General features: G+C 36.3%; 4 protein-coding genes and 1 pseudogene across 4 annotated transcripts; 2 read left to right on the plus strand and 3 right to left on the minus strand.

Moving 5' to 3' along the window:
• Nucleotides 1-1,112: 1,112 nt before the first annotated feature.
• Nucleotides 1,113-5,491, minus strand: LOC141825030 (thioredoxin H4-1-like). The gene is made up of 5 exons (XM_074712395.1): nucleotides 5,399-5,491; nucleotides 3,678-3,742; nucleotides 2,924-3,043; nucleotides 2,078-2,200; nucleotides 1,113-1,450 (listed from the first exon to the last, which is right to left on the minus strand). The coding sequence occupies exons 2-5, from the start codon at nucleotides 3,696-3,698 to the stop codon at nucleotides 1,307-1,309; spliced, it is 408 nt and encodes a 135-aa protein (XP_074568496.1). The 5' UTR covers nucleotides 3,699-3,742; nucleotides 5,399-5,491; the 3' UTR covers nucleotides 1,113-1,306.
• An 834-nt stretch (nucleotides 5,492-6,325) lies between these two features.
• LOC141824637 (uncharacterized) lies at nucleotides 6,326-15,787 on the minus strand. Its single transcript, XM_074711960.1, has 12 exons — nucleotides 15,433-15,787; nucleotides 13,834-13,907; nucleotides 13,593-13,676; nucleotides 13,389-13,469; nucleotides 11,639-11,719; nucleotides 11,391-11,483; nucleotides 10,374-10,553; nucleotides 10,191-10,258; nucleotides 10,039-10,090; nucleotides 9,746-9,799; nucleotides 9,585-9,674; nucleotides 6,326-6,729 (listed from the first exon to the last, which is right to left on the minus strand). Exons 1-12 carry the CDS (start codon nucleotides 15,569-15,571, stop codon nucleotides 6,571-6,573), a joined length of 1,155 nt encoding a protein of 384 aa, XP_074568061.1. The 5' UTR covers nucleotides 15,572-15,787; the 3' UTR covers nucleotides 6,326-6,570.
• Nucleotides 15,788-19,706: 3,919 nt separating this feature from the next.
• LOC141825696 (uncharacterized) lies at nucleotides 19,707-20,321 on the plus strand. The gene has a single exon (XM_074713082.1). It carries the CDS (start codon nucleotides 19,707-19,709, stop codon nucleotides 20,193-20,195), a length of 489 nt encoding a protein of 162 aa, XP_074569183.1. The 3' UTR covers nucleotides 20,196-20,321.
• Nucleotides 20,322-22,430: 2,109 nt separating this feature from the next.
• Nucleotides 22,431-24,097, plus strand: LOC141822747 (anthranilate O-methyltransferase 3-like). The gene is made up of 4 exons (XM_074710080.1): nucleotides 22,431-22,597; nucleotides 22,674-23,096; nucleotides 23,211-23,468; nucleotides 23,543-24,097. The coding sequence occupies exons 1-4, from the start codon at nucleotides 22,511-22,513 to the stop codon at nucleotides 23,906-23,908; spliced, it is 1,134 nt and encodes a 377-aa protein (XP_074566181.1). The 5' UTR covers nucleotides 22,431-22,510; the 3' UTR covers nucleotides 23,909-24,097.
• A 9,204-nt stretch (nucleotides 24,098-33,301) lies between these two features.
• Nucleotides 33,302-33,929, minus strand: LOC141823673 (uncharacterized; annotated as a pseudogene).
• Between the last annotated feature and the right edge of the window lie 23,021 nt (nucleotides 33,930-56,950).

Raw genomic sequence — 56,950 nt, forward strand, 5'->3', positions numbered from 1 at the left:
TTTGAGGAAATGTTGGACATGGAGCCATACATAATGACGGTACAAAGTTTGGTAACGAGTGAGGGAGTTTCCAGCTGTGAGCGCTTAAATCAAATGGGCCCCACTAGTGGATGTCGTTGGTCGGGTCTTTCTTAGATTATGTGATAAAGTTCTTAATTAGATATGCATGACGTCACCCTCAATCAAACTATAAGTGGGCTAACAAAACTAGTTAGGCCGAAGAGTCATTAGATTGCTGGATTAGGGCTAGTGAGTTAGGTAAACTAATCAAGTCAAGTGAGTGAGACGGAACGATTTAGCTTTGAATAGGCCAATTGGTCAAATCCATCAAGTCAAAATGGTCCGATCAAGTTAAATGGATGGATCTCAAGAGTGGAATGATCGGGTTGACTGTGTCAAACGAGCAAACTGATTGATTCATTAACGTCAAAAGATTAGTTTCAGCAGAGAAAAGTAATAGGTCGACTATCCCAATCACGTGAGCGACCATAATAGGTCGACTGTCCTAATCACGTGAGTGATATTTTATTTTGATATATATATATATATATATATATATTTTTTAAGTTATTTTTTTTACTAATCATGATGATAGCAAGGGGAGCTAGCTAATTAAATTTTATTTTATTTTTAAAAAACTATTCTTTGAAAACTGGCAAAGGTGCAGGTGAAGTCCTGTCCACTTTTGCGTAGAATGGCCGCCATGTGAATCAACATCCCTGACAGGACAACAGAAAATTGATCATCATGATTAACAGACAAGTCTCAAACTTAACGCGAATGCCAAGGCCTGAAACGACCATGGACAATGATGGCGTCGTCGCCTCGAAGCTCGGGATCCATAGCCACAGGGTCGAGGCACGCAGTGCTCCTCCGCAGACCTTTGCCTGCACCGCACCTCATGAACTAACGCCCGTACGTATAGGTCGAGGACGAGGAAGAAGCCGCCTGTGCATGGGCCGTGCACTGCCACGGCCACTGCCTGCGGCTGTGCCTAGCTGTACCAAGCAACGGCCTTTTCTGCAAGGTCGTCGATGTTTTCTTCATTTGATTTTTTTTTTTTTTTTGAAGAAAGGAAAAATAAAGAGGTTCCAATCTGGATTCAGTACATATTTTGCACACTATATATAGTTCATCATGCTTTTTTGCTTTCCTGGTATGTTCTTGATTCTGGAGGAGAATTATTACAGTTTGTAGTCTCTTCAAGTAATGCATTCATCACACAAACAATACGACAGTTCTATTAGAATATATCAGAAGAGAGTGAGGAATAATATACTTTCTCATCGTAGATTGGAGTCTTGGATCATCGAGTTGAGGGGTCGATGAAACTGACTATCTTCTTCTCCAACTCAGTTTTGTTGGCGCCGATGAGCTTGTCCACTTGTTCTCCATCTCTCAAGAAGAAGAAAGTCGGAGTTGCACGGATGTCCCATGATGAGCTAAACTCCTGAAAAAAAAATAGTTAGCATTGTGTACTAACCTTTTTTACTTCAGTGAAACATGATTCGACTAAAAAGTGTGTCGAAGATGTTTCAAGAATTTTCAGTTGTGTTGATCTACAGAGCATAGCATGCAAATCTGTTGCTTGTTGAAGACAAAATCACATTTACCCTGGAAATAGGCTCCAACTAAGAACTGAAGTCACAATATTTAGATATGTCAAACTCTTAAAGAGTTATATGAGCATATAAAAAAGTAATAATACATTCAAGCCTCATGTGACTTCTTGAGATATTGACTATTGAGTGAAAAATTATGCAACCTTTCATATACCACTATGTCAATACTCCTTCGACAATAACATGTTGAACATTGTAGTCCATTCTAGTCCTCAAATGAGAAAAAAAATACAGAAAGCAAGTATTAGTTAAGCATCAATCAGTTCACACTTTTAACTTCACTTTCAGGAATACTGGTCGAAGAGCATCAAAGGTAGACTGAAATCTCTAGTAACAAATTCGGAGTTAACTAATGGACTTGTCTACGAAGAGGCAAAGTTCAAGGATAAGCAAAATCTACAGGAGAGTAGTATTTAAAACTAAAGAGATTGGATGAATCTGGAAGAAGATCTTACTGATAACTCATCGACATCTATTGTCAAAAACATCAGTGCAGGATACTTCTCAGACAGCTCTGTATAAAAAGGCGCCATCACTCTGCATGGTCCACACCATGTAGCACTAAAATTTGCTACGACCTGCAGGAGGAAAGACCTTAAGTCAAAATAAAGCTAGATATGCAGTAAGATACAACAAAATTTGGTTATCATGAGTATGCTCTCAACATCTACATGATACTTCCATGATAATTTTCAAATCACAAACCTCCTAAAGGTCTTAGTGTAGTAATATTAAGAGACACTTAAAATTAAAGATTAAACTTACAATCTCAATTATGTTAATGAGTTTGAAGTGTTTCAGTAATAGCATTGAAGTTGCTTCAGATCACAATGTTTGAAACTCAATGATTGACCAAAAGAAAATCAACTAACAATAAATAAGCATATCAAATTCTAGAAGTATGTCAAATTAGTACATCAATGATTTGAATTCTAGATGAGACTTTATTTTTAGTGTACATCATTTAAATCCCTCAAATGACAAAAAACATATTTTATCATTGAAATGCAGATATTAGTTAAGTTGACATCACAGAAGAGCAAACAAGACTAAGCAAAGTATGGCATGGTGGCAGAAGCATGAAACTAATCAAGATACCAAAAGAAAGGATCTAAAGTAAGACAGATTTGCAACTATCTTACCTTAAACAACTGGCAGATAATAGTCCTGGAACCAAAAAGTGTGTTTACGTTTCAGGATTGCACAATGCATATGTAAGTGGAGGAAGTTAATATTAAATCTAGCATAAGATCTGACAGCAAGCATCTTGTTTGTGAGAAATATCCTCTCGAGTTACTTACTATCTTTCCATCCTTTTTTGCTTGAGAAATTTTTTGGTCCCAGCCTTCTTGGCTAGCTATTACATGCACATTTCCACCTTTGAAGTCTACCTCCTCTTGAAGATCAGCATCTTTCCCTCGCTATGGAGAAAGTAAAAGGGAGATTAACTTAGATTTTTTTAACAAATACCCATTTCTTTTAAAACTGATATTAGCAAACATTCTTGTGCATGCCAGAAACCTAGGTTAAACTAAACAACAGTCAGATGTTAAAACCAACTTCTTTGGAATGTCACTAGCAAGAAACAATGAGAGAGAGAGAGAGAGTTGAAATACTTATTCAACTTTCTTTTGACTAATTTTAAGACCACAATCTTCTATAGTCAATAGATAGAGAATAAAACTTCAACCTAGCAATATCACGGTTGAATCAAATGGTTTATGCTTTATCCTAGCAGAATAACTCTTTGGAGAACTGTTGCTAATTCAGATGCATGCTATCTAAGTACAATCACGCCTTATTACTTTCTAAAATCCTAGAACACATGCAAATGCACCAAAACATGTATCAATATGCATAAAATTCATAGGTTTTCAAGGAAACAACAAGTATAAACATCAGTGTACTTAACCAGGATTAAAACTATGGACAAACAGCAAAAGCATGAAATTCAAGAAGCAACCTTAGAAGCATGCAAAAGTTTTCGAAAGAGTATAAGCCATGCATTAAAGCCATCATTACTAGTTCTCATGCCATGTATGGGTAATTTCTCACCTTTCCAAAACAATTTCCCATTAGAGTTAGAAGGTGTAACTGGATAAGAAGAGGACCAGCTTCTTCTGCCAAACCAGAAACAGAAGAAAATACATGTATAAATTAATGTCCATGACAGGAAAGGAACAATGAAATGGCAACAAAAAATTCTGACAAAAATAGGTATGTCCAAATTATGTCGAAAAAGCAAATTTCTAAATATGAGGATCTGCAATTGAAATGTGGTGTATATTACAAAACTTAAATCAACCATAATTAAAGGTTTGCAAAATAGGAGAGACAAAACTTAATATAACATAATTGATAAAAATCTAAGTGAATTGGCTATGACTATAAAATGACTTCAGATAGGGTTTAGTGGTTATATAGATTCATTAATCAATCATTATAGTTGGGATCTGCATTTTGTTGTCATCATTGTTGTTGCAGTTGAAAAAAGTTCATCAAAGAAAATGATGTAAGACACTTCTTAATAGTTAAATGGGATTAAAGAAATTGTAGAGGCAGAGATTGGTAATACATTAATGACCAAAATAAAAATCTATAAGATTCATAAGATAGTTATAGGCCTATACCCATGTATATCAACAACTATTACTGATCAAGAACTAAATAAATTTAAGAGTGTGATACAATGAACATACTTATTTCCTATCTATTTGTTACCTTCTAATTGTATATTTTGAAGCAAATCTTGTGTTATCGTCGCAGCTAAAGGAAACTCACTGGCACAGTGGAAGAGTGATAAGTCCTCTTCAATATCATCACCTATTGGTATTACTTAGCAGAAATATAGCACATGCTAGTCATATTGTCTACAAAGTCAATGTTTTGTCTCAAAGTTGTTATGACTAAGGTTCAAACCATCATCATCTTCAGGATCGTATCATATTTATACCTATCACTAAAACAACAATCCTATAGAAACTTTTATTACAATCCACCAGTTGCATACAAGCTAACGAGATTGTAAATAAAAAACAATTTCATTAATTAAATATGTAATAAAATGATTTTTCTATACAATTTAATTGTCTTTAATACACTATCACTAACACAGTTGTGTCAGACATACTCATTAAGTAACAAATTTGTCTTAGAATTTACATTATATACTGCATAAATGAGTTGGAATTTTTCCAATCGCCACCACTGCCATTCCTTCTAATTCCAACAATTCCTCATACATCTCCAGTTTTTTTCTAACACGCAGCCCCAATGCTCTTAAGTTGTGCATCTAAGAGGTAACTCTACTCGTTAGCCTTGCTAAAATTTGAGCTTATCAAGAAACCCTTTAACAAAGTTTAACCCAAGATGGATTCTTGCCGAAAAATACTTTGAACTCGATTGACAAAATCCAGTAACTATACGCACACCCATCCTACTTTGCAATACTACCCTTAAAATCAGAGCCGCCAGTTCTCACCAATTAAACCGTTAAGACTCAGTTTAATTGACGAGAATTTTCCCGAAAATTCTTACTTATTAAGGACTTAACAAAAACATCACATATACGGATCAAAAAAAGCTACACCTACAAGAAATTTCCTAGAAAACAACACAGAAAGCTCTTTACTTTTATTACAACCCTAGATGGAAACAAGAAAGCAACATAGCTGAAAATAGCCCTAAATCTACAAACTTAATCAATGACAAATAGTTGATCTGAAAAAGACACGCACAGGAAAATAAGAAGAAAAAACATATAAAAAGAACATTACTTGCTGCTCGTAGTTTCTCACTGTTAGCGGTCGGAGAGAAATGTTCGCCGGAGCTGGAGAGAGATGAAGAACAGTGCGGAGTCGACGAGGAGAGTTTGGTCAGCCGAGGATTTTAATAGAGCAACAAATCCGTGCTGAATTAACTACTTTGCCACTGCGCTTTGATTTTTTTTACAAAAAAAAAGGAGCATTTTTTTTCCAAACCGACGAAATTTCAAAATTATAGTAAAAACACCATTTCGGTTGTTGACAATTATTTGATATTTTGACGTTGAAAAATATTAGTAAATACATAACTAAATTAATCAACTTTACATTAAAAAACAATTCTTGAAAATGTTTATGCTTTCGATTTACATATATTTACTAACATATATTCTGAAAATTAAAATTTTAAGATAAAATCTTTATGCTTTCAATTTATAATTATTGAAATAATTAATTATTGAGATATTTTAGTCTTGTGATAACTGCTTATTATCTAAGATCATGTGTATTTATATCCAATTCAATGTATGAGCCAAATTAAATCGAACTCAATTAAGAGTGTAAATAAGCTAAATTAAATCGAACTTATTGCTCAAATTTATTTATTTATTAAAAAATTTATCGAATTCAACTGACATTTTTATTATCTTAAAAAATTAAATTAAACATTTCTCAAATATATATATTTTATATTATTTTTAATTTAAATATATTATTTTTAATTTAAATATATTATAAATAAGTATATTTTTATATATTTAAATGAGAAAATGATATAGAACTAAATGTTGACTAGTATTTAATGTCATAATAATGTCGAATACGTAACTACTCTCAAAATATAAAATTTACATTTTGCTCAGTAATAGTATTTTTAAAAAGATATGAGAAATATGTTATATGATTTTTAGAAATCATTTTAGGTGTCTAAGATATGAACCACTTTTACATATGCTCAGTTTTGGAAAAGGAAAGAAATCATTCTTGTCCTGGCAACAGTAATGGAGTTCTACACAGGGACTAAACGAGTTCTCATCAGAATTTTGTTTCTGTTGTATAAACATTGTACTCTGGCCTGAATGCCCACAAACGAATGGAATTGGCAGAATAGCCTGCCCATGAGACATACCCTTCCCCTCCCTCAAGTAATCCATAATTCAATCCATGGTGGAATTATGAGCAAATCATGAGTGCTTCCCAAGTTCCATCTTCTTCTTGATTGCGCGATGCCCATGGTAGATAAAAGTATCAATGATTCCAGAGACAGTAAAAACACCTCCAATAATAGCACAGGCATTGGTGAAAAGGTGCAGCAGCGATGCATTTTCTTCAGTAAATATGACCTGCAAAGTCGTGAAAAGAAGTCATATGTTTGTTCATTTGTACAACATATCAAGTCAAGTATGCAAATGGCAACTGAGCAAGAATGCAGAGAAGTTTCAACTGAGCTTTGCATCTGAACATAATTCTATCATGAGGTTAGTGTTTAATTTTCTTAGTCGTGTACGTCAGGCATTCTTCTCCATCTGCTCCTTCAATGAAGGAGAGGTGATGGTAAGAAAAGAAGTCCTACCAAATTCATAAATAAATCAAGGAGCAGCTCGATAGCTTAATTAGTTCTTTGAGAGAAAAAAAAAGCAACGAAACAAAAGAAAGTACCATAAACAATCGCAATGCATATGTTGTCACACACACTAAGTGAAAATTTTCCACTAGACACATCTTTATACAGGGAATGTGAAACATATAGCATTATTGTTTTATATAATTTATACTTATTTCTCACAGAAAATGTAGTTGACTAATTTGTAAAAGTAGGCAGATGATTACTGTTTATCAATAATTGCATGAGTAGTTAACTATTTATGAATTTCACTGGTGACCGACTAATCCAACATATACTATCAGTGTAAGGGTTCTGCAGTCCTTCTGAACATAAATATAGACATTAGCCTGTCGGTTTGAAACACAATTAAAAATGTGATGGTGGATTATCATCGATGAATGAATAACTCTAGGTAGTCCTCACTACCTTAAATAGATTTTATTGGCCAAGTATAGTATCCTCTAGAGTTACATATTCGCATATGGATCCCAACACTCTCCTCATGCAAGCTAGTCCAAATATAATGTAAAAACTCAACTTGTTAGCTTGTTACGAATCTATTAAACATTAAGCCCTCTTAATAATTTAGCAACAGATATATGAATAAATCATTAGAACTGACAAAGAAAGTGACTATCTCATTAGATTGCATTTTCTCTCTAATAAAGTGAAAATCAATTCTCTATATGCTTTCTACTACTCTCTTTGAATAAAGGGCTCGAAGTGATGTCATAGCAGCTTGATTACTATAGTAAAATTTCACTGGTTCTATTAGAATAAATTCTCTGCCATAAAATGTATTACCCAAATCAGTTTGCACATTACTAAGGCAATGGCTATATTCTCCCGTTGCACTCGATCTTGTTATAACTATTTACTTCTTGCTCGCTCTTCCAAGATATAAGATTTCCTCCCAAGAGGACATAATATCTAGAAGTAGAATGTCTATCTGTGGGAGATCTGCCCATCTGCATCTAAGTACCCCACGCTCTGTAGATAACCTTGGTCACAAAACCAAAAAAGGCCTTTTCCTAGAGCACTCTTAAGGTACTATACAATTCTATAGCTGCTTCACAGTGATCATGACATGAATTCTCCAAAAGATAACACTATAACACTAAATGAGATGTTAGATCCAACACTAACACTACATGAGATGTTAGATCCAATAATTGTGAGCTAGCAACTGTAAGATAGTTTAATTTTCCAACCAATCTTCTCTATTTCTTTGAATTAGTCAATGATTCCTCCTATCTTAGTACTAATCTCATTTGAATCTAGTTTAGCCCTCATCATGCCAATCTCTTTAAGCATATCTAGCATATCTTGCATTGTGAAATATAAATATCTAACTCTCCTCTCCTCTTAAAGTCACCCAAATCCTTGAGTTTGAACTTGTCGACGAAAATAATTTTTTAGTTGTGTAATCAACTGATGTCATCACCAATAACCATAATATCATCCACATACACAATAAGAAGCTAAATGGTTTGTAAAACTTTTGATCATGGCATATTGAATGAGAGTTGAGCCAAACTTTTCGAACCATGCTCTTGGAAATTGCTACAGTCTGTAGAGTAATTTATTTAGCTTACACATGAGGTCACTCTTCCCCTATGCAAAAAATCTTGAAGGTTGCTCCATACAAACTTCGTCTTTTTATGTTGAGTTAATGAAATGGTTAGTGGAATGTAGCAGTCAGGGAGAGGAGCTACAAACTGAAATGATCTTGGGCATTGAAGAAAAGGTATCCAGATAATCAACATCATAAATTTGTGTGTATCCTTTTGCCTCCAAATGAGCTATGAGGCTATCCACAGAACCATCTAGAGATTCCTTGACTGTGAATACGTACTGACACCCTACATTTGATCTCCCACTGGGAAGAGGTACTAATTACCAAGTGTCATTAAAGTAAAGTGCACATCTCATCAATAATAGCCTACCTCCAAGCTGAGATCCAAAAAAGCCTCTATGAGGACAGGAAGAAAGGAAGGCAGAGTAGCTAGGTAATAATGAAACATAGGTAAAAACGAAAAAGAGGATGGAAAATAGATCATTTTTTAGTATCTTAGCGTAGCGAAAGATGGTGGGAAGATCCAAACTAGAGGGATTCTAAAACAGGAGTAGGTGATGGAGGCACAACAATATCAAGAGGAGGCGGCACTGGAGCATCATCAAGGCATCATCTTCAACTATACGCCCATAAAGTAGGTGCCTAGATGAGGGAACCTTAGTAACTGGCATTGGAATATTCATAGAGGTACAGGAAAAGATAATGGTGTAGGAATATGAAGAACATTATCCACATCAGTTAATAGAGATGATGTGGGGGGGAAAGAAAGTAGTAGTTTCAAAGAAAGATGGTGTGGAGTAAAGGCTCAGAGTAACAGAGGATTGTAACAACACCTCTAAATGCCATGTAGTCCCACTATATTATTGATAAAGTATGGTATTACAAACACACCTTACTGAGCTCTATAGTTACACATGGATCCCAATAAAGAACACTGCCATTAAGGGATGCGGGTGTAGCAATTAAAAGCATATCTGAAACATCTCAACCAATTAGCTATTCTCAATTTTGTTCACCTTGATTGGGGAGAAGTCATAAAAGAAGTAAACACCAGCAGGCGGCTTCGGATATGCATCTGCATCTCTGAAGTGCTCTGTTACCGAGAACTGAAATAGAACAGAATTTATTGTGACTATCCTTGTTGCACAGGAAATAATCTTATCCACAATTTGCTAACCTGGTTGGAGTAAATTTTACGGCCTCTGATATCAGTATAGATTGTAGGAACAACCTGTGATGCAGGAAAATCGATCAAATAGTTGTATAGTATCTATATTTCCGATGACAAATAAGAGAGATTTGACACACTATTTGAAGCATTGAAATGGAAGAGGTAAAATAACTGAAGCAAACATGATAAATAACTACAAGTGATGATCAAGAATCGTGAAAGAACCAATCAAAATTCTAGCAAAGTAACTTTTGAATTATGCAAATTAACTGAGAGAAACATATAAGATGTATGCTCACTTTGATGAAATATTGATACATTCCAGAAGTAGTTGTGTGCGTCCATTTGACACTGGATTTAATGAAACCATTAAAACTTAGAATAAAAAACAACTACAAATTGCCAGATATAATACAAATACCACAATTGGAGACAGTTTTTCCCAACTTACCCATCAAGTGGGTTTATAACACCAGGGAATTCCTTTCCAAAAGATAATTTGTTTATTTTGTGGCTTATCTAGTTTCAGTCAGAAAGAAAATTTATGTTAATCATCAGTTGAAAATTTTACGTGATGCTGAAAGAAAAATGCATTCATAACCAAGGTAAAAGGTATTTGGGACTTTATTCTCACATTATAATTGTCAGTCTGAATGCCAAGTAGATCTTGCAAAAAATTGAAAGATCCATGGAAGCTTTTTCCAGGGGCAAAGTGAAAATTTCCAGCAACTTTACTCACTTCCACAAAACCATCAATGTTGCATCCTTCACCATTTTCCTCCTTTACTCTCTCAATGAAGCCCTCTCTCTTGCACTGACATTGGTAAATGGCATCATAAAATTAAGGATGTAAGGCATAAAAAGGCAAAAACCTCCATGGAAGGTTGAATTAACAAGCTCAAAAATAAATAAATAAATAAAGAGTAAAAAGTGAGTTCATCGGTCTTAGCTATCTTCCAAATAAATCTAGGAGACATGAAATACTTTTCATGGTACAAGTCAGTAACAGAGTATAAGCTGTTCTTACTTAGTATTTTCAACATCACATTGTCCTTTATAAAGAGAAGTGTTTTATCATTAACAACATAAAAGCATTGTATAAGGTTGGAGCAACCTTGAGTTGGCTGGTCAATTATGTACAATTTCAAAATTGAGAGAATGCAGAGTCAGCATTTCTGCTGTGGAGAAAATCTATATGAATTTAGGCTGATTAACATACTAGAAAAGAGTTTACAGGACAATTCAGTGTTTGGAAAGGCAATTTCAACAGGATGCAACTAATCCCACTATTACTGTCATCCTGCCAACCTTGACTGACTTGAGGAATATCACAGGGATTCACGAAGATTTAAGGAACCAGTCCAGTAATCTGCTTCTGCATCAAATCCCAGTTGCCTATTTCATAATCAGAACCCAAGAATGTCCACCAAGGGATAATGAATTTTTCCTTTTTATTTATGAGTGCAATAGATTATAGTTAGAAGGGAACCAACAGAGCTCATTGAGATCATCAATTGGATGATTAGGATTTTAAATTGATAATGAAGGTTACTACAATTGCTATCCTATGATTGACTCAGGAGTGCACAAGTGGATAAGAAATGACTTCCCCTAAATCACAATGTGTGCGCAAAAGACTGATTTTCCATACCTGATCAATATGATCTGGATTTGTCATACCCCAACCTTTCTTCTGGTATGCTTCACGAACTTCTTCGCATGAGTTGCAGCAATGATCATCTGACTACAAAGGAAAATTTATCTATACCATCTTAATATGTTCTCATATGCTAACCATTAGTATTGCTGCCAAAAATTAGAAAGAACATCCGCACAGATAAAAGCACAAGACTGCAAAGTAGAGTTAAGATGCAGAGACAAAACCACTCAGGTGCATACCGTTTCTGCCCCATAGCAAGAACCACAATAGGACTCATTATGATCAAGTCTTCCACCATGCTTCTGTAAAGGTCTTTCAATCTAAAAGAAAAGAGAAACTTAAAATATATTATAAACTGAGATAGAAATGGAGATATATTTAGATACTACAGAAGAAGGCATGTTGTGTTGGGTACTATTTCAAAAACTAAGGTCACTTGGCCTTCGAATCCAAGGAAAATTAGGTGACAAATGAACTCAATTATAAGATAATATGGCCTATATAGATTACAAAGGCAATAAACATTCAAACCTGGAACATCTCAGTATTCAAAAATGTACAACAAGAGCATTACAATAAACTCAATAGTCACAATAGTTTGAGATGTTTCAATAAAGAATCAACAGTGATTTATGTCTGCCATATTAAAATTTGATTCTCATGAATTTTATAAATATCCTCATAAATCCAGGCTTAGATTTGGAATTTAAGTCTTAAAGGAGCTAACTCTCAACATTGAGCTTCTGACAACATGAATATAATTTATAATTGATACTGCACAAATAGAGAGAAACCTATATTTTTATAACTATTTTCCATGCATAACCTTCACTAGTGTGGAAAAACAATTAATTTTGGCAATATAAAATGACATTTTGTTAGTATAAGTAGTTTCATATATAAAGGCTTGTTATTGGTATTTCCTGATGGTTCGATAGATGAAAGGCATAAATGTTAAAAGTTTAAAAATGGATGGTAAAGACAAAAGCTCGTGGATAATTCACTATGGTGGAATACATAGTTTTAGTCCTACATAGAGTATTTAGAGATTAGCTATTTAATATATATGAGTGTAGTTGTTCTCTTTTCTATACAAAAATATTTCATCGTTCTCTTTTCTATACTCAATTATTACTCTTTCAATCTAGTAAGCCTTCATAATTCATCCACTAGACCCAAGAGCTAACCAATATGTTCTTGCGCACTTTTGGGAAAGATTAATGTGCATTAAGAGAGATCGATGGAGCACTTCGCGATCAACAATACCCTCAAAACTCCTCTTCGTCAAAACTCAAATAAACCCTATAGCATGAAATAGTAATAAGTATTATCATTTGGCAAGATAAAATGTGTTGATAATGTAGTAGTATTTAGAAATTCTACAATAATAAATATGAGTTTTTATTTATCAATATTATAATAGACATAACATGTCAAGTTATATACGATTTTATCAACTAATAGTTATCTAATTATAATATGATGATAGTATTAAAATAAAATTATAGCATGCTATTAATCAAATTTTATTAATTCTATTATTAATTTTTTATATTATATATAATTAATTCTTTCATATTTAACGATACATAATATGAATCTGTTAAGATATTTGAAAAACTTTTCTAATCTTATACATGAAAGAATTTATTGCATGGCCTTGTCTGGTTTTGAAAATAGTCAACTATTTTATACTTTCATTACTCTGATTTTACCATTTCCAACATTTCCGTAATTCTTTTGGGAAAGATCAAGTATTTTCTGGGTCAAAACAGGGGGGAAATTATTATACGATGCAATCAAAAAGTGGCTGAAAATATGTTTATCATTTTCTATTTTGATTTTTCTGAAACTAAAAACCTAAAAAACAGAAAATTGAAAAGAAAATTTGAAATAACCAAAGACATTTTTCCTATCGATTCTTCACTATTGACAACTATGGGTATTACATAATATCTCTCATGAATACAAAATTTCTCATATACCTACCTTAGGTGCACCAACACCACCTTGTTTTGATTCAATAACATTACCCAGATGATCCATTCTTTTCTTCACAATATCGTGTCTCTGCAATATCATTTAGCAGTTCCTGAACTAAGTCACTAGAAAGTTATATATGGAGAATATTATGCATCAGAAAGCAGAAACAAAAAGGGAATAACCATGGTACAGAAAAGAGTATATACATACTATGTCATAGTGCCTCTCACCACTGATATCCATTGTATCAACACTGAGAAGAGAACAAGGAATTGCTGGAAAGGTAACATCAAACTGCAACGACATGAAATATAAATATGCTCTAATGGTAATGTAGATCAGAGAAAACCTTAAAGAACTCAATAAGTTAGGCTGGGAGAATCATTTAGTGAGAAGCATGAAATTACTACATAACTAAATTAAACATATTCTTTAGAATGTGTTTACTAACATTGATACGCAACATTTCCCCTCTGGAGGTATCTACTATTAACTTAGTTTCAGTTGCGGCATAAAGGTACATTCCTGCAGAAAAGACAATAGCATAACATACAGAACATTTAAATAATAGAAAGCTTGCAAAAACTTAACATTCAACTACTTTCGAGAACATTTAAATAATATTTAGTTTTCAAAAGTTTAACACTCAACAACTTTCCAAGATCTTCATGAATGTATTCACATGCAGAGATCAAAAGCTATTAGTTCAGTGTACAACACCATCAACCAAAAATGTTACAAAGGCTATCAATTAAGTGTACATATACCATCATCCATAAACGGTTTTCAGTAAAAAATACACCAAAGGAAAACATGACGTTAGATATTGATAATACTTCCAAGTTAATCAAGCAGAGCTAAACAACCTCATAATTTATTTTGTGGACAAGAACTTTGTTATCAAGTAAACAAAGAGGGAGAAGATATCAAGAGGGAAGCGAAGTTTCTAGAACTTGTTAGTATATGTACAACATCCACAAAACACTTCATAGCACATCCAAAATTATATTCCTTTCATAATAGTTTCAACATAAAATATATTGGTAAGAGCAGTTTAATGCAATACAAACAAATACATGTATTTTGAACATGGATAAACATTCATTTTAAGAGATTAGATGTCAAAACAATATCATGAGGGCGTATTCAATTCTAGATTAGCAAATTGACACTATCCAACCTTCCATTGTGAACAAAAAAAACATCCTATAATGGTCTAAAAGCATTGCCAATACGATTACAATCATGGAGAGTAGCAAACCAGGCACATATAGAATATAATTCATGCTCAAGTCAAGTTGAATTTCGTGTCTTCATAAGCAGAGTAAAAGAAGTTTAAAAACTGAACAGTCAATGATTAAGCTTTATAATAAGGTACAATGCATCTTGTTAAAATTTATATATTGTCTATTCTCAATTTCATGCATTATGCAACTATCTCTTTACACAAAAAACATAATTCATTATACAAGATAACACCAACATAGAGATCTAGTTCGTGCAGCCAAGTCAAGATGAACTGTGTGATCGCATAAGCAGAGTAAAAGAAGTTCCCAAGGGAGATGTGTATATAATAAGGTGCAATGCAATTTATAGTAAGCTTTATATCTGTATATAGCATAAAAAGTTGCCTAGTTTAATCAAATTTACTCTCTAGCTTTTCTGTTGTCTTTTATTATTTATATCCACATATAGAAACAAAACGCAATCTTATCTCCAAAAGGTTCTGGAGATCTTTGGACAAAGAACAATTTTCTTACCCACATTCCCCTTAAGTCCATGACACGCGTTTCTTCAGGAAACCTTATAGGGCACATTATGTAAAGACTAGTGAAGAGTGTAAGACCATTCCGAACAACTAGATTTGTTTTCCTTCAGGGGAATGTGGGGGGAGGAGGAAGAAAGCCAAAGTTAACCCAGCTACGTGTCCGAAGAACTAGCTGCTGATCAAAAGCCTTGTCTTGGGAGAGAAACGATAACCGCTTTTCACCGTACTTATAACGTAAGAGAGCACGTAACGTCAAGGGAATAAATAAAAAGACGGACTCACTGATCTCGGAGATGAACAAGAGCAGCATGACGACGGACGAGACGATAGTGATGAAGCCCCCGGACAGCGACCGGCTATAGAAATCCTCATTGATCTTGGGGTACGCGTCCAGGTTCCTCAACTTATTCAAGATCTCCATCGCAGGACAGCGGAAAGCCCCTCTTTAACCCCCCGGTAGCACCAGCACCGGAAGAAAAACCACGGAGAGGGCTCAAAGATCACACACACTCTCTCCTCCGTCCACCGCTGCCGATTCCGACCGAGGTCGAGAAGAAACGGATCGGAGGCGAGAGCGCAATTAGGTCGCCGCCGGCGCCTTGTGGAAGCTGCCCAATTTAGTCATCTCTCCACTAGAGCAGATTTATGGCGAGGCCGCGAGTGGCCATTTGGGTCGGATCCAAATCTCCTCATGCTCATTGCTCAAGCCTTTTGTTCGCTCTATAAAAAAATATTTTTATACTTTTTTTAAGTATTTATTAAAAGACAAAAATTAAAAGGACGTTTTTTTTTTTAATTAAAAGAACTGTTGAATAATTATATATGAGTTATCAGTAGGACGACGGTATTTATTTTTATTTTTTATTACATAGACTTTTAAACACAAAATAAAAAAGAGTGTTTCCACGTACAATAAATATAAAATAAAAATATAAAATGCATTAACTCTCTACTAAATTAAATTTTTGTTAAATCAACTAAGTGTTTTTATATCTCTTATTATTATGTATATAGTTAGAGGTGTAAATGAGAGAGAGCATGGATTATATTAAAATTTATTATTTACTTATTATAAAATAATGAACGACCAATTTTCAAACAATTTTTGTCTGTTCAAAATTGGACGAAACGAGCTTTCTTTTCTTAGTTGTCATTTTTCCCTTGCTAGAATCTTTCTTACGATGCCGTGAAATTGTCAGTACATTTCACTAGAGATTCTTTTTTATCTTAATTTATTTTCTTCGATTTACACCGCAGAATAAATAAAATATAAAAGACGGTAGTTGATGGCATGTTACCACTATTCCTAATAGTCAATGATAAATCTTATAATTCTTTTTATGAATGATGTTTCGGCACTACTACTATCCTCTACTTCTTGCTATCCCATCAAAAGTTAATCGCCCAATGCTCTATTGCTAGGGTACAAAGGCAAATAGGATATATGGAGAAGTTTTCCTTCGATTTTTAAATTAAAGAGAAGTTATTCGATACTTATCGATTTCTAAAAAAAAAAGAACACCTACTATTAATACTTGCTTCCAGAATTAAAAATTAAATGTATAAAATTTTATTTTTAAATTCTAAATCTTTAACAAAAATTGACCGTGTATGAGTTGCCCATAGACGGATAAATAGAGTAACATAATTATATATTAGCCCGATTACCTTACTCAGTTATTTATGAGCCATTTAGGACACTTGCGGTTAGAACAACCCTGATCATTGAAAATCAAGATAAAATTTCATATCTAAATCCTAAACTTTTAAAAAAATTAAAAATATTCAATCAATTTGCCACATATCATTATGAATTGGCTAATAGGATTATATATATCTGTTCCTGTGGAGACCACCTCTTTGACATGTCACCGGCCCTGGTAAACAAGCTAACCGTGTAGGAAGAAGAGAGGATGAAGGGTTCCATAATCCGCAAAAATCAAGAATATAAGTCAATAGACCACTTTGAGCTTAAATCAGTAAATGATGAGGGAAGAAGAAAGAAAGCTTAATGAGAGCATGTAATGTGTATGCATACCTATGTCTGTGAGGAGGAATGATATATATATATATAGGAAGATGATCAAAGAAAATACAAAAGATTCGTCTTGTTTTAATTAAGGAAAATATCTTTGTATAGAGATTATGTCTGATGAAATGTCCTATATAATAAAGAAAGGTGTCTCATCACCACCCTGCTAGCAAAAAGTCATATTATCCATCATCATACTATGTTATTGTGCCGCATTAATGAAGGAATATGTTAACTCTCATATCACATGATCGCCCCTATCCTTATGGCGGCGGCATAGCTAACTAAGGGAGCAAAGCAAAGGGGAGGGAGCATTAAGTAGGGTTGAGCAAGGAAGGAAGTTTGGTCAACATAGGAAACCTGAATTGGGGTAGGTTGGGGACCGGGTAAGAATATGATTGAGCGGAGCCTTGGAGTTGGAGCTCAACCTTGGGTACGAACTGAGACCTAAGGAGAGAGGTTGGCTATCTTATCCGAGCTGATCCTAGTCACTGGGTTGTGTGTCGAATCCCGACTTGAGCTATCTCTTCGCGTTGAGCTCGGGTCTGAGGAGAGTAAGAAGAGATGGCGCTGAGGCGGGTGGACTTGATAGAGTGGCTTAGAGCTTGGAGAGGGGGGCTGCTGCACAGGAGCTGTTTTCTCAAAGGGGGTCGGATTTTAGATCCTGACTAAATCTATTCATCGGGTTGAGATCTCCGAATCAGAACACAAGGTCAAGTCAACTTTCTATCTGACATGCCAGATATTTAGACCAGACCTTAGCTTTCCGGGTTGAGTACTCCAACCAACCCAGAATAATATCTATGCCAAATTTATAATTATTTTTTAATGTGAGAGCCACAACTAGCTTTAAGCCGAGTTCATTTCCATCCAACCCGGTCCAAAGACTAAGTCAAATCAAACTCAGCGTCAACCCAGCATAGCTCATCCAAATTAAAGCTAATTAAGTCAGTCAGGTCAGGCCTGCCCGACCGGCTTGCTACCTATAAAAGTAAATGTCACGCCCATGTCAGCCCCACATATGCAAATCCTCACCCTGTTTAAATTCTAGGAGAGTAGGCCATCCTCAATTAAGTCTGCGCCAAATAGCTTAATCCCTAGAGACATGATTCTCCAAAGGATAAAAAGATTATTATTTCTCTTACTCAATTAGTGCTCGCCTTTTTGCATGTGTTTTTCATTCATGTTAGACAAGACCCATTTTTATTAGAATAGCATTAAAATAACATTTCCCCATTAAAATAACATCATCCACTGAGCAGGAAGCTCGTTGGCCACTTTAAGGTCCGCACAAAGCCGGCGGTATAATACGTCGCCCCATTAATTGCGTACAAAGCAGGTAGGCAGTAGCCGTCGCTTTCCTTTCCGCTCTTTTCTTCGTCGATCATCGACCTGTCTGTCAAAGTCGACCCAGGCGATCCTTTAATTTCCAGTGATTAAAAATCTTTTTTTTTAAATGTATATCGACTGAGGCCGAAATATGCCTGGAGCCTGAGCAGTATTAAAACGCAACCGTCGTAAATTAAGCAATTGATTTAGGAGAATGAATTGGTTCCTCCCTCCGAACCCTCGAATTAATTGCGTGTCAAGGTCTTCGCTCGGCGAGTCCCCATCCTGAAGTCGATGGGCAACCACCTCGCGGATCCACTACCAGTCTATGCGCACGCCACCACAGAGATATTTAATTAGGTGCGTAGGTACAACTTCTGGCCTCGACGTCGACGCGGAACGACTACTGGCCGGCCTCCAATTGCTTTGCTGCGCCCGAGCCACTTAAGGCAAGTTTTGTTTGTCGGTCACAAAAAAAAACAAAGAGAAAAATATAAATAAATTCAAAAAGTATATATATATATATATATATATATATATATATATATATATATATATATATATATATAATTGTTCTCTTAGTAGTTAATTTTGAATAATGAAAGAGCATTAGGTGCTTTTGAAAAACACCTTGGTAGCTCGAGCCTTCTGTGGCCTAAAACGCCCATATTCATTAATAATGATGAATGACTTTATAACTCCACTTGCATTATGAAAGTAAGTAACCAAAATTATAACACGTTGATTGATGATGGATGTTAACTTGAATGGAATCTAATAAATTGCATAAAAACTCGCCTTAGAGAATAGAACCGTTGACTAATATATAAAAGGCTTGATGATCCTTATATATAAAGTTTTTTAAATGATGAGAAACACTTAACCCCTAAGAAAGAGAAGGTGAAAATTTATAGAGCTAGGGATATTTAGTCTTAGAGGTGGGACCAAATTGAAACTTAGATGGAATGTGAGTTAATTAGCCACTTTGAATGGTACGTAGCTAGTGAATATGTAAATGTGTTTCTTAGTATTATAATGTGTTCTATGGGAAAATGAAAATCTTTATGTGCATAATTTTTTTTTTATCACTGAAGTCTAGGCACAGTCTTACATCAATTTTTTTTTAAAAAAAAAATAATTTATTTTCTCTTGGTTATAAATACTCTTCTTTGACTACGATGAGCATTAATCAACCATGGAATTCGTTGTCGCATGCCTTCTCATCTTTTTCCTCTCGATTCCCTTCTCCGACCTCCTATACTTCTCAGTCAACATGCTTCTGCTACGGCTGGTGGCGGCGCTCATCAAGCAGCACGCGTGGCCGCCGGGCTCTCTGTTTTCCGGCGACGGGCCCGGCCGCCACCGCCACGAGGCCAAGGCTTCTGGCGACGGCGATCAGGTCCCATGGGACGCCTGCTGCGGCAAGAGTTACCTGGGGGTGACTCGGTACGAGGCGCCGTCGCCGGTGGTGTGCGTGTTCTGCTTGTCGGACATCGAGGCGGGGGAGGAGGTGAGGGAGCTGCGGTGCGAGCACCTCTTCCACCGGCGGTGCCTGGACCCCTGGCTCGTCCTCCGGCGGCCCACGTGTCCTCTCTGTCGGGACGCCTTACTGGAAGCGGAGGAGGAGGAGGCCGACGATGCGGCCATGGACTGGCTCGCTTATGTTCCGTCGTGGGCGTGGTGATTTATTCCCTTTTTCGTCCTCATATTTTCCATTTTTGTACATTAAGGAAGGTGACGCTGCAAATTTTATTTGCATTTGAGGACAATATTTTTCTTTTCTATTAAATAAAGGGTCGATTTGCATATACAGAGGCATTTAAAACAATCTTAATTATTCATATTGTTATAAAAAAAATGCTTCTCTTTGAAAAAACTAAAATAATAATTTATTTATAATTTGGTATTTGAAATGTTACTATACCCACTGTAAATTGGTGTATCGTCTAAAAATAAATGCAATCGTAATTAGATTAAAGATTTTTTAAAATAAAATAATTTTGATCAAAATTACTTATTGGACATCAATAGCCGGCCTTCACAGATTACTCTTTGTTGATGAGAGTCATGCTCCAGCTGAATACTCAACCATGGCTCGTAATACAAGTGTTTTGCCAATGGATCAATCGGCTCATAAGTACTCGTATTTCGTATTATATTCCATATTTTTTTATTAAATAAAGTATAAGTGTGTTTCAGTAACCTATGATGCTTTGGAGATCCACCGAGTGTCTTTACTGCATTGTGCCTAAAAGATACTTGATATATTTTAAAGTAGCTAAGCCCATATTTGATCAAAATTATATCATTTTGAAGTAACTTGGTTTACTCTAAAGCAGTGTAGGGTTTACATAGATATATTTTTAAAAATAAATTATAAATAGAGTATTATTTTGATGATAAAAGAAGGTGTCTTTTATTTTTTTAATTAATAAACAATACAAATTCATTTGAAAATTTTGTTAGATATTCTGGACCATCAATTTTTGGAGGCGAACCTATATGATTTTTAAATGTCAAATCAAACTATTTTTTTAATTTTGACTATTAATAATGAAATGAAAATTAATAATTATGATAAGTCTATTTTATACAGCTATAATTTAAAGCGATTTAAAATTAGCATAAATTAATTGTAAGTCTACATTAATAATTTAATGTGAATTATAAACTAAGATCCTTTTTGGACAAATGGAAGACTTTCATGGATGATTAGAATCGTCTCATAATCTAGAAGTTTTATCATAATAATTATCGCATTTATGTCAAAAACGAGGCCAAATTAATTTAAGTTAATTTTTAATGAAATTAGAAACATATTTTATGGTCAAATTTAGACCAATAAAAGACTAATAAGTACTCTCTCGTATTACACGTGGCTGATGTTAATCTAGACTTTTAAATACATATTTTGAAAAAAAAATTCAGATAAAATAATATTGCAAACTAATGCAAGACTTTAAATTTTAAACTCACAAATTCGTTCACTTTAATAGTAATAAAATTGGCATTATTTCAGAGAGAAAGCGAAAAGAATTATTTTTTTAGGGGGAAATTAAGATTATAATGCCTTTTGGCAAAATTGAAAATATTAAAGCACTTTTTAATAAAAGTAAATTAGGAAGGCGGTGTTTTGATAAAATGCCTCTTCAAATTGTACCTCTGTGTGGTAGCGGTCCAGATGTACATTTTTCAAAGAGGTACAACTTTCAATTAAAAAAATTACATTTTCCCCCTTTATGTTGCTCTATGGAAGACTATTCTTTTGCCAAAGCTGATTGTGTTTTATCAAGCGTGTTCATTTCCTGAGTTTGTTTATTGAAAAATCTTATCAAATTTGAGTCAAATTTAAACTTTTTTTAATCGAATTTGATATTATCATTCTTTTAATTTAGGTGAAATAGTCATCTAAAATGAAACTTATATTATTTGTTAATTTTTAACATATTACAGATAATTTATGTATTTAACTTTTAAAAAAAATATAAATTTATTCATAAATTAAACGTGAGTCAGTGATTTTTTTTATAAAAAATAAAATTCATCACCTTAACCATCCCATACATACAGTAAGTCAGTGACCTAATTAGAGGCGGCGTAAATATGGAAAATTATTAAAGTCAAAAGATGGATAAGAACGCCGCCTCTAATTAGGAGCCAGTAACCTAATTAGAGGCGCCGCCTCCATCGAGCTGGATGTCGATTTGTATGCGTTAATCGCCGTAAATATGGAAAATTGTTGAAGTCAAAAGATGAATAAGAACGCCGCCCCCTAATTAGGAGTCGATCTGTATGCGTTAATCGCGGAAAATTGTTGAAATTAGGAGTCGATCTGTATGCGTTAATCGCGGAAAATTGTTGAAGTCAAAGAACGCCGCCTCTAATTAGGAGTCAGTCAAAAGATGGATAAGACTCCTAATTTAGAGGCGGCGTTCTTATATACTTCAACAATTTTCCATATTTACGGCGATTAACGCATACAGATCGACACACAGCTCGATGGAGGCAGGCATGGCCATGGAGCAAGTTCTTCCCACTGTCGGAGGCGGCGGAGAAACCAGCTACGCTTCCAATTCGAAGCTCCAGGTGACTGATTTCCTCTTAACCACTACGTTTCTGAGCGTCTTCTTAAGTCGCTAGCTTAATTGTGAATAAAATTCAGGGGAAGTCGTGGCTGGCGACGATGCCCATGCTGGGCTACGCAATAAGAGAGCTCTGCGGGTCGCTGCGCCCGGCGGAGAAGCTGGTGGTGGTGGACTTGGGCTGCTCCTCCGGGCCCAACACGCTTCTGGTCGTCTCCGAGGTGCTCAAGGTCGTCGGAGACGGTGTCGCCTCGCGGGAGGTGGCTAGTCCTGATCTGGAGGTCCAGTTCTTCCTGAATGATCTCTCGGGGAACGATTTCAACCAGGTTTTCCGGTCCCTCGACGAGTACAACAGGAGGAAGGAGGCGGAGGGGGAGGAAATGGGCCGCCTGAGGGTGCCGTACTACGTCGCCGGACTGCCTGGGTCCTTCTACAGGAGGCTCCTCCCGTGTCGGAGCGTCCACTTCTTTCACTCTTCTCACAGCGTCCATTGGCTCTCTCAGGTAACGCTCAAGCACGAATAAGATTTTTCTGAAAGAAAGGTTAAAAAGTAATCTTAGATAAAGTGTAAATTTAAAACTTAATTAAGATCTTTCCACTTTTAAAACAATCATTAGACGCCTCAAGGAATCGAGCAGCTTAACAAGAGGAACATATACATAGCCGAGTCAAGCCCGCCGGAAGTTGTAAAAGCCTACCAAAACCAGCACCAGAAGGACTTCTGCCGCTTCCTCGAGTGCCGGTACGCTGAGCTGACCGACGAAGGAAGAACGATGCTAATGATTCCAGGGAGGAAAAACCATGATCTACCTTACCATGGAATTGCCCATCTCTTCCGGCTTTTAGCTCAAGCTCTGAGTACTTTAGTGTCTGAGGTAAATCATCATCATCATCATCATCATCGTTCTTATTATTTATCTGTAAATTTTTTTGAGAAAGTTAATTACAGGGAACGATAAGAGAGGAAAAACTTGAAAGTTACAATGTGCCCCTTTACTACCCTTCCTTGGAGGAGATAGAGGCAGTGCTTGGCAGGCAAGGACTGTTTGGCATGGAGCGAACAGACATGATCGAGGCCAATTGGGATCCATTCGATGAGTCAGAGGACCTCTCCTCGAGCGTTGATGTGGAACAGAGCGGGAAGAACATCGCCAAGTATATGAGGGCGGCGCTGGGGCCGATGATTGCGCATCATTTTGGGGAGGAGGTGCTGGATGAGGTGTTCTCCAAGTATGCTGCTAATCTTTCAGGGCACCTCCTCCAAGAGAAGACCAAGTATGTCTTCTTGATCATTTTGTTGAAGAAAAAGGTTTGAGAGGTGCCTGCCTTTCTTTGTTGTTGTTTGTAATGTTGCCAATGTTCTGAGGCATGATCTTAATTGAGGAGGATATAGGGGGTGATAACTAATGTACAAGAGCACAGGCTCTTGGAGAATAAGGAATATCTACGGCGTGTGGGAATTAATAATACTCGATTTTAATGCTAGATTATTATTTGGAGCAAACACCTTGCCCTATAAGGATGCAGAATTATAAGAAACAAGTGCGGGGTGATTTTATTAGATTTTTTAAATTTTATTTTATAAAGAATAAATATGCTATCAAATTATAATAAAATAGTATCATGATCCATGTAATCTAAGAGGTTTCGGAGCTAATAAAATTTATAATTAATTTATTTTTCTGTGAGTGAGAATTGGTTAAAGCATGATCCTTGTCATAGTTTTAATCTTTTACACTCACCATGCTGTGACAGAAGTTCAAAGTCCACCGAGAGGAATGCCTGAAATCCACTACCTTTTACATTCAAGTTCTCTGTCTCCCTCTTTAGCTGCTGTTGCTGTAAGATCTGCGACTAGAAAAACTCTCTTTTCTAAGTGATATGCAAAGCATGTAATTTGAACTCTCTTTTCTAAGTGATATGCAAAGCATGTAATTTGTGTTTGTTCTACAAATTTATCATTCCAACAGTTTTCACACAATTGGTCCTACGTCTATTTGTGAAGAAGAAGTAAATCGAGATACTATAATTGATCACGATGAAAGAGGATATTACTCGACTTTGTCAAATGTAATTTGTACTTCATTTCTATTAGGCAATCTAGCAGATGATGAATATAAAAGTATTTTTATATCTAATAATAATTTAATTAGATGATAAAATTATATGAGAAGTGACACCACTGTTAACAATCTAATTCCTAATTTTTTTGAATTAATATAATATGGAAAGCAAAAGAGAATAATTGAACCCGTTATATTTGATTTTAATTGAATTTCATCATTATTTAAAAGAGTCCAGAATTATTGATATTGTTAAGATGTAAAATTTAGAGTCTCTCAGAATTATTTATAAAATATTCTTTCTTCCCTTTATTCCTCTTATATCCAGGAGGAAATCATGCAAATAGTAGCATCTATCAATGATATAATTATTTTCATGGCAGTTGCTACAATATAATTTTATTTTTCTTTTATTTGATGAATGATTATCATCTTCTGTAAAAAGTGCAATCCGCCACCGGATTAGCGGCCCCACACAATCGATCGGCCCCACGACTATTTGTGAGGAGGTAAATTGAGAAACTGCAGTTGATCATGATGCAGGAGAGTATTGCCTGACTTCGCCAGGATTCAAACTCTTGCCCTCTTCTGCAAGTCTGTTGTATTGTAACCAACTCCAGCTATGCCTCGGGGGCATGATGAATGATTACCATAATAAATATTATGTGTGTCCACCAACGTGATATCTTTGGAGACAATCAAGTCTCTTCATTTCTTTATATTTAAAGCCATGGAATAAACTCTCCCAATAGTAGGAAGAGACTGCATAAGAAATATTTAACCACGAATAGTAGAATAAGATTCATTTAGACTCATAAAAAATTACATTATCTTCTCTCTTTGTTCTAGCTCTTCTACACATCACAAATGCAAATTGAAAGATCATTATAAGAAGAAAGTTCACCTCATATGCCTTTTATTTTAGTGAAATAGACTGCAAGAGACATAAAATTACACTATTAGCGCACTATTTTAAGAGAATCTTTACTTCAAATTATTTCAAACTTTTGAGTCAGTATAAATTACACTATTAGCGATATCAAATTCAATAGAATTGAAGATATATGATTGTTCCTATTGAGATTTGCATCAGGAAGCTTCGATCGTCTTCTTCAGCACTAGGACCCTAAGAGGCTAAGATGGGGTTGGAGAGAAGCACCTGCAAACACGAAGAATGTGAGATGGAAGGCCAGGAGTGTCCTGACGCGACCACTCTGATGCTTAAGTCAGTTCGTGAGAGGGAGGAGGAAGAAGGTGAAAAATGGAGAAGCTTAACGTGTGTGATTGCATACCTCTCTCCGATAACCAACTGACCTTTTATATGATTTGATGATGTTAGGTCACATCAAGGATGTAACTAAAGTCCTATCATCGTTATGAATGTGTCAGAGAATAGGGTATAGTCAGCACTGATGTCCCATCGCTGACTTGCATTTTAAGGGAGTATGTTCTGCTATCTATCGAAGATTTGCCATGATTATATACAGGAGTGTCAGAAGAACATTCACAATCGTACGATAGGGGAGTGATCTTTTCCAGGATTATAACAGGCTAATGACATGGAGGGCCGATGGGAATTGACCTGGCTCGACAGCATATCCGTGTAAGATCGGGTTGGCTAAAGGGGTCTTTAGACAAGTGATTCGGTTCGGCCTTAGGGGACAAGCTCGAGCTGAGCAGGCCTACTCGGGCGGGGAGGAAGTGACCTAGGCGGCAAGGGGCCGATCCGACTGGGTCCATCCGGGCCACACGGTGGTGTCTTCACCTCGAGAATGAGGGTCGAAGTAATCATGCCTAATTAGCGTGAAGGGGCGGGAGCCGGTACAAGGATCGTCCGAGCCGAGTGAACCGGAGGCGATTCGATCTAAGCGTCCTGATAGGGCGACATTTCTGAGGGTTTGGCTTGGTGATTCAGGAGAACTCGGTTTGGCGGTTTCGGGGGATTCGGCTCGGTCCATACTCCCGGTCCCGAGGCCTCGCACCCGATACCCTCCATTGGATTCGACTAACCGTGCTCAATGTATGCGACCATAACAATGATAAAATTATATTATTGCACCTTTTCTATGAAAGAAAGTTTTATCAATCAATACTGATTTTTTGATGCTTCTGTCGATAAAATTTATTTTATTTTTAATATTGAGAACTATGCTCATTGAACGACTCCAATATCATAATTGTCACCATTCAAATATTTGATGATCAAAATAATTTTTGGATGATTCGAACATTGAAAAAATGAATTAAAATTACCAATAATAATATTTTCTCTAATTTTATTTAATGAGGAAGAAGTTGAATTCATCGTAGTAGATGAAGAAGCTTCTATAAATAAATTACTCTGGTACTTTATAAAAAGTATAGAAGAACAAAATAATAATAAAAATAAAAAAAAAATTCTTACCTATCCAATCTCATATAAAACCTTTTAATATTTTTTTGAATAATATATTTTAGTATATTATAATATATTTTTGATTTTAAAATATATTTATCAATAACATATTTATTCTGCTAAAGATGAAATCTGCCATATATAACAGTCTCACATGGTCGATACTACGACCATATATGAGAAGGTAAATCGAGAAATTGTAATTGGTCACGATGGAGGAGGATATTGCTGAGCTTATTCAAACTTTTGTCCTTTTCTATAAGTCTGCTCTGTCGTAACCAACTCAACTATGTTCGGGGGCATATTTCAAAAATAATAAATCTCGATTAGCCTCATTGACTATCTTTAGGGTAATCGAGGGCATATTTCTTCTGCAAAGGTGGAATCCGCCACCTTAACGGCCCCACACGATCGGCCCCCCGACCATTTGTGAGGAGGTAAATCAGGAAACTGCAGTTGGTCACGACGCAGGAGGGTGTTGCCTGACTTCGCCAAGATTTGAACTCTTGCCCTCTTCTGCAACTCTGCTACGTCGTAATCAACTCAGCTATGTCCCGGGGGCAATTGAGGGCATATTTCGACTATTACAGTTAGTGATCTAATTACACGTGGCGTTTTAATCCATGCTGACTTCCATAATATTCCATATTTACTTAACTTTTAGATTTTCTATGAAATCCTAGCTCAGACTGACACTTATTATTCTTTTCATGGGAACACGTCCTTACCTACTCCTTTTAAAAAGTTACCTTTTTGCCAACCATATGATCCTTCAGACCTAGTTGGACTTTTGCTCAACATCCGATCCTCTAACCCTAGGACTTCCTTTCGATGTTCGATCCTTGCTGACCCATCGATCTACCAGATGTCCGGTCCACTGACTGCCTAGACTTTCTGCTTGGTGCATGCCCTTAATCTGCCAAATCTTCCTGCCCAGTCCACCTGACTAAGACTTCCTTACCCGATCCACTGACTAGGACTTCTTTTGTTTAGCCTACAACTAGGACTTTTCCTATACTACCTGCACTCAACTCTGTTTGTCAACACACACTATAACCTTAACTTGAACCCTTTGTCATGATCAAAATACATGTTCGATTATTTGGTGCTCCCTGCACCAATAATCTCTCCATTTTTTATTTTGACAACCTGGTTCAAAGTTAAGTCAAAACTTACTTGAAAGGTAAAACCATTTCAACAATATTTCAAAGTAAGGAAACATAAAGATTCCCCTTAACTCAGTCTCACTCCTTGAAATTAAAGTTAACTTTTGAAAACTTTCATACTTTGTTTTTCCTCCTGAACTTGACATGATCCTTTTCTTTATCACTTTAAGGTTTGAGGACCACTCAAGTAAAATTTAATTTTAAAGTAAGCTAAGTTTTGGAAAACACTTTATGAAAAGTTTTTAAAAAACACTTTATAAAATATTTTTTCTTTGCGGAATACTTTCTTTTGCACACCTTTTAATGAAAACTTTTCAAAAAAATTCTTCAAAAATTTATCTTTGAGGTTAACTTTGAAATCAACTTTCTCTTCCCCTTTGACATAATCAAAAATATATTTTAAAAGGATTTAAAGGTGGTTGGGAAAAAATTTTCAAAGTGTTTGAAGATTTTTAAAAACTTTTAAAACAAAACACTTTAGTTAAACCATAGTTGTATCTGTAACACCCTCCCCTCTCTTACTAGTAAGGAAGACGTTACTAACTTACTTTATCTTAACATACATGCAAGAATTATTTATATGCATAAAATCTAAACTTAATTCAATGTATTTATGTGTTTATTAACATGGATAATTATAGAGCCTAAACTATTATATTTTTCTTTATTCATAAAAATATAAATAAATATGGAGGAATCAAGGTTTGAACTAGAGACCTCTCACTAGAACATTTTATTGCTTACCAACAGTCCACAGTTTTCTTTGTTATGATTTACCAGTCGACTGCTATATATACCAGTCGACTGCTGTCAGTCGACTGGCACTCGACTAAACTTTCTGTTTCGCTCGATTCGCCGTGGCCAGTCGACTGGTCACTGTACCAGTCGACTGGTACCTCTGGGACAGGGTTTCTAGAGTTTCTACTTTGATATTTAAGCCTTAAATACAATCTATAGTGCTACTACTCACATTATACGACATTCTTATATGGTTCAATGACCAAATTAAAGTGCACATATCATCAATCTACAATGCAACTTAGTTCTAAGCATGGATAAACAATTTACTACGCATAAACCATTAAACGATCATCAATGCACTCTAACATACGGAAGCAAATAAATAACATGGAAGGGGTTTTTATTTCAACTTAAGAATGCAAATTTTAATATTCTTCCGCGGTTCCGTTGCCACACACACCAACGTCCATCCTTGCCGCCTTCTTCTTTAGTTTAGCTTTTCCTTTCCTTTGTCTGCAATAAGAGGAATGCAACTATAAGCGGATAGCTTAGTAAGCACTTTCTAACTCACAAAAACACGAAGAAAAGCACATGTAACTGTTAAAACTTTCATGCTCTTAAAAGAAAACACATGCTTTCTACATCTAAGGTCGAAGACTCCGAGAAAACACTAGCGTGTTTAAAGGATCCTTGTTGGGTTCGAATCCCACCAATAAGGCTCCCTAACTCCCTTCTCTGACGGCTAGGTTTTCTTTAATTTCCGCGCGAAAAAAAAATAATTTCGGTTCTAAAATTGCTTTTCAAGTGGAAAAAATACCGTGTTAAACGGACCTACCAAACGACCTCCAAAAATTACATAAAAATACTCTAAAAATTTCTAAAAATCTTTAGAATATTTCTATGGCATTTCTAAATATTTTTAAGCACTTTAAGGACTCGAAATAAGGAAATTTGGGATGTTACAATCCCCCATACCTTATAAAAAGTTCGTCCTCGAACTTAGAACAATTCTGGGATATTTCTGTCTCATACTATCCTCACGCTCCCAAGTAACTTCCTTCGTGGTTTCTGATTCTGCCATATGACCTTCACTAGTGGCACTTCTTTATTTCTTAGTCTCTTAACTGCTCTGTCCACTATCTGTATAGGTCTGCTTTCATAACTAAGATCTTCTTGAATCTGTACTGTCTGAGGTTGAATCACTTGGCTAGGGTCGTGGAGGCACTTCTTTAGCATGGAGACATGAAATACATTGTGTATTGCTGACATGTCTTGTGGTAAGTCCAGCTTGTAAGCTACCTTCCCAATCCTCTCTGTAATCAGATAGGGTCCTACGTAGCGAGGACTTAGCTTGCCCTTTTTGCCAAATCTCATCACTCCTTTCATAGGAGCGACTTTGAGGAAGACTGAATCCCCTACTTGGAATTCAAGTGGCCTACGGCGTGTGTCAGCATAACTTTTTGTCTACTCTGGGCAGTCTCAATTCTCTGTCTGATCTTCTGGATAACCTGAGTGGTCTCATCTATCATCTCAGTCTGAATGCCCAGCTCTACCTCCATTTCTTTCTTTTCACCCGCTTCTTGCCAGCAGATGGGTGATCTGCACTTCCTGCCATATAGCGCTTCGTAAGGTGCCATCTTGATAGTGGCTTGATAGCTATTGTTGTAGGCGAATTCAGCTAAGCACAGAAACTTGCACCAACTTCCCTTGAAATCTAATGCACAAGCCCTGAGCATATCTTCTAAAATCTGATTTACTCGTTCCGTCTGTCCATCAGTCTGAGGATGGAAGGCTGTGCTGAACTTGAGTTTGGTGCCTAATGCATTTTGAACACACTCCCAGAAATGAGAGGTGAAGCGCCCATCTCTATCCGAAACAATAGACTTCGGAACTCCATGAAGTCTGATTATTTCCTTAACATATAGCTGTGCCAACTGCTCTATAGAGTGGGACACCTTGATAGCTAGAAAATGGGCAGACTTGGTCAATCTGTCCACTATCACCCATATTGCATCATATCCATTGGTGGTTCTTGGAAGGCCTGTAATAAAGTCCATGGATATTTCCTCCCATTTCCACTCTGGTATTGGGAGGGGCTGTAGGACTCCTCCTGGTCTCTGGTGCTCTGCTTTGACTCTCTGGCACGTCAGGCAGGTACTGACATACTTAACAACGTCTCTTTTGAGTCCAGACCACCAGAATCTCTGTTTCACGTCCTGATACATCTTGGTGGAACCAGGATGCATGGAGTAAGGCGTACTATGGGCTTCTTCTAAAATCTTCTTTCTCAGTTCCTCATCATTGGGGACACAAAGGCGGTTCCCCTGATAAAGGATTCCACTGTCTGATACTCGAAACTCTGACTTGTCTTCTTTTTGTATCCCTTGCTTGATCTTCTGGATATCTGGATCTTCACTTTGCTTTCTCTGTATATCCTCAAGTAGGGTTGACTCTAAGGTCAATGCAGAGAGTTGTCCATAAATAATTTCAACTCCAAAATCAGACAATTCCTTCTGCAGTGGCAGTGCTAATGATGACAAAGACATCAGGGTTGCACTGGATTTTCTGCTTAGTGCATCTGCCACTTTGTTAGCTTTACCTGGGTGGTAGAGGATTTCACAGTCATAATCTTTGACCAACTCTAGCCACCTACGCTGTCTCATGTTTAGGTCTTTCTGGGTGAAGAAGTACTTCAAGCTCTGATGGTCTGTGAAGATTCTGCACTGAACTCCATACAAATAATGTCGCCAGAGCTTTAGTGCAAAGACCACAGCTGCCAGCTCAAGATCATGAGTGGGGTAGTTTTTCTCATAGTCTTTGAGTTGTCTGGAAGCATAAGCTATAACTTTCCCTTCTTGCATGAGTACAGCTCCAAGGCCCATCTTGGAAGCGTCACTGTAGAGTCAAAACTTTTGTCACTCTCTGGAACAGTCAGAACGGGAGCACTAGTCAGTCTTTTCTTCAGCTCTAGAAAACTGTGCTCGCACTTATCTGACCACTCAAACTTCTTATTCTTTTTGGTCAGGGCTGTAAGTGGAGAGGCTATCCTGGAAAAGTCCTCCACGAATTTTCTGTAATATCCTGCTAAACCAAGGAAACTTCTGATCTCACTGGCGTTCTTGGGTCTACGCCAGTTGCTGACTGCCTCTATCTTGGCAGGATCCACTTTGATGCCTTCCTTTGAGATGACGTGACCTAAGAATGCTACTTGGTCTAACCAGAACTCACACTTTGAGAATTTTGCATAGAGCTGTTTCTGCTGAAGAATCTGTAGCACTATCCTCAAGTGTGTAGCATGGTCCTCTGGAGTTCGTGAATATATCAGAATATCATCGATAAACACAATCACGAATTTATCTAGATATTCTCTGAAGACATGATTCATCAGCTCCATGAAGACTGCTGGGGCATTGGTCACTCCAAATGGCATTACTACAAATTCATAGTGACCATACCTCGTTCTGAACGCTGTTTTGGGTATGTCACTTTCTTTGACTTTCAGCTGATGATACCCAGAGCGCAAATCTATCTTCGAGAAAACTGCGGCCCCTCTTAGCTGATCAAAGAGATCATCTATTCTGGGAAGAGGGTACTTGTTCTTGATTGTCACTTTGTTCAGCGCTCTATAATCTATGCACATCCGCATAGATCCGTCTTTCTTCTTGACGAACAACACTGGAGCTCCCCATGGTGAATGACTAGGGCGGATGAGACCTTTGTCAAGTAGCTCCTGTAGTTGTTCTTGTAACTCTTTCAACTCTGCTGGAGACATCCGGTATGGAGCTTTTGAAATTGGACCGGTACCAGGAACCAATTCAATTTCAAACTCCACTTCTCTGTTGGGAGGTAGTCCAGGTAGCTCTTCTGGGAATACCTCTGGGTACTCACAGACTACTCGAACATCCTCCTGCTTGAGTCCTTCTTGTTCTTCTGTGTTCACAATATATGCAAGAAAACCAGCGCACCCTTTTTCTAACATCTGGTGAGCTGTTAGAGAAGAGAGAAGTTTCTGGGTCTTCCTCTTTGGCACTCCTGTGAACTTAAAGGACGGTTCTCCTTCTGGGCTGAAAATCACTTTTCTTCTGCGGCAGTCCACTGAAGCACTATACTTGCTGAGGAAATCCATGCCCAGAATGACATCGAAATCCTGCATCGCAAGGACTACTAAATCTACATATAGCTCGCGGTCTGAAATTCTAACTGGTACAGCCCGAAGCCACTGGTTGGACTCCATGACTTCCCCAGAGGGTAGGGTCGTCAAGAACTTGGAGTTCATGCTTTCTGTAGGCACCTGCAATTCCTTGGAAAAGGGTACTGATACAAAAGAATGGGTCGCCCCAGTATCAAATAGTGCAGTAGCTAAATGCTGAAAAATAACTACTTGACCTGTTACGACCGTGGTGGGCACTAGCAGCATCCTCTTTAGTGAGGGAGAATACTCTGGCACTGGCTGGATCTGGTGGGGCTTCCAACCTTCCTTGACTAAGCTGGGGTCCTCCCAGAGCTGCAGGCATGTAGTGTAACTGAGGCTTGCCTCCATATGGCACTGGCTGCGGCTGAGGTGCTTTAAACTTGTTAGGACATTCTTTAGCCATGTGTCCTTCCTGCCCACACGAATAACATCCAGTCTTACCCAAAAGACAGGCTCCTGGATGTGTTCTCCCACATTTCGGACAAGGAAGGAACTTGGTCTGCTTGTTTGCTGGTCCTCCCCTTTGGTTACTTCCTGAGTTCCACTGCTTCCTCTTGTGACCCTTGTCCTTCCAGTTCTGCTTACTTGATTGGGGTTTCTGACCCCCTGCTAGCCTTGTCTTCTGTCTTAACTGGCTGGAGCTGTGTCTGTTGTGCCTTGATACTGTTCAGATAGTGCTCAGCGATTAATGCACTACTGACCAGTTCTTCGCCAGTCTGTGGTCGGTGAGTTCCACTACTCACATTAAGTGCTATCTCTGGTCTCAGCATTCTGAGCATCAGTCTGACTCGCTCCTTCTCTGTACTTACTAGCTCTGGGCAGAGACGAGCTAGCCTGTTGAATCTTCTGACTGCTTCTTCCACCGACAGGTCACCTTGTCTGAACTCCATAAATTCCTCATAGTCATTTGTTGGTGATCCGTTGACAGGAAGAATTCTTCATAAAACTCTGTCTCAAAGTCAGCCCAAGCTCATCTGGTTGGCTGCTCTCTTGCTCTTTATCCTCTCCCACCACATGGTAGGAGTAGTCCGTTGGTTTGCCATTAGGGCAGCTATGACTTGTTGTTGCTCTGCCAACTGTCTCTGGAGTTGAACAACAACTTCAGTGAGATTTTGTCTTCTGTCCCAGACTCACTGCCTTCTTGAGCTTGATTTCTGTCTTGTGCACTGGTGGCACGTGTTCTTGCCATCTATTAACGTACAAGGGATGGAATTAATCCTATATCCTTTCTATCTAACATACATATCTTATCTAAGCATGATTCTTACTTTTATGCACAAAATAAGCATATCCATTAAGCATAATTCTCTATACTACAAGCACTAAAGGAAAAGCATAAAAGAAAGATTAGCAATATTCATAGGAAACATGAATGCTTTTCTTTCTTTCATACTTTTCTTCTTAAACTCCTTTCTTTTCTTTTATTCTTCACCAGTCGACTGCCTATAGCCTCAGTCGACTGCTCAGTCGACTGACCTATAGTTTTCACTCGACCAATCTTTCTGTGCAAATTTTTATTGGGACCAGTCGACTGCTAGGACAGCAGTCGACTGGTCAGTCGACTGTGACTCGACTGGCACTCGACTGATCTTTCTGTGAAGTTCGAAATCAAGCATCAGTCGACTGATATCTGTACCAGTCGACTGGTCGACTGGTATCAGGATTTCAGAACTTCTACAGCTTCCTACATGAATCTAACCCTATTTAAACATCCAACTATTAGTTCTAAAATAATTTAAAGCATTTCTAGCTATAATGGCATGCATAGGAACATAAATGAACTTCTTAAACTCGTTAAAACTAATCTAAACATAAAGTATCAAATCCTAGGTTTCATGTGCCAAGAGTATCAAAAATTAGCAATGTCGAAAACAGATCATGCATTGATTCATTTCATGGTTTTGTAATTACATGCATATTTATTGGAAAGACATGGACTCACAATATGTCGCTAATACTAACCAGAGCTAAACTTATTGTTTATTAGCAATGGACATACCAAATAGCAATTTAATGAATGAAACTAATAATTCACAAACTCTTCTTAACAATGCATGGAAAGTAAAATCTCTAAGTTTACTTAGCAAGTTAAAGTCATAAGTTGCTCTTAAGCAATTTCCCAAGGACTTTCCATAGTCCAAACATCACACACACCTATCATGCATCCCCTTGTCGCCTTCCTTCATATAAGCTTTCCTTTTCCTTTATCTGCAGTAAGAGGAAATGCAACTATAAGCGGATATGCTTAGTAAGTACTATCTAGCTCACAAAACTGATATGTGCATATATATGAAAATTCTAAAACTTCATGCTCATGATAAGAAACTTTGCATGCTCTTTGAAATGGTTTTTCATGCTTGGAAAACTCTTAAAACTTGAAACATGTGATCTTTCATGCTCATGCTACATTATCATGCAATTACTAGCATTTCTCATCTTATAAACATGCAATTGAAATGATAAACATTCTTGATTCATACTTGCTAAAACTTGAACTTTATGCAACTTGCTTTATTCATATAACTTGAATACATATAACTTATACTTCAACATAATAATCAACTTTCTCTTGGGGCCCAGGCGTAGTACCAAAGCGCGCTCCCTAATAGAGATTGGGGTAGCGAGCCACCAATCCTAAGAGGGTAAGGACCTCGGTCCTACCAGGGCCAAGACCTCGGAATTGGTCACCTGGATTTGTTTTACGACAACCTCGGAAGTCGGGTACTCGCCTTTTCAAAGTAAAATACTTAATATCTTTTTCTTCTTGGCATTTCTTCAAACACTTGGTATGCCTAAACCTCTAAATCCTTGGATTAGAGATTCTTGGAAGGCCTCGGCCTTGTAACTTTCTTATAATATGATCATATAGTGATAAAACATGCTTTTGATCATATAATATAATTTCTATGCTTAAAAACTGAGATTTCATGCTTAAACTTGGAATAGAGATTTCTAATAAATCTTAAAAACAAGAAACATGCCAAATAAATTCTAAAAGCATGAAAACGACTTCGAAACTACTCTTACTGCAGGTGAGCAGTACTTACCTCGATTCTTGCACTTACTACGTGTAGATCACGGGATTTTTAGGGAAAACCTACGATCTTTGGAGCGTTGTAAGCCTTTCCTCCGCGTGGTTGTGCGTGATTTCTCGTGGAAACTCCTTAGGAATCTCCTCTTGGACCACCTTAGGCGTTAGATGTGACCTAGGAGCCTTTGGGGACGCAAAACAGGGGAGGGGAAGCGACGACGGCGAAAATACCTAGGGTTCCCGTCCACCCTCGCGCGATTAATATTTATAAAAATCGCGCATCAGTCGACTGATCTTAACTCCAGTCGACTGATCCCAGTCGACTGATCCATGCTTGTCACTCGACTAATCTTTCTGTTCGTTTCGAATTTTAACATCAGTCGACTGCTATAATATCAGTCGACTGACCTAATTTATAACTAAGTTAACTTAGCCCATCTGGTAGTGCACAGTTTGGTTATTGTGCAGGGTCACAAGTTCGAATCCCCACTGCTCCTTTTTCTTATTTCTTTTTCAAACTTGCTAAAACATCTTTAAAAATTCTAGAAAAATTCTATAAAATTTCTAAAATTATTCTAAGCATTTATAAATATTAAAACCTATTTTTAAACATTTATAAATCCTAGAGATGAATTTACGGGGCGTTACAGAACCTGCTCTGATACCATATTGTAACGCCCTCCCCTCTCTTACTAGTAAGGAAGACGTTACTAACTTACTTTATCTTAACATACATGCAAGAATTATTTATATGCATAAAATCTAAACTTAATTCAATGTATTTATGTGTTTATTAACATGGATAATTATAGAGCCTAAACTATTATATTTTTCTTTATTCATAAAAATATAAATAAATATGGAGGAATCAAGGTTTGAACTAGAGACCTCTCACTAGAACATTTTATTGCTTACCAACAGTCCACAATTTTCTTTGTTATGATTTACCAGTCGACTGCTATATATACCAGTCGACTGCTGTCAGTCGACTGGCACTCGACTAAACTTTCTGTTTCGCTCGATTCGCCGTGGCCAGTCGACTGGTCACTGTACCAGTCGACTGGTACCTCTGGGACAGGGTTTCTAGAGTTTCTACTTTGATATTTAAGCCTTAAATACAATCTATAGTGCTACTACTCACATTATACGACATTCTTATATGGTTCAATGACCAAATTAAAGTGCACATATCATCAATCTACAATGCAACTTAGTTCTAAGCATGGATAAACAATTTACTACGCATAAACCATTAAACGATCATCAATGCACTCTAACATACGGAAGCAAATAAATAACATGGAAGGGGTTTTTATTTCAACTTAAGAATGCAAATTTTAATATTCTTCCGCGGTTCCGTTGCCACACACACCAACGTCCATCCTTGCCGCCTTCTTCTTTAGTTTAGCTTTTCCTTTCCTTTGTCTGCAATAAGAGGAATGCAACTATAAGCGGATAGCTTAGTAAGCACTTTCTAACTCACAAAACACGAAGAAAAGCACATGCAACTGTTAAAACTTTCATGCTCTTAAAATAAAACACATGCTTTCTACATTCACAATAACTTGTACTGGGATTCAAGTAACATGTAAATAATGAACTTGCTTAAACTTTTACTTCATGAACTTATAAATAATGGAAACTTGCTTTTACTTATAAATTTACTTCAAAATACATAATCAACTTCTCTTGGGCCCTAGGCATAGTACCAAAGCGCGCTCCCTAATAGAAACTGGGGTAGCGAGCCACCAGTCCTACGAGGGCAAAGACCTTGGTCTTACCAGGGCCAAGACCTTGGAATTGGTCACCTGGATTTGTTTTACGACAACCTTGGAAGTCGGGTACTAGCCTCTTCAAAGTAAAATAACTTTTTATCTTTTGTACTCATATACTAGAATGTCTTGGCATTTCTTCAAACACTTGATATGCCCTTTTGATCCTCAAATTCTTGAATTTGGGATCCTTTCAAGACCTTGGTATTTTCTTGCTTATAAACTCATCATAACTTTAAAAAGGACTTAAAAGAATCTTTTTATCTACATGCATATAAATCTAGGTTTTTATCATTCCACATGCATATAAATCTAGGTTTTATCATCCCACATGCATATAAATCTAGGTTCTAATGTGTGAAGCAAAAATAACTCTTTAACATTCTATTATAGCAAGGAAAACTTCGAAAACTACTCTTATTGCAGGTGAGAAGTACTTACCCCTTGTTCTTGTACTTACAACGAACCCTAAGGTCGAAGACTCCGAGAAAACACTAGCGTGTTTAGAGGATCCTTGTTGGCGCGTCCGAATCCCACCAATAAGGCTCCCTAACTCCCTTCTCTTGACTGCCCACCACAAGGAAGGAGAGGGAAGAAGAAAACCTAGTTTTTCTTCCAATTTCCGCCGCCCAAGGAGAAGGAACGAACCCTAAATGAAAAACCCTCGTTTTCTCTCTAACTTAACCTCTTTTATACACGAAAAAAAAATAATTTCGGTTCCTAAAATCGCTTAATCAAGATTTCGTTTCCTATTTGTTTATGGAACAAATTCTTGGATTCTTGGTTAGCTGAAACGTGTTAAGGTGTTGCTTGGTTAAGGGTCTGCGGTTCGAGTCTTGGCTTGGCCTCTTTTTGTGGCGATTTTGGTTCTTTTTTGTAAAAATACCAAACGACCTCCAAAAATTACATAAAAATACTCTAAAAATTTCTAAAAATCTTTAGAATATTTCTATGGCATTTCTAAATATTTTTAAGCACTTTAAGGACTCGAAATAGGGGAATTTGGGATGTTACATAAGTTAAAGTCTTTTAGTGTGTGTATCATCCAGAGTAATTGAGTTACACATTCTTCCATTGTGATATACTCTGATTCAGTAGTGAATAAGATAACACATTGTTACTTTCTACTATACCAGCTGACTAGACATATGCTCAAGAATTGACATCCTGTACTTATACTTTTTCTGTCTAGTTTACAACCAACATAGTCCGAGTCAGAGTACCTCACTAAGTCAAAATTGTTATTCCTAGGGTACCACTTTCATACATTTAATGTCCCTTTGATATACCTAAGTATTCTTTTTACAAGGGTTAGGTGTGATTCTTTTGCATTTGATTGATATCTTAGCACACATACGAATTGTAAATAAAATATTAGGTTGACTTATAGTTAAGAATAACAAGCTACCTATTATACTTCTGTAATATTTTAAGTCAACTTATTTTCCTTCTGGGTCACTGTCAATGTTTACATTAGTTGTTATTGGTGACTTAATTTCTTTTACATTTTCCATGCTAAATTTTTTGATTAAGTCTTTAGCATATTTGTTTTGAAAGATATAATTTTCATCTTGTGTTTGTTTTATTTGTAATTCTAAGAAGAAGTGTAATTTTCCTACCCAGCTCATTTCAAATTCATTTTTCATAAGTTCAACAAATTCATTTAGAAATTTTTATTGGTTGAACCAAAGATTATGTCATCTACATAGATTTGGACTATGAAAATGTCTTTTTCTATGGGTTTAACAAAAAGGGATGGGTCAATTTATCCTTGGTTAAAATATTTGGACACTAGGTAAGTTGATTGTCTTTCATACCATGCCGTAGGTGCTTGGTTTAATCCATATAATGCTTTCTTTAATTTATAAACATAATTTGGATGGTCTCTATCGTCAAATCCAGGTGGTTGGCTTAGACTTCTTCTTTAATTAAACTGTTAAGGAATGCAGACTTTACATCCATTTGATATAGCTTGATTCCTTTATAAACTGCATGGGCTAGCAATATTTTGATAGATTCAAGTCTAGCTATAAGTGTATAAGTTTCATCATAGTCTAGTCCTTTTACTTGACTAAATCCCTTAGCTATTAGTCGGACTTTATTTCTAATAATTTTGCCTTTCTCATCTATTTTATTCCTAAAGACTCATTTGGTTTCTATGATTGATTTATTTTTTGGCATAAGTTCCAAACTTGATTTCGTTCAAATTGGGCTAATTCTTCTTGGATAGCAATGATCCAATCAGGGTCAGGTAGGGCTTCTTCTATTGTTTTGGATTCAATTTTAGATATTAGAGCTATTTGACTCAAGTTCTTATAGGATGATCGAGTTCGAACTTCCAGATTTGGATCACCTAATATTCAGTCAATTGGATGATTATCTCTTAATCTAGGTGCTCGTGTGGCATTAGTAATATTTTCTGGTTCAATCATGTTTGAGTCAAATCTATCTTCTTATTTGGTTATGTTTGAGTCTGGTTTGATTTCATTATCTTCTTGATTTATGATATTGTGATGATTATTAGATTGTTGATTGGATTAGATAAAATTATTTTCTTCATCAAATATAATATTGGTTGTTTCTTTAACTTTTAGGGTGCGTTTGATTTAAGTTATTATACATAACCTTGGTTATATGATTACTAAGTAATTATAAAACTAAGGTTATGGAGTATAAAATATAACCTAATATTATTTGGTTCAACTTATTTATTTGGAGGAAATAAATCATAATTAGTTTAACATGTACTATATTACCCTTGATTCAATTTTTTTTAAAAATAAAATAAATTAACTTAATAATATTAATACTAATAATATTAATGATGATAATAAATTGATAATATAAAAAAATAAATATAATTTATTTAAATATATTTTTAATAAAATAATTTACTAAAATAATTATTTTAATAAAATAGTTCATTAAATTTAAAAATTTAAAATAAATTTATGCATATTTTAATAAAATAATTTATTAAAATAATTCATTAAATTAATAAATATATTCATTAATTTTATTTTTTAAAATTTAAAATAAATTTATATATATTTTAATCAATTAATTCATTAAAATAATTATTTTAATAAAATAATTTATTAAATTAATAAATATAATTAATAAATTTTATTTTTTAAAAAATTTAAAATAAATTATCTCCTTTAAATTTATAAATATTTAAATTAAAATTTATTGAATTAATTAACTCGGTTTCAATTAGGTTTTACGGTACATTTCAATTAACTCAATTTTAAAATTGGAGGATAATTATGAATTTTTTTTATTAATCTTTGAAATCACAGAAAATCTTAGGCTGCCAATGTAATCACATTTCCTGGTTATAATTCATTTGCTGATGTGACGGTGATGTTGCATTACTTGAGAATCGATCATAACCTGAACCAAACAAGGTTGATAACCTTGGATAGATAATCAAAGTTATCAATGATAACCCCCAACCAAATGCCCCCTTAGGGTATTTTTTCTATAGACTCTATATGCCTTACTAGTTGTGGAATATCCTAAAAAAATTTATTTATTATTTTAGATGTAAATTTACCTAAATAATCTTTTATGTTTAGTATATGTACTTTTCATTTTAGTTTAGGTTGGATATTTTATTATAATAGATTTTATAGGGGATTTTATTTTGATGTTTATTAATTAGGATTCTATTTTGAATGTAACATATTGTGCTTATTTTCTCAGCTCAGAATTGATTAGATTGTTTGTATTAATTGATCATTGTCCTAGTTGCTTCTTGTAAGGTTCTATTTTTTATTTCAACTATTCTATTTTGTTGAGGGGTTCTAGGGCATGAGAATTCATGGTAGTATCCATTAATTTAAAAAACTTTGGTAAACTTTATATTTTCAAATTCTCCACCGTAATCACTTCTTATTCTTTTATTTTTTATGTCTTTTTCATTTTCTATTAATTTACATAAGTTAGTGAATTTTAAATGTTTCATCTTTAGTTTTTAAAAATTTTACCCAGGTAAACTTAGAGTAGTCATCGATTATTACTAAGAAGTATTGGTTTCTGCTTAGTGATTTAGCCCCATGTGAATAAATAGGTCTAAGTGAAGAAGTTTAAGGATTGAGTTCGTTTGATTCAAATTGGTTAATTTGGGGTTGATTTGGGTTATTTTTCTTATTGACAAGTATTACAAATTGTGTATTCTAAGTTGGTTAATTTTGATAGGTCTTTCACTAAGTCATTTTGATTCATTTTTGAGATGAGTCTTCCATGAGTGTGACTCAGTCTCCTGTGCCACAACTTAAATTCCTCTTGCTATGTCAGTAGATACTTAGTTGAGGAGCTTGATAGGTCAATTTTGTAGATATATTTTTTCTAATTCCTTTAAGTGTTATATTAGGGGGTTCAATATTTTTAATTAAGCATTTAGATTTTGAAAATCTTATTGAGTAACCAACATCACACAATTGACTAATGCTTAGAAGATTAAATTTAAATTTATCTACTAATAAAACTTTACGAATAATAAAGCCGGAACTTAGTTCGATATTACCTGTTTCAATCACCTTAAGTTTTTCGTTATTGTTGAATGCAACGAATCCTAGATTCTTGAATTTTAGCTTGGTGAATTTCAATCTGTCTCCAGTTATGTGCCTGGAGCAACCACTATCCAACATCCATTGGTCTAAATATAATCTTACATAAGATATTTGATTTGGATCCAATTTGGATTTTTAAAGATAGATTGATTTTCACTTCTTATTTTCCATCTCACTCATTCTAGGTTGTCAAACACGTTAGTCCTATAGGTTGTATGAGATGGTTGTCAATTTTATTCTTAATTAATTCAATTATGATATTTTAAGACTTGATTGACCTCGAGTTAGATTCAAATTTAATCATTGATTAATTAAGCATACATTTCTATTTTTAGCTTCCAGACCGTGGTAAGGCTCATAGGCCTTCTTGATTATCGAAGCAACGACCACTTTTTAAGACAAAACTAATTCATGAAATTGTATACTTAACTAACCTAATGAGAAACTTTGATCTAACTAGTCTAGGATTTAGTGAGGTAGCTTCAGTTAGTTCCACTTAGCTAAGCAAACCAAATAGGGTATTCCTTACCCCATGACTACTTAGATTGAGTTTTTCTAACGTACTATCATCTCGCCCCACCCTGGTATTAGGTTAGGCAAGTGTTAGTCAAGCCTTTGTCCTTATCTAGCTTAGGTTCAGTCTAAGTTTAGAAAGTAAAGGAAAATAAAAAATAAAACAAAACATAAACCTTAGTTCATCTAGAATAGAATGGTTTTTGTATTAGCTCCTCCTGGATTAATTGGTCAGATAATGAATCTGATCCTTGGGGACCAAATATTGGTTCAGTCGTCTGACTTGATTAATCAAGCTAGACTTGAGAACTTATGCTTGAACTCATGGTTTATTATTTCGATTGACTAATGATGGATATAATCTATGTCGTGATTTAGCTTTATGTTTGAGTTTGGATTGATTGTACGTGGCCCTTTGAGTCTTAAGCATCATATCAAGATACTTGGAGCCCGAAGTGAATCATTCCAATGAGCCTTTGAGATCCTCAACTTGAACTTTTAGGGTGAAATTTTCTTTCTCAAGTTGTTGGACTTGAGTTGAAATTCCACTCTAAACATCTTCCGTTGAGGAAATTGGGTTAGTCTTCTCCTTCAAGATTGTAACCTCCTTTTGGAGTGACTTGACCTGAACTGTGGACTTAGCTAATTTGTGAGACAAATAATAAATTATTGAATATAATCTTTCAACTAATTTAGGGCTTACATCGGGGTTTGAATCGTCTGAACCAGATACAGATCTGTGGCTTGACTCAGACTCGGCTTCAGACTCGATTTCAGTGTTGGGCTCGGATTCGGTCTTAGCCATTTGATCTCGTGATGGTAGAGCTAAGAATCTTGCGTATTCTTCCTCGTCCGATTTTTTGAGGACGATCCATCCCACGTTGCTTTAAGTGCCTTCCTTCTTGGCTTCTTTTCTTTCTTTTGATTTGGATAGTCTGTAGGACCGATATGCACTAGAGGGGGTGAATAACTCTTGTTCATTCTGTCAGATAGACTAGCAGCAGATATTAGACACAACACAGGGGGCTCATAAATTTTACTTGGTTCCTACCCCCCCATGGTTAATACTTCCAAGGCCTATGTACGGGAAGACACTCTTTCATTAATGATCTCCTTTTTGAAACTTTTTCGGAGGTAGAGAAACTCATCTTACAGTCCAAGTAATGATATAAAATACAAGTACAAAGAAATAAGACTTAATTAAAATAACCAAATCTCGAATAAGCCGATTTGGAAGTCTTGAGTGCAGCGTACCCTTCCTGAAGTTTCTCCGGTTGTATGAGCTAGGCTCCGTTCGCGTTCAACAACATCGCAGGATGAAAAATTAGTAGAGTAGTTGATGTCCTTGATGGTGTATGTTGATGGCCTTATAAAGACTCTTCCGAGCGCCTGGATCCTTTTCCGAGTGCCTCGGACTGATTCTATCTATCTGGTTTCGTTGATTTTTATCGAGACCAATTCCACCTTATCTGGGCGTCTGGACCAACCCCAGGCCCCTAGACACTCTGGGCACTCGGAGCATGATCTGGGTGCCCAAATCCAATCAACTCAAGTTTGATTTAAGTTGACTCTAGGCTTGGTTCGGTTGCTTCTGTTTGTTCCTCTTATGCTTCCTCATTCTTGCTTCTAGCTCCTGGTTCCCACAAGATAAGCATACACACAAATAAGCACCCAAGTTTAACTATACTCTTTCTGACCTATTAGGTTTAGCTAAGTCTTATCTTGTAGGTCTAACCTACTAGGCTTACTTGTGCTTAACTTACAATTAGGACTAGTCACTTGGTAGACTTCACACTTGCCAAACATCCAATCACCCTTGACCTGTTTGGACTTCTCCTTGCTTAACCTCCAGTTAGGGCTAGCTATTTAGTAGACTTCTCACTTGCCCAATCTCTCAAATTAGGACTTCTTTACCCAACTATCACTCACTAGAACTTCCTGCTTAACCTCCAACCAGGACTTTCCCTGCTTAGCCTCCAGCTAGGACTTCTCTTGCCCAGCCTCCAACTAATATTTTTTACCCGATTCAACTGATTAAGACTTTTTGTCCGGTCCAACTGACTAGAACTTCTCGCTAGTTTTTTGGTTAACTTTGACCTGACTAGACTTTACTCACATTCAAAAATTATGTCATATTTGGATCAACCTTTAGTCAAACTGACCAGATCTAGGTATATTATCAAATATTGAAACCCTAGAGGTAGACTGGTGCTCCCTGCACCAACACAATCCCCTTGAAGTGTCCTTTTTCGTTGCAGCTGTAGAAAGTTACTTCGGCTTTGTTGAGTGCAGTTCAACTTGATCCAGTTTGTTTATTTTTGGACTAGATCACTTTCTTGACTTTCAAATTTCTGAAACTCTTCTTTCTCTTGGATATTTTTTGAACTGGGTTAATTAGCTCGGTGGTGATTTCATCATTTTCTTCTGGATTTGACTCGTCTTCTAATTTGGGTTCAAGTTAGAACTTTGCCTTTGACTCATTCGTCTTTGTTTGACCTGCAAGAAGAGCAAAACCTTTCTTAGTTAGAGTAGTATTAGTTTTCTCATGTAATTCAAATTTTGCAAATAATTCATCAAGTTTAATTTTAGAAAGGTCTTGAGATACCTTATAAGCATTGGCCATTGATGTCCATAAGGTATTTTTGGGAATGCTTTCAATGCTACCTAATTATGTTGTGGATCTTGATGGGTTGTCTTATTGCATGAAGACCGTTGAGAAGGTCTTGGATCCTAACGTGTAACCCACTAGTAGGCTCTCAATCTTGTATTTTAATATTATATAATTTATTTAAAAGGAAATCTCACTTACTTACCTTGATATCGGAGGCCCCTTCATATAATTAAATTAGTTTGTCTCACAGATCTTTTGCACTTACGAAGGAGCTCGGTTGAGCTCCTCCTTTGTGAGGTCGTACTATAAGGTCTCGGTGGCCTTTGTATCTACCTCTATCTTGTGCTTGGTGGCATTATCCCACATCTTGTAAGATTGCGAGATTCTATCTTTGTTGGTTGGGAGGGTGAAGCCGGGTTGAATTACTATCCACATGTCACTTGTGTCTTCAAGTGATACTCCATCCTTTCCTTCCAGTATATGAAATCTTCCCTTGAGAAGAGGAGAGGTTGAGCCATGTTGTAGCCTTCCTAATGGGCCATCAAAGAAATCTTGCACAAACAAAAATAAAAAAAATTATTCTAAGACTTGGTCTTAGATTAGTAGTGCGGAAAAAATTTAAAATTATGAAAAAAGATTAAAGCGACAAAAAAACTGCTCGATTAATGGTTGCACTAATTTCTAGCGCCCTCGCTCTAATACCAATTATAGGACCGGTGAGAGTGCTAGAGGGGGGGGGGGGGGGGGGATATCAATTTCACTTTTTCATGCCTTTTCGGAAAGTTCATAATATAAATACAAAGTACATAGCAGAAGATAACTTAAAGGCTATAATAGTGACTCGTTTATTTTTTACTTGGTTCACAGCCTTTGACTGCTACTCCAAGGCCCGTAGTACTTGACTACTTTCGTTGGACAATCCACTAATAAACTCTTTCTCGCAACGAGAAAGAGTTTCACCTTTTTAAGTAATGTAGGAATAATAACACTTTTACCGTCCTAAGAAATAAGTACAGAAAGGACTTAATAAAAATGATAATTAATGATTATTGACAAAATAATAGGAGCTTGTGTGCGGTTGTCGATGTGGCATTTCGGCATTGCAACAATGTATCGGGAGCTTTGGTCGTGTGAAGAGTTGCCATAGAATGAGCATGAATTAGTAGGATTAGGGTTCCCCTTGCAGCTACTTATATTGATAGATCCGAGCGCCTAGAACTCCTTTTAGGTGCTTCTACATTGGCTCATCGATCCGCTATCGATGCTTACTTAGTATCTCTGGACGACTGTATCCTTTCCAGACGCTTAGAATGTTGACGTAGAGGTTGTCAGATCAGCTTTGACTTCGCGGTGCCTTATCCTTCTTTAGACACTAGGAGCCTTCCGGACGCTTGGAAGTTGAAGTGCCCCTGGCCAACCTGACTCGCCACCTCATCTGCTTCGCTGGCCTAAAGCACTAACATCCGGGCACCTGGATCCCTTCTAGGCACCTGGACTATCCGATCGCTCGGATCCAATAATGGTGCCTGGGGTCCCTTAATTTTTTGCATCACAGAGTTAGCACAAAATATATTCTACAAAAAATTAAACTTGGACAGTATTACAACTATCTGGTCTTGACTTTTAAGTTTCCAATGAAATCTTAGGTCAGATCGATGCCTACTGTTCCCTTCAAAGGAATGTGTCCTTATCTGCTCCTCTCAAGAGAGTTTTACCTTCTATCAACCATTCAGTTCTTTAGACCTGGTTGGACTTTTGCTCAACATCCGATCCTCGGCCCTTAGGACTTTCCTCTAATATCCTGTCCTCACTAACCCAATGATCTTTTAGACATTTGATCCACTAACCCGCCTAGACTTCCTGTCTGGTGCATGCCCTTGATCTGTCAAATCTTCCTGCCCAGTCCACCTGACTAGGACTTCCTTGCACGACCCACTGACTAAGACTTCTTTTGCCTAACCTACAATTAGGACTTTTCCTGAGCTACTTCCACACTTAACTTTGCTTGTCAGCACACAACATAACCTTTACTTGAATTCTTTGCCATGATCAAAATACAGGTTTGATTATCTAGTGCTCCATGCACCAACAGTTCTTTCGTGCAACTCAATTAACTTTTCCCACAAATCTTTTACACTGCTAAATGACCTACCTGGTTGAGTTCTTCCTTTGTTAGGTCGCACTGGAGGGTTTGTGTGACTTTTGTGTCGACCTCTATTCTTCTTTTGGTTTATTAGTCCCACTTGTCGCAAGCTAAGGGGGACTCCTTTTTCGTCGATAGGGGCAATGTATCCGATTTGGATGATAATCCACATCACCACCACGTCTTCAGGTGGTACTCCATCCGGGCCTTCCAGTAGCCGAAGTCTTCCCCGAAGGAGAGGGGTGGACAGGCTATGTTGTAACCTTCTTGATGGACCATTAAGATGTATTTCTTGCACACAAAAAAACTCAAAAATATACCAAAACTTAGTCTTAGATTAGTACTGCGGGAATAAAGATACACAAATAATAAAATTAGCTCAAGTGGTGTTTGCACCAAATTCGAACAATTTCAAAAAAGCTGACCAAGTCATCAGAAGAGGTGATTGCATCAATTCAGACTCCTTGATCACTTAGCAAAGAAGAATATGAAAAATATTGCTCAAATGGTGGTTTCACCAATTCAGAGTGCCCCTGCTCTAATACTGATTGTAGGATCGAAAAGAGCGCTAGGGGGGATGAATAGCGCGCTTCGCGTTTTCATTTATTTTTCAAAAACTCATTTTAAAACAACTTAAGTATGCAACAAAAAATAAACGCAGTACACAAAATAAAGACGCATTTATTTGTAGTTGGTTTATAGTATCTGACTTGCTACTCCAAGGCCCACAGTTTTTGACTGCTTCCGATAGGCATTCACTAAAGGACTTTTTCTCACAATGAGAAAGAGTTTTGCCTTTACAATAAGAAGAATGGAACAAGTTTACCATTCCTCTAGAATTAAGTACAAAAGGACTTAAAAGAAATGCGCTATAGTTACTGAAAATAAAGTAAAAGTTTTGTGAGGTTATCGGTGTAGTATCGCGGTGTCGTAGCAACGTCTCGGGAGCATAGAGCACATGAATGAGCATTGTAGAATGATCGTAAAAGTTATTATGAAGGCTTTAGTTACGGCTGCTTATATGGACCAATCTGGATGCTTGGATCTCCTTCCGAGCGCGCCCACGTCCGCGAGTCAATCTGCTATCGTAGCTGATTTAACATCTCTAGATGTTTGGATCCCTTCCAAACGCTTGGAATGCTGACATGGTAGTTGCCGGATCAACCTTGACCACCTGTCTTATCCTTCTCGCTGGCTAAGGTGTCCTCAGCCAATCGGGACTTGCCACCTCATTTGTCTCGCTAGCCCAAAGAATCAACATTCGAGGGCTCGAATCTGATAGGGGCTCCTAGACGGTTTGGACGCCTGAATCCAATAGGGGCGCCCGGAACTTGAATTTTTAGTTCCTTAATTTTCTGTATCACAGAGTTAGCATAATATGCATATACTATAGGAAATTTAGTTAGGATAATTTTACAACTATCTAGTTTTGACTTTTAAGTTTCTTATGAAATCCTAGGTTAAATTGACGCCTATTGTTCCCTTCAACAGAACGTGCCCTCATCTACTCCTCTCAGAAGAGTTACCTTTTGCCAACCATCTAGTCTTACAGACCTAGTTGGACTTCTGCTCAGCATCCGATCTTCTGACTCCCAGGACTTCCTTTCGATGTCGGGTCCTCGTTGACCCATTGATTTGCTAGATGTTTAGTCTATTGACTCACCTAGACTTCCCGCTTGGTGTATGCCCTAGATCTGCCAAAACTCATTGTCCGATCCATTTAACTAGGGCTTCTTGCTCGATCCACTTGACTAGGACTTTTTGTTTGGCTTCCAACTAGGACTTTCCTTACCTAACCTCCAACTAGGAGTTTCCTGTGTTACTTGCATACTGAGATAAGCTCGTTAGTTTACAATACACTCTACTTAAACTTTTTATCATGATCAAAATACAGATTCGATTATCTTATGCTCTTTGCACCAACATAAATAATCTAGCTAAATTGCATGGGTGGACAAGTGTAGAAGGATAAGTGCAGCCAACAAAAGAATTTTAGTTTGAGAATACCTTGGACAGAAAAAATTGAAGTTTAGGCTAGCTACAAGTCAAAGAAGTTGGTGATATTATGAAAGTATTAATGAATTTAAAAATATCTTTACATGGTCTAAGAAATACATCTATTGAGTCGTATTGAGCATAAGCTAAACCTTTCTCCTATGGGTCTTGCCTATGCACTAAAAGGGATAAAAATAATAAAAGTGCCCTTTTTATTGGAATAGTAAAAAATGTTTCTTTTTTATTTATTATCAAAACAACGCATTACATCTTGCCTCACCATATATTTTTTATTCTTTGAAAATATTTTTATTTTCGATATTGTTAATCATAATTGTTATAACATAGAAACAATGACTTAAACATAGTTATAAATTGTAACTGATATATAATTATAGCAATTTTGATTCACTATGAATTATAACTATTATAATATAATATTGATCGATATTGACTAAAGATGAAGTGTTTATATTGTAGTAGCTACATATTGTATAGCTACTATAATATAATCTATACTAATGTTGAACAGAGATGAAGTAGTCATATTATAGTAACTATAATTCATAGTTGTTACAATATAATATTGCTAGTATTGATTAGAATTAATATGTTCATATTGTAGCAGCTATGGATCATAGCTGCTATAATAATATTCAAAATAAAAATATTTATGAAAATAATAATAAATTAAAATGAGATGGAATGTTATTTTAATGATAAATAAAAAAAGAAGCAACAACTAGAAAGAAGGCGAGCAACTTATGAGGAGGTTGCATGATTATTGAAAGTTAACTTTATATGAAAAATTAAGTATTTGACATTCTTGGTCAATGTGGGCATGATCAAAGACCAAATTGTAAATGGAGGATTGTGCCCACTATATTTGACCATAACAAACCGCTTAGATGACTATCATCTACTTTCTACCTTATTATTGTGGACCTCCCAATGTATTTTTTGTTGATCCCTCGTTGGTGATTAGACTTAATTATGGATTTTGATGTTTGAAAAATGTGTTAAGTGACCAACATGTATTCGATAAGTATGGTTTATGATTGATTGATGGATTAATTAAATCAAGTGTAACGTCATAGAAAGCTTCAACCTCGAAGAGATGTCATCAAGATTGAAGTTGGACTTGAATACTCAAAAGGCAAAATGTTACATTTTATGTATTTAAAATAGATTGTATTAAATATAAATATTATATCAAGTAGGAGTGTAGTTATCTATAGAGAAGTTTTTTTTATATATAACTCAGGAATCCAACTCTTTGAATTAATTAATTTTGGAATAATCGGTCCAGCCTAACGAAAGTTTTCCACCGGTTTCTAGAATAAATCGGAAAAGTACTGGTGTTATTAGACACCAATAGTCGACCTTCACAGGTCGCTCCTCGCTGATGAGAGTCATGCTCCACCTGAGTACTCAATCATGACCTGTAACACAGTTGCTTCATCGATGAACCCATGGGTAATCATACTTCATGCTATGTTCCATGCTTTTCCATCAAATAGAGCATAAGCGTGTTCCAACCGAGAATTGACCTATGATGCTCTGGAGATCCACCAAGTATCTTTACAATTGTATCGTGCCCCAGGGGGCTTAATTTAGAGTTTTGGGTTGACTCTCGAGTTGCAAAGGTTGGCTATCGGTGTCTAATAACACGAACACTTCTCGGATTTACCTTAGAAACTAGTGGAAAATTTTCGTTGGGCTAAACCGATCACCCCAGGATTAATTGATTCAAAGAGTTGAATATCTGGGTTACTAAAAAAACTTCTTTATAGATAACTACACTCCTACTTAGATATAATTGTTAGTGTAGGGAGCACTAGATAATCGAACTTAGGCTTTGATGATAACAAATGTTCAAAGGTAAGCATATTTGTGATCTAACAAGGCTGATCAAGTGTGGATGTAGTACATAAGAGAAAGCTCTAGGGTCAGGTGGACCAGACTAGGTGAGACAAAGACTTAACAAGAGATTAGGCAAGGGAAAGTCCTAGCAGGCCAGCTAGACCAGACTAGGCAAGGCAAAGTCCTATTGGGTCAGCTAGACCATACTAGGTAAGGCAAAGTCCTAGTGGACACTAGGCAAGGGAAAGACCTAGTAGGTCAGCTAGACCAGATACTAAGCAAGGTAAAAGCCCTAGTAGGTCAGCTGGATCAGATACTAGATAAAGCAAAAGTCCTTGTAGGTCAGTTGGATCAGATGCTAAATAAAAGATTTTGTAAATCGAGCACACTAGGTGAGAAGTCTAGATAGGTCAGAAGATCGGATGCCTAGCAGGAAGGGCTTAATGGGTCAAGAGGACTGGAGTTCAAGTTAGGAAAGTCTTGGGGGCAGATCGGATGTTGACCAAAAGTCCAAATAAGTCAAGAGGATTAGATATTTAGCAACAAGCAAAATCTCTCAAGTGGAAAGTTCCTTCCTCGAGGAAGGATGGTGAGGATGCGTTCCCTTTAACTGAACTATAATCATCAATCTGAACTAGGATTTCGAGATAGTTGTAATTGTCCAACTTACTAATACTCTTCATATATGTTTGTTATGCTAACTCTGTGGTGCGGAGACTTAAGATCGAAAGCTGACTGGAATATTGAATTTAGGTGATCGAATCAGTTCTAGGCATCCGGTAACTATCCCACTTACTAATACTCTTCATATATGTTTGTTATGCTAACTCTGTGGTGTGGAGACTTAAGGTCTAGAGATCAAAAGCTGACTGGAATATTGAATTTAGGCGATCGGATCAGTTCTAGCCGCATCCGGATGTCCGGACGCTAGTTGGGCCGCCCAAGGGGCCGAGGGGCCGGGTCGTTACACGGATGAAGAAGGGTTCCAGGCACCTGGACAAGAATAAGTTACAGCCGGATAAAACTTTGCCCAATTCTCACCATATTAGCAGTCCAAGCACACAGAAGAGTTCCAGGTGTCCGGAGATGGATAATGTGTGACGGTGTCAGATTAGTTCAGGTTAAGCTGGGGGCTCCCGAAAGGGATCCAATCTGAAAGGTGTCTAAGCGAAATGATCTTTAAAAGAAATTTCGACCAGCAGTTTCAGAACATCCTTTGCTACCGCCTCATACTCTCGTTTTGCTCTAAATTTCTGGCGCAACACCGACGTACTGCTCTGATAACTACGCTCACTCTTCAGATTCTTGTTTAGGAAAAGTTTATCTATAAACATTAAAATTTGATCAATCAATTTTCCAAAGAGCCTCTAGATTTTTGAATATATTCTCTAATGGTTAGTATTCATTATTGGTATTATTTGGTCAACCAAAATAGTGTAGATACGATATGAATTATTCTTTCCTTGCTTAAATGTAGTTTTGGAAGACTTTTGCTCGTATAATGATATTCAATTAGTGTATTTCTTTTTTTTTTTTTGGCAAGATATCTCTATAAAGGGCCTTTTGAGCTCACTTAGTTCATACGGGCCGATTTACCCAACAAGATTGAACAATGAGTTTCGATTGACTTGGTCACATGGACCAATTCGACGGACCATGCTTTGACTGATCACATCAACCAACCTGCTTCGACTGATCATATCCACTCTTTAGTTAATCAGATTGATCAACTTGCTTCGACCGACCACATTGATGAGTCTGATCCTATTCCAATCAATCGAACTGACCAACCCACCTGGATCGATCAATCTGCTCGGACCAACCAATTGATTAACCTACCCAAACCAATCAAACTAATTGACCTTCCCAAACTAATCAACCGGCCTAAATTAATCAAGCTGATCAAGTCACGAAGACCAATTGGGCTACTTGGTCACCACAAATTGATTGGTTTGTTTGGCTCACCTCATCGATTCATCTGCCTAGCCGGTCGTATGAATCAATCCAATTAACTCACTTCGAATACTTGTTCTGATGTTCACACGCATCCTAGCTAATTAACAACTTAGCATGAACAACTTAGTCCACCTAACTAGCACTAACAAGAGCAAAGATGAAGGATAGAGTAAAGTATTTATAAACGTGTGAAAAAATATAACTTTCACTCTTTTACAAAGAAATTTATTTTTGACAATAAAATACTTATCATAAAAAAAATCAAAAAAAAATTAAAAAATAAGGGGTCATACGTGCTCTCATTTTTTTTAATCTAATTTTTACTGTATGATTAATTTCTAAGATGATCAGTCCGATTTCATTAAAAATTTTTATTGATCATCAAAATAAATCAAGAAGTACAAATGAATCTTAATAGATGATCCAACTCCTTGTACAAAGAACTCATTCCACTTCTTACCATCGCACCACCACTTCTTACCATCGCACCATACATTCCCTCAATTGAATTGATAAATGGGATATTTCAGCGTGAAGGATTTCCACACGAAATACCTTTTGAACCAGTGACAAGTATAAGCTTGACGTTGCGTTTTGCACGTGACTTGTCCGTCCCTAGTAGACTATTGTTTAGTTTTAGACAATAATACTTGGCCCCTATAAGAATCCTTTTTATCTAATTTATTACGTATTACCAACATTTTTTTTTATTAATTCTTTCTTCTTTAGATAACCTTTTCATTTTTTAATGATACATTACATGAAAAATGTAACAACTCAACATGACACATTCCATACAGTGGATCCCACATCCATACAGTGGGACCTATATCCATGCAATTGAATATGTCATATTGAATTTTATGCTAATTTTTTTTTATGCTAAACACCTTCGAGCACTTCGACTTATATCCAATTAGTGATAGCATGCTCATACCTTTTTAGCAATTCATGTTTTCCTATCTTGTAGTAATACTACATGAGCTATGTTGAATCAGAGAAATTAATTTCACTATAGACCTACATGATAGTATCCCTTTTTCACTTACACTTGAAACTTGATCTCAAAAGTTGTAGTATCCGAAACTTGAGTCATGATTCATCTTGTCGAACTAGTACCTTGGTATCCTTAGGTGACCCCCAAGACATTTTGATTACTGGAGAAACACAAGAGTCGAGGATACTTTTTTAAAAATCTACCAATGTAGATAAGTTCTCTCAAAAATAAATGCATAACAATTGGGTATTACCTATTCGTTAACCTCGACATCGAGTGCTCCTTTGAGAATTTGTGTGGGTAATGCAAAGCATTACTAGGGCAATCCTTACATAAGGTCCCTCTTGCATGGTAACTTTGGGAACACGATGGAATGATAAAATGACTTAGATTGGAGATTGATACATGAGAATCGAAGTTGTTTTGCACTATGCATAGGGACCTTTCTAGATAAGCCTCATTGAAACTATTTGTGTGCCTTTGCTCAGTAGTGGTACTACTCAATAAAACTAGATGAACTTGCTAGGATGATAAGGTATTATTCACACACATAGGTTTTAATTGCATATTTCTGCTTGAAGACAAGCAAAGGTTTAAATCTGAGTATTTGATGTATGTGATTTATACATGTATTTTCACCCTTATTTTATATTTATTTCCCACGTTCCATTTGCTTTCATCATTTTAGTTCATGAGACTACTCTTGTACATTTTGTGTTTACAAGATACAAAGATCTCCTCTTTTGGATGCATTTGGAGATGAAAAGACTCTATCACGATATCTAGCACGAGCTACTTGTGATACATACCACGAGCATGCCCATACATGGAGGCAAGGCATGCAAATTGAGCAAAAATGGAACATCCAGGGGCTGACATGGGCAGGCATGCCAGCCACTGCCTCAAACAGAACTAGGGCTCAAGAGCCAATAAGGCCAAGTCATGTTGTCCAACACGTTCTTGTCGTGTTGAGCCGAATTCTCTCCAAATTGATGGATTCTTTAAAGATCGAGCAACTCTCCAAAGCTATAAAAGAAACCAAGAGGCCAAAACAAAAGGGGATTCAAGAATACGAGGATTTGTGACAGAAATCCTGTGTGGGAGGGTCGTCTTGCAAGAAGTGGAGATTGCAACGTAGGTTGGAGTTCTTCCGAAGACATAGACACTACAAAAGAAAGGTCATTTGTGACAAATTTTGCAATGAATTCTTTAAAAAAATTCATCGTAAAAATGTTTGCGACGAAAATTTTTTCATCGCAAATAGGTCGTCATCAAATTCTACGATGAAATAATATAAATTTGTCATAAATTTGACAACAAAAATTTTTTTCAATGCAAAATTCATCGTAAATGCGCTTTTGGCATATCAATATAGTGTGTCACGATGGTGTTTGACAGCATGAATATAATAAGGAGACTAAGTCGAGCACATAGGAGTTTGTTTGTTGTGAATTGAACATCTCTAGGTCCATCATCCACTTTTGAGAAAAATCATTTGATGAACTTAGGGCATTATAAAAATTAAAAAATTAATTTTTTTTCCAACATAGGGAGTCCCATAAACTCATTTGTGACATCGGATAGTGAGTATCATCGTCTTACTATTTACAATGAGCTTCCAACATCATTTCTCAAGGTAGAAACGAGTTTTAAAAAAACTTAGTTCAATATAGCATTTCACAATGGTGTTTGATGACATGAGTATAATAAGGAGACTGAGCTGAACACATAAAATTTTGTTTGGAGTAATGAGTCATTTTTAAGATGAAATCAATTAATGGACCTAAGGCATTCTAAAATGTATTTGTCTACCTCCATCTCTAAGTCATTCTATATTGCTGGTCTTCAAATTCTTTTATTATCTTTAGTCTTTTGTAAAAAGATATAAATATTCTACAAATAGTAATTAAAGAGATTCCTATTAATTCAAAAGAAAAGTTCCTCCAACACACACAAGTTAGTGCATGACACTCACTCTGAAGTAACATCTCCAAACAACATCAAGTCATCATCTTTGTCTTTGTAAGTGATGACATATTCACATCCATTGCAACCTTTTTTTCTTGATAATTCTCCTATAAAAGATGTGAGAATCGATAATTTATAACAATAATTATTGAAAAGTACAAATACATATAAGTTTGTGATGGTGGCAATAATTAAGTGATACTTGCTTACCTAGGGAAAATCATTGGAACATACTATCCAAGGCCTCCCTGAGTTTCTCGTACCCCTTGTAAATCTTGAGATCAATTTTCCTCAAATAAGAAACCCCATCCATGCTAACCTTCACAAACAACTAGGCAATGTCTGCCGCCATCTCCGCATTTAGTTTGCGATTA

Source organism: Curcuma longa, chromosome 3 (genome assembly GCF_044706935.1).
Source record: "Curcuma longa cultivar G26 ecotype Majalengka, Jawa Barat chromosome 3, ITB_CL_G26_1.1, whole genome shotgun sequence".
Classification (NCBI taxonomy): domain Eukaryota; kingdom Viridiplantae; phylum Streptophyta; class Magnoliopsida; order Zingiberales; family Zingiberaceae; genus Curcuma; species Curcuma longa.

Bases quoted from the DNA above. Each gene is read 5' to 3' on its own strand.
- LOC141822747 (XM_074710080.1), top strand. From the start codon at position 22,511: ATGGAGGCAGGCATGGCCATGGAGCAAGTTCTTCCCACTGTCGGAGGC. The intron at 23,097-23,210 runs GTAACGCTCAAG...AACAATCATTAG, and splicing joins GCGTCCATTGGCTCTCTCAG to ACGCCTCAAGGAATCGAGCA. The intron at 23,469-23,542 runs GTAAATCATCAT...AGTTAATTACAG, and splicing joins TGAGTACTTTAGTGTCTGAG to GGAACGATAAGAGAGGAAAA.
- LOC141824637 (XM_074711960.1), bottom strand. From the start codon at position 15,571: ATGGAGATCTTGAATAAGTTGAGGAACCTGGACGCGTACCCCAAGATC. The intron at 10,554-11,390 runs GTATGGAAAATC...TACCAATGTCAG, and splicing joins ATCCAGATCATATTGATCAG to TGCAAGAGAGAGGGCTTCAT. The intron at 6,730-9,584 runs GTGAACAAAATT...ACGACTTTGCAG, and splicing joins ATGACTTCTCCCCAATCAAG to GTCATATTTACTGAAGAAAA.
- LOC141825696 (XM_074713082.1), top strand. From the start codon at position 19,707: ATGGAATTCGTTGTCGCATGCCTTCTCATCTTTTTCCTCTCGATTCCC.
- LOC141825030 (XM_074712395.1), bottom strand. From the start codon at position 3,698: ATGGGAAATTGTTTTGGAAAG. The intron at 2,201-2,923 runs GTAAGTAACTCG...TTCCTCCTGCAG, and splicing joins CAAAAAAGGATGGAAAGATA to GTCGTAGCAAATTTTAGTGC. The intron at 1,451-2,077 runs GTAAGATCTTCT...TTTTTTTTTCAG, and splicing joins TAGATGTCGATGAGTTATCA to GAGTTTAGCTCATCATGGGA.